The 72,089-nt window shown below is 37.6% G+C and overlaps 2 protein-coding genes across 2 annotated transcripts; one reads left to right on the plus strand and one right to left on the minus strand.

The window, feature by feature from the left end:
- Window positions 1-25,182: 25,182 nt before the first annotated feature.
- On the minus strand, window positions 25,183-52,375 carry LOC131164167 (uncharacterized). Its single transcript, XM_058121160.1, has 10 exons — window positions 52,088-52,375; window positions 51,100-51,159; window positions 50,862-50,901; window positions 33,278-33,456; window positions 33,111-33,149; window positions 32,698-32,784; window positions 32,448-32,508; window positions 30,088-30,212; window positions 25,649-25,740; window positions 25,183-25,520 (listed from the first exon to the last, which is right to left on the minus strand). The coding sequence occupies exons 1-10, from the start codon at window positions 52,133-52,135 to the stop codon at window positions 25,406-25,408; spliced, it is 846 nt and encodes a 281-aa protein (XP_057977143.1). The 5' UTR covers window positions 52,136-52,375; the 3' UTR covers window positions 25,183-25,405.
- Window positions 52,134-55,608, plus strand: LOC131163464 (uncharacterized). The gene is made up of 2 exons (XM_058120057.1): window positions 52,134-52,271; window positions 54,991-55,608. Exons 1-2 carry the CDS (start codon window positions 52,134-52,136, stop codon window positions 55,606-55,608), a joined length of 756 nt encoding a protein of 251 aa, XP_057976040.1.
- The last annotated feature ends 16,481 nt before the right edge of the window (window positions 55,609-72,089 follow it).

Raw genomic sequence — 72,089 nt, forward strand, 5'->3', positions numbered from 1 at the left:
GGAAAATGCGAGATCTTCACCGATCATAAAAGCTTAAAGTATTTCTTCACCTAGAAAGATTTTAATATGCGGTAGAAAATATGGTTGGAACTCATCAAGGATTATGATTGTACTATCAGCTACCATCCAGGGAAAGCAAACGTGGTGGTTGATGCATTGAGCAAGAAAACAATAGGAGCAGCAGAGTCAGCAATGGAGATTCAGCACCCTATTCAGATGTATTTGGAGAGGTTAGGCATGGAGCTGATAGAGAGTGATCACCAGGCATTCATTGCCAACTTGGTGGTACAATCTACCTTCCAGGGGAAAATTAAAGTTGCACAAAATAATGACACAGAGTTGGCAGAGTTGATAGAGAAAGTGCAAGACGGTTAGGGGGAGGAATTTAATACTTTAGAAGATGGAGCCCTGAGGTTCCGTGCTAGACTATGTGTTCCCATAGATGCTAAGATCAGGAGGACTATATTGGAGAAGGCTCATAGATCCCTGTACACAGTTCATCCTAGTAGCACTAAAATGTACCGGGATCTTTGAGAGACTTTTTGGTGGAGCGAAATGAAAAGGGAGATTGTTGAATTCGTCCAGCTGTGTTTGACGTTCCAGTAGATAAAGGTTAAGCACCAAAGGCCGGCAGGACAATTGCAGCCACTCCACATCCCTGAGTGGAAGTGGGATCACATATCCATGGATTTTGTCACTGGGTTACCGCTGGCACTGCATGGTCAGAATGCTATCTGGGTGATTGTTGACCGATTGATAAAAACAGCCCACTTTCTACCTATTAAAGTTAGCTACCCTATGTACAGATTGGCAAAGATCTACATTCAACAGATAGTTTGACCCCATGGAGTGCCAGTATCCATCGTTTCATACCGTGACCCACGTTTTACATCACGGTTTTAGAGGAACTTGCAGGAGGTTTTGGGGTCTCAGTTATCATTCAACACGGCATATCATCCTCAAACTAATGGGTAGACAAAGAGAATGATCCGGGTAATCTAGGATATGTTGTGAGCATGCGTGTTGGATTTTGGTGGTAGTTGGACCCAGTATATGCCACTGGTTGAGTTTGCTATAATAACAGCTATTAGGCCAACATTGGCATGACACCTTATGAAGCATTGTATGGTAAGAGGTGTCGTTCACCTTTATACTATGATGAAATGGGTGAGAGGCGAGTTTTGGGACCAAAGTTGGTGTAGCAAGCGTACAATAAAGTTCGACTAATTAAAGATAGAATCAGTGCAGCTTAGAATCGGCAAAAAAGTTAGGCTGATACGCGCCGCTGGGAATTGGAGTTTGGTATTGGAGATCAAGAATTTTTGAAAGTAGCGTCATTGAAAGGATCTATGAGATTTGGGAGGAAGGGTAAGCTGAGCCCTAGGTTTATAGGCCTATTCGAGATATTAGAGAGAATGAGTCCAGTAGCTTACATGCTAGCTTTACCACCAGCATTGTCCAGAATACACGATGTATTTCATGTTTCCATGTTAAGGAAATACGTCCCAGACCCTTCCCATGTGATTAATTATGCAGAGATAGAGCTCAGAGATTCATTGATATATGAAGAGACACCAGTGTAGATCCTAGATAGGAAAGAACAGATATTGTGCACTAAAATGATTCTGTTAGTACAAGTTTTATGGAGAAATCATGCAGTAGAGGAGGCTTTATGGGAGTAAGAGGAGATACGATAGAGGTACCCACAGCTATTTGGTGGAATATAGTAATAGTCAGTATTGTTCAGATAACGATAGTTTTATTTTTCAGTGCAGAGTGATGAATGTATAGTTGTATTTTAGATTATAGATTAGATAGTCTCTTTGGTTTTGGGAGAGTTTTCTTTCATGTATATATTTGTAATCTCCCATAACTGCTTATGTAACAACGGTATTCCTCCGCCATAAGTGAGGGTAATTAATAAAATAAGTAGTCCATTTTCCTTAATGGATGGGGTTCAATACCGATAGCAAATTTCGAGAATGAAATTTTATAAGGAGGGGAAAATATAGTAACCCGGATAATTATAGAAATTAAATAATAAAAGGAATGATAGAAAAAGGGAATTTCAAAGGGGAGACTCGGTAGAGTTTCATCGATGAGTGCAGAGCGTTTGTCGACGAGCAGTATTCTTGGGCTCATCAATGTGGACACGTGTCTCGTCAACGAAAACTTACTGAGAGGGCTAACTTCAAGGCCTAAAATTCATCAACGAGGGTTATGTGTTTATCAACGAACTCCCTTCTTGGCCTCGTCAACGAGGTGACGTGACTCGTCAACGAAGCCACGTGGCCAGCTATCTATATATAGCCAAAAACTCATTTTTTTTCAGCCAAAGAATTTGCCCATTTCATTTTCTCTCTCTATAAAGTGAACTATCGACCTTCTATCTAGATTTTTGGCTCAGATTCTCCCCGATTCAATGATCAAAAGTTACCACGGTGATCCTGGGGAGATTCTCTACAACCTAACCGGAGCAGAATGTTGATTTGAGAAGTTTGGGCACCATCCCAATTCTAGGGTAAGTAGGTTATTTTGGTATTTTCAGTATAACCAGGTTTATCTGAGCCTAGATTTTGTATTATATGAGAATGTACTGGCATTTTGTGGAGTAAAATTAGGGTGTTACGATTTCAGAGTTAGGGTGTTTTTAAGACCTTGCAGGCATGGGTTGAGGCCCTCAGTGGTTATTTTTCCAGGTACTCGGGTAAATTATAGTTTAGGAAATGTGAGTATGATGATTTTCTAGAAAATATAGTGTTTTATTGGAGAATTTGTATATATGTATTTACAGGATTTTGAGGTTGATGCGCTGAGGGCGTGAGGGTTGAATTGGAGGCAAGCCTCCTAATCAGATAGGTAAGGGAAATATGCTATGCTATGAATGTTAGAATGTTTATCAATAAATTATATGTTTTTCAGATTATTATCCAGTATGCAAATTATTTGTATATTAAAAGATACAGTTTTTCAGGATATGAAATATTTATTTATTTAAGTTGTGTGGCATGAGACATTAACAGATTAGTACAAAAATTCTATAGTTTTCAGATTATTATGATTTACAGTATTCATGCAGAGATATGTTATATCATATTATACAGAATTATAAATTACACTATATATATAGACAAATATACTTTATAGACAGATACGATATAGATAGATATATTTTATGGATAAATATGATACATACAGATATATTTTACAGAAAAATATTATACAGACAGATATATTTCACAGGCAGATATTTTATAGCATTTACAGATTACCATGATTTTCAAAATGTTAAAGCCATAACACAATGATATATAGTTTATACAGTTCAGATATTACAGATCAGTTATTACAGTTATTACAATTCACATATTATGGTATTTACGGAATAGTTTACTTTGTTATGGTTATTTGGGAATCATAATGAAAGATTAAGATGTATATATAGGAATAGTATTATACAGTATCAGACCCTAATGAATCAGTTCGGATATCAACAGAGCACGGTACCGTTGCTATTATAGATTAGAGTGCAGCCACACATCTCAGATAGTGTGTGGAGGATTCCGTCAACCGTGCCTAGAGGGATCGCAGGTTCCCCAGAGGACTGGGTTGAGGTGGCTGGTTTGACGAGGTAGATACTAGTACTGTGCCGCGCAGTGTTTGTAGATGGTCAGGCTGAGGATTGGTAAAGTTACAATTGACTTATCCTGGTAGGCCAACCAAAGTTAAGTCCCGCCTACGAGCCGCACAACCCTGTCCTAAGGGGTTAAATTATGACGTACAATTTTTCAAGGTAAATATCATAGTTATGTATACGTATACAGATTTACATAATATACAAAGTTATATTATGATACTAGAAGTATGAAAAAGTAGAAAACCCATATATTACAGTTTACTTTAAGCTATAATAGATGCAAGTTGTACTGTATATTATTTTACCAGTTTTCACACTTTCAGGTATTTATCAGTATAGTATTTGTGGAACTTGGTTGCCACACACTAGTAATAGCATATTTCCTCTTACTGATCGTTATCTCATCCCAGTGATTTAACATTTTTCAGGTGATCCAGTTAGACGAGCAGAGCAGGCTCGCCGATGGAGGGATTGTTGCACTGCCCTGGTTATAGGGTAAGTGTTTTCAGGGAGATGTGTTTTTGGGTAGTTTTCTAGGGTTTTAGTGGATGTTACTGGGAGATGTGTTCTTGTACATGTATATTTTGGGAAATTATTGTATTTTGGTAATGTAAATATGGATGTGCAGTTTTATGTTTTCCCGCTGCGTAGATGTGCAGAATTGAACAAGGTTTCCTCAATGCTCATTTGGGGCTTGAGATGTTATATAGTAGATAATTCAAGGGTATCAAAGTAATTAAGTTTCATCATTTAGTAAAGTTTAATTGAAAAAAAAAGAGAGTATATAATTTCGGGTCATTACAGTTTGGGTAGAATTTCAGGTAGTTACACCTATTCTTTGCAATTCAGTAGAGTCTTTTCTAGAGGTTCTCAACTTGAAGAACCTTTCTTGTTTTTTTCTCAATTCGGCAAGGTGTTGCTAATGCTCTCTTGTGGTGTGTCCCTTGCTATAGTGAGACTCCCTATTTATAGGGATGTTGAGGGATGGTTTTGGCAACGATTTTTCCCTTCTAACAGAATTCCCTACACGGGCAGGGAATATTTCTTTTAACAACCTTATTTTGCACACGTGATTGCATTTGTTGACTTTGGTGCAATCCCAAGAGTGGGGTGAATTGGAGATTAAAATATTTCTTCCTAGGTTCAACTAAACTAGTAGCAGTATTACACAACCTAGGGGCAATCTAAGTATATATGAAATTGCAGATACAATATATTAATCACTTTTCAGTAAATACAATGCAATTTCGAGTATTTCCCAATCAAAAGCAATACTGTGCCAATTAGATATAAAATATATTCATTAAGGAAAATAAATTAAGCACAAAGCAGAATATAATGCAGGAAATGTAAACTTGATACCAAATATGATATCAGGGTTCGACCAATCCTGCCTACATCCCCGCCTTGGCTCACAAGCACAAAGATTCCACTACGGCTCACTTAACGGGTGGAGCAGGCACCTAATACAACACTTTACTAGGATGGTGCACCTAACTTTCCTAACCAGGTCAGAGCCAGTCTAAAACTTTTACCAGGGTAAGTCTCCCTTTTCAGGCCCACGCCTAGAATACAATAATCAATATTATTTTTACGTACAAATGAAGTGCTTCTAATCAAGCAAATATGTACCACAATACAGTTCAGATAAATATGCACGCACAGATGATAATAAATATGCTCAGTGCCAATAACGTGTGCTAAACACTCAATCTGACGTAAATGTATAATCAAGACCTAGAGTGTATTTCCAAGCAATCTTTGAAACTAAGTATTAATGTAAATCAATCATAACAGGCTTCAAAGAGTTCCAACAAGTGTATTCAAAATATCTCAGAAATGATTCTCTTAAAATAATAGCTCAAGAGATATTTGAAAAAAAAATAAGCTTGTGAAAAATATTTTGCAAATCAAAAATCACAAGCTTGATGAGTCTTGCAACAATGATGCAAAGACTCACTAACTACGAGGATTTTCCTACTCAAAGATTTATTAGTTAAATAGGGGGAAAAACCCTAGCTAAAACTCTCATTCAAAACCAATATTGCAATCAATAACAAGGAGAGTTTAAGCACTAGAAACACTCAAGAACACTCTTTAGAGACTTGATGTATCAAGGGAATAGCAAAGAGTGAGTATATGGACTTAGTGTATGAAAAAATATGCACTTGAAAATTAAGAGGATTTTTGGCTAATTGAAAGTGCTAATCATCCTTAATTTTTGCAAATGAACCCATATGTATAGAGAAGGCCAAAAATATAACCGTTTGGGACATACAAGGAATTATTTAAAAAAAATTAAATGAGTTTAAGAAATTAACCCTATTTTACCCTAATTAATTGTAGTAAAAATTTGGCCAACCCGAGAGTTTCAGTCAACTGAGCCATAGGTTTGGTCGACTAAACAGACGCAACAGAAAAAGTAAATTTTGAAATTTGGGTGCTTGAATGTGGGTTCGGTTTGCTAACCAAGGCGATTTTCCATTATGTCCGAGGTTCGGTCACCTGAACCAAAGTTCAGTCGCCCGAGGTGAAAATGAGCTATAAGTTTGGGTGCCTGGGGACGATGGAAAAGTAAGGGTGTGAGTTTGGTTGATCGAGGACAATGAAGTCCTTTTTGGTTCAGTCGCCTGAAGTCAGGTCAACTATTTGACCAATCCACGGTTCGGTCGACCGAGGCAATTTGACTTGCCAAGTTTTGTCGCCCAAAGTCCTTGTGAATTTTGCCTAAGGTTCATTACTTGATTTTAATTTTACCCCTGATGGCATGTGAACTATGGTGGGGTCTTGTGCACTAAGTGTGGGAACCTAAGGTCAATCTAAAGCCAAATTGAGCATACAGTCCTACCATACATGATGCAGTTATTACAGACCATATTGCACTACAATTCAGGCCAGAATGAAGAAAATAAAACCTACAAATACAAATAAGCATAATCTTCTTCAATCTTCCTCGAGGTCACCATACGCCATCATGATAGTCTTCTTTTCAATTCCATGGGTAGAGTGAACCTGCATGCAAGCTCAGGGCAAACATCAGTTCCAAGTGTATTTTTGTTATTATCAAAATGGGATATGACCAATTAGGTCAACAGCATATTATTACTTTTTATTTTGGAAATTCGGTTGCTAACTAACTATGTTATCTCTTTTTTTGTGCGTGGGTGATTTGAGGGATACATGTGTTAACCTTATAGGTTATACCCAGTTTTGATTACGACAAATACTTAGGTATTTAATGTCTATCAAGTTTGTGTGCAGGTTCATATTAGCAAGATCACTTGATGGCATATGAAGACTTAAAGACTAAAGATCGAGAAGATTCATTTTTGTTGTAATTTATACTTTATTCGGGTCTGTAATAATAATATACGAAAAGGTCTGTAATAATTACTGCATATCATGCATATAGAAGTAATAAGCTCTAAAGACCTTAGAAAGACCTTAAGTCCTTGCACTTGCACGTAATATTGTCCTCAAATATCACATATATTATCAGGGGAATTAATTGAAGTAAAACAGGACTTAGAGGGATAATTTAGTGAGGCTTCGGGTGACCGAACTGTTATGTTCAAAACACTTTGGGCAACCGAACCATTGACCAGTCAAAGTGTTGACTTGGTTTTGGGCAACCAAACCAAAAGGACCGTAGTGTCCTCGGTCAACCAAACTCATAATCTAACTTTTCCACCAACTCAGCAATCCAAACGTTCACGTTCAAAATTGCCTCGGGCTACCGAATACATGAGTTTGGTAAACCAAACTCAGGACCAGGCGACCGAACCTTGGAAAGAATGGAAACCACCTTTGGTCAGCAAACCGAACCATTATTCAAGCACCTGAAGTTCAAAAATCAACTTTTTCTGTTGTGTCTGTTCGGGTGACCGAACCATGGGTCAGGCGCCTGAAACTCTCGAGTTGTTTTAATTTTTACCGTGGTTATTTTAAGTTAAATAGGTTTAATTTTCTTAATTGGTTTTAAAATAAATTTAATAATACCCTACATAACCCCAACGGTTATAATTTTAATCTATTCTATATATAGGGGTTCATTTGCTTGGATTAGATAGTGATTAGCAATTTGATTAGCAAAAAAAATCTTTGAAAATTTCTAAAACCTATTTTCTCATACAAATTCCATACACTCACATACTCCCATTCCTTTGAGATATCTAGCATTCTGAGTGTTTTACTCATTGTTCTATATTGTTAGAAACCCTCATTTGTGTATTGCTTACTTGTTTTTCGGATTAAGGGTCTAGCTTGAATTTTCCCTCGATTTTATATAGTAAATCTTTGGTTGGGAAAAAATCTTATAGTTAAGTGGGTCTTTGCATTATTATTGCAAGACTCATTGGGCTTGTATTTTTATGTGCAAAAATATTTTTTACAAGCTCAGACTTGAATCTCTTTGTGCTTTGATATTGAGAAAACAATTTTTAAGACATTCTAAATTTCTATTGGTTCAAATCTTTGAATCCTTAAACTGTGATTGAGATTTTATCTTTACATAGTTTCAAAGATAAGCTTGATTTTTACACTCTTGTGCTTGATTTGAGATAATCATTATTCTAAGTGTTTATTGCACACATACACCATTGAGCTTATTGTTCTTACATTATTGGTGTGTTCTGATTATTACTGGTGTAAATTTTCTTGATCAAGAAGCATTATATTTGTACGCATCTTGTATTGAAATATTGTTGTATTCCATGTATGGCCTAAGGGGGCAGTAATCCAGCCCGAAAGGATTGGTTGTGAAGGTTGAGGTCAGCCTTGTGCTAATTGACTTGATTGTATTTAGGTGCCGCTCCACCCATTAAGTGAGCCAATAGTGTAATCCTTGTGCTGGTGAGCCAAGGCGGGGACATAGGCAGTTTGCCAAACCTTGATAACATTTCTGGTATTGTTTCTCTTTACTGCTTTCCCTTGCATGCTTAATTAGATTACTTGTGCAGTTTAATTTACGCCGAATATATATTGATTTATTTTATCCACACTAGATTGACCTTAGGCTTGTGTAATAATGCTGCTAGTGATTTGACCTAGGGGATTAATTTTTAAATTACCAATTCACCCCCCTCTTGGGATTATAGTAAAGCTAACAATTGGTATCAGAGCCTAGTAGCTTAGACTTAATAGTTATTTTTCAAAAGATCTAGATGGCTCATAGTACTGTAACCCCTATCCCTGAGGGACCCTCTTCCACACGCCCTCTGGTTTTAAGTGGTGTCAATTACACCTTTTGGAAACAAAGGATGCGCATCTATCTTCATAATATTGACTAGAAGGTGTGGAGTGTTGTCTCTGAGGGAAACTATGTTTCTGTGAAAACTTATGGTACAACTAGAGTTCCTAAGACTAAAGAGGAATATACTGATGATGATATGAAAGTTGTTAGTTTAAATGCTACCGCCTTGAATAACCTATATTGTTGTCTTAATGTTAATGAATTTAATAAAGTTATATCATGTTGATCTACTAAGGAGATATGGGATAAGTTAGAAGTCACATATGAGGGTACTAGAGATGTAAAAGATAGTAGGATTGATATGTTGGCCAATGAGTATAAAGCATTTAGGATGAACACTGGGGAGTCCATTCAGAGCATCTACACTAGATTCACACACATCATTAATTCACTGCATACATTAGGTAAGACTTATCCTACGTATGAGATGATTCGGAAAGTCCTTAGAGGTTTGCCTCCTATTTGGGAAGCAAAGGCTACGATCATATCTGAGGGTAGAGACCTTAAGGCTATGTCATTAGATGAATTGATAGGTTCACTTATCACCTATGAGTTAGCTATTAATGAGAGACTGAATGAGCACAATAGAATGAAAAAGGCGATCGCATTAAAAGTGTCTACTAATACTTCTAGTAAGTATAGTGAACCTGAATCTGGAGATGACATGGCTATGCTTACTAGGAAATTTAGCAGGTTCTTCAGGAAGAATAGTATGCCATACAGAAATTCTAGGGATTATGTATCTGAGAAGGGAGAGCCTAGTAGAAGAAAAGAAAAATTGAATGCTCCCACATTCTATAATTGCAACAAATTCGGGCATATCAAACCTGATTGCTCGTTGCTGAAAAAAGAGTCTAGGAAAAAGAAGAAAGCCATGAAAGCAGGTACCTCGTGGGATAGAAAAAACAGTAGCGATTCAAATTCAGATTGCAGCGACTCTAAGATTGCAAACTTGTGCTTGATGGCACGAGATAATGAGGTATTATCTTCTTGTTCTTTATCCCCGTATTATTCTGATGATGATTGTGATTCTGATAGCATGCCTACTTTTAAAGAATTACAATATGAATATATTTGTGTATCTAAATTGTTGAAGAAAATGACCAAGGAAAATGATGTTTTGAAAAAGAAGTGTGAAAATTGGTCAAAATTGTTTGAAATTGCAAAGAATTCTCATGCATTAATTCTTAAAGAAAAAAATTTGAAAATTACCGAGCTTGAAAGAAAATTGGAGGATAGCTCCAAATTTGTTTATTAAATTTACTGAGGGCTAACAAAATTTTGAGAAACTTCTTGGGGCCCAAAGAAACTCTCTTACCAAAGAAAGTCTTGGATTTAATGGTATTGAAAATGTGAGACGACCTAATCTTTATTTGGGACATTTTACACGAGAATCAAAATCCCAAATTCCACCTAAAGATCTTCGGTGTCGAATGATATGCTTCAAATGTAAACAAATTGGTCATATCCAGTTTGACTGTCCACTTAGATATAAGCATGTAAGAATTAAAAAGGTATGGAGAGTCAAAGGTGATCCAGGAACTAACCATTGTGGACCCAATAGAATTTGGAGACTAGCGTCAGTTACTTAGTTTTTCTTGCAGGTGTGCTTGAGATCGCCCTCCTCCAAGGACCAGTGGTACCTCGATAGCGGGTGCTCACGGCATATGACTGGCGACAAGGCTAAGTTCACATCCATCACTCCTAAGGATAGAGGATACGTGACATTCGGCGACAATGCAAAGGGGCGAATCATCTGCATAGGTAAGGTTGGTAAGGAACCTTCCCTAGTTATTGATAAGAACCTTCCCTGGTTATTGATAATGTACTATTTGTTGATGGTTTGAAACATAATTTGTTAAGTATTAGCCAATTATGTGATAAAGGGTATAAAATGTCTTTTGAAAATGATAAATGCATTGTTGAGAGTATTACTGCTGAATGTCATAAAAATGTGTACACAACTAGCTTTGATAACTTAGCATCTCAACAGGTTACATGTTTTTCTACAATAAATGAAGCTAGCTGGTTATGGCATAGACGTTTAGGACATGCTAGTATGGATTTTTTATCAAAACTTGTGAAAAAAGATTTGGTTAAAGGCTTACCTAAAACACATTTTGTAAAAGATAAAATTTTTTATGCATGTCAACTGGGTAAGCAAATAAAATCAAGTTTTAAGAAAAAGAAATTCATATCTACCACTAGACCACTTGAAATGCTACACTTAGATTTATTTGGTCCTAATCAAGCTCAAAGTCTAGGTGGAAAATTGTATGCCTTTGTTATTGTAGATAATTTTTCTAGGTTCATATGGGTGATGTTTCTTTCTCATAAAGATGAATCATGTGAACAATTCACTAAATTATGTAGAAGAATTCATAATGAAAAAGGCTACAAAATCACACACATAAGAAGTGATAGGGGAACTAAATTAAAAAATGATGGGATAGAAAACTATTGTGACCTAGAGGGCATTTCACATAATTTTTTTGTACCTAGGACCCCACAACAAAACAGTGTTGTAAAAGGAAAGAATAGGTCACTATAGGAAATTGGTAGGACTATGCTGAATGAACATAAATTACCCAAATATTTATGGGCTGAGGCTATAAGTAATGCATGTTATGTCATGAATAGAGTATTAATCAGGTCTTCACTTAATAAGACTCATATGAATTGTGGAACAATAGTAGACCTGATATTTTCTATTTTCATATTTTTGGTTGTAAATGCTTTGTACTTAGAGATAATGAACATCTAGGGAAATTTGACTCTAAATCTGATGAAGGTATTTTTCTAGGATACTCACTTAACGGTAAAGCATATAGAGTTTTCAATAAAAGAACTTTAGTTGTTATTGAATCTATTCATGTTGTGTTTGATGAATCTAATCCATTTTCTAAAAGAAATGATTAAGATGATATTGATATTAGAAAAGGTTTAGATAAGCTTTCTATTGAAAACGATGTGGATATCAACTCAGAAGCAAATGATAAATCAATTGAAAATGATAAAGTTGAAAGTGAGGCTCAAGAACTGTCTAGGGATTGGAAATTCATTAGAAACCACCCTTTAGATCAAATTACAGGTGAGCCTTCACGTAGTGTTGCCACCCGGTCCTCCTTAAGAAACCTAGTTAGCCATTTTACATTTTCATCTCAAGAGGAGCCCAAAAACATTAAGGAAACCATAGAAAATGAGTCTTGGGTAATGTCTATGCAGGAAGAGCTTAACCAATTTGAAAGAAGCAAAGTTTGGACCCTAGTTCCTAGGCCTAATGATCATACAATTATTGGAACTAAATGGGTATATAGAAATAAGAAGGATAAGAATGGGGTAGTAACTAGAAACAAAGCTAGACTAGTTGCCCAGGGATATAATCAAGAAAGAGGGATAGATTTTGAAGAAACCTATGCTCCTGTAGTTAGAATGGAAGTCATTCGTATGTTGCTTGCTTATGCCACTTTTAAGAACTTTAAATTATATCAAATGGATGTAAAAAGCGCCTTCTTAAATGGTTATATAAATGAAGAGGTATATGTAGAACAACCACCCAGTTTTGAAAATCATAAATATCCTGATCATGTATACCGATTATCCAAAGTCTTGTACGGATTGAAACAAACTCTTAGAACTTGGTATTAGAGGCTTAGTGGTTTTCTATTTAAGAATGGGTTTACCCATGGCAAAATTGACACTATACTCTTCATCACGTCTAAAAATGATGATATGCTCCTCATTCAAATTTATGTTGATGATATTATTTTTTGAACCACTAATGATGATTAGTGTAATAAGTTTGTCAAATGCATGCAAAGTGAATTCGAAATGAGCATGATGGGTGAACTGAGTTTCTTCTCAGGACTTCAAATTAAACAAGCCAAATATGGGACTTTCATTTGCCAATCTAAATATGTTAGGGACTTGCTAAAGAAATTTAATATGGAAGATGGTAAAATTCTTGGTACTCCTACGCATTCTTCCACCAAACTTGTAACGACCCGACCCTTTATACGGACCCAGATTGTTACCACATATACAGAATACATGTACTTGATAAACATACATAAACAACCCACTCTAAAAAGGGACATACGGGTGTATCTCATACATAACTGTAATTCAAATGTTGCAGAAAACATAAACATCCATAGGGATTCTATTAGACATATACTAGAGTTCTAACTATATCTTTAATACATAGGATCCATACTTAAAACATAAACTGTATTACATCCCTAAAAGAAACTAACCAGGCTCACAACCTGGTACTAGAATAAAAACTTACTCCTATCAATCAGATTCTACGCTCCAAAGTCTCACTAGAAAACTAGGATCGATGCCTTGAAGGACCTGAAATAAAGGTTGTAATATTGGGGTGAGACTTCTCTGTAAGGTGGAAGATATTACAACAGCACGTGATTACATGAGTTCATTCTAGTTAAAACAGTCGCACAATTCCACATTTATATTACTGCACCATAGGAGATATACAAATATAATTCAACATCGTTACAAGTGAGAGTTCCCGAGGCTAGGGTAGGATACAAGCCCATACACTGTACGATCCCTCCACATGGTACTCAACCCTGTGGCTTTGCCCATTTTAGTTTTTAAATCATATATATGAATATTTAGAACAAAGACCAGCTTTGAAATATCATAATATGCCTATTTACCTTGTGGCATGTGTTGTGCACTGATAAATCTAACATGCCCTATTCATGCAGGCACTGTCAAGCATCTATTATATAGTCCGATTGCCCCACCTGGTCCATTATTTCACCAGTGGTTCCAATACTCCTACAAGCCGACTTTCTTTGTACCCACACTGATTCACATGTGTGGTTGCACTGTACTTTAGTAGCAATGGAAGTATCTTTCAACTCCTTTAATATGAAGTATCTTTCAACTCCTTTAGTAACAAGTTGTGGTCCTATTTATCATATACACAATTTACAATGAAAACATAATAACTTGTGCATTTTCAGTATTTTCACAATCTCACTAATGAACTAAACAAGCATTCTTTCTTTCTTTCAAACTGAGGTATAAACCGGCACACGTACTCTCGGTTTACCCTTTTTCACATATAAAGTTTGGTATTTAACCGGCACCTATTTTCCACAGTTTCAGATAGTATAATGGAACCTTAGTTCCTATAGTTCATAACTGTATATACCAATGCATTATTAGTCCATTTAACATCAAATATCACGTTCGTTTTGTCAAAAACTGCTTTAAGGAGTAATCGGTTCAAAAAGTCATTTAAATGAAAAATGAGGGTTCGAGCATCCCCTACTTAGTAGTTTAAAGCAACTAGGTAAGTTTTTAAAATGCTTGGAGATCATATGCAAAAATCCCAAAATTTACCAAAACCGTAAAAATAATTAAACTGACACTTTTACCCTATAGAATTTTGCAAATGAACAATCATAATAGTATAGACTACAGTTTTACTGGTTTACTTTTCAAATTAAACTGATGTAAACAAATCCTCTTATCTTAAACCTAAAATCGAAACACAAATCCAAAACAACGACCCGGGATCCCCAAAACCTAAAAATTGAAGAACAATACTTTAAAATAATTTCCTATACTACCAATCTACAGTACCAAAATTGAATTCAGACCCTTACCTCAATTTTAGGGAAAATCATGAAATTCCACAAACGAAGATCCGTTCCACAATAAACGTAGAGATTCTTCTCCTGATCCACGTGGTAACGACGGATCGTGGATTCTGGCAACAGACGGTACGAAATCCTAGACAGAGAGAGAGAGAGGACTAGTTTGAGTTCTAGAGAGAGAGAGAATGAGAGTTTATAAAATAAAACCTAACTTAGCCTTTAAGTAATCAAAATAAATATCTCCTCTAAGATATTTATATAAAAATATCTCAAAATATCTTCTCCAAAATATCTCTTTATTTATTTATTTATTTATTTTTTTATTTATTTATTTTATTTTGGGTCGGGTTACTGCAAAACTTGATAAAAATGAGCAAGGCATCCCTATTGATGTGAAATTATATCGTGGCATGATTGTTAGTCTCCTATACCTTACAACTAGTCGACCTGATATCATGTTTAGTGTGTGCATGTGTGCTAGGTTTCAGGTCAATCCTAAGGAGTCTCATCTATTAGCAGTCAAAAGAATTCTTAGGTACCTAGTTAGGACTATTGAGTTAGGTTTATGGTACCCTAAGCATACGACATTTGAGATTATTAGTTATACTGATGCTGACTTTGTCGGTAGTAAGATTGATAGGAAGGGTACTAGTGGCACTTGTCGCTATTTAGGACAATTTCTAGTTTCTTGGTTCTCCAAGAAACAGAACTTAGTTGCCTTACCCACAACCGAAGCAGAATATATTGCGGCTGGGAGTTGTTGTGCTCAAATGCTTTATATGAAACAACAACTTATGGATTTTGGATTGCACTATGATACGGTTCTAATTAAATGTGATAATACTAGTGCTATTAATATTTCTAAAAATCCTATTTCACATTCACGAACTAAACATATTGAAATTAGACATCATTTCCTTTGTGATCGGTTGCAGAAAAGGGATGTGCCACTTGAGTTTGTGTGCACCAATGAGCAGTGGGCTGATATTTTCACCAAACCCCTTCCAAAAGATAGGTTTTAGATGAGATCTAGGTCTAATGCATAGTAGAGATGCCTCCTAGATTTTTGATAGAGTGCACGAACTTAGGAGGAACTTCTTTACATAGAGACATACGACTCTAAACTTTAAATCTATCATTGCTTTATACTTTATGAGTTTGTATGTGTTTTGAAAATGCATGACTATCATATCTATTGCATGTTGATAGTTATATTTATGTTTTATGTCTTGATCACACTGGACTGTTTGAGTTGGAAGTTGTGGATAAACTATTAATCTAAAACTCAATCAGGTCATTTCTATATAGGTATTTTTGAGACAATGCTCTATTTTCAAACGGCATACAGCCGAAATTTCTAAAAACCTTTCCCAAACATATCTTGTATTCAAATGATTCATACTCAATGCCTATGTTTATGTGCTTTATGTTTATCATAGCCCTTTTTGTTGTTGCCAAAAGGGGGAGAAGAGGCACAAAATTGGGTACTTTTGAAAAATATTTGATCTTATAAATCTTTAAAAATTCTCATTATACATATTGTTAGAGGGAGCCTTTCTAGGTTGTACCCACTTTTGCATGATGTATTTGTCATCATAAAAAAGGAGGAGAATGTTGACCTTATAGGTCATACCGGGTTTTGATTATGACAAATACTCGGGTATTTAATGTCTATTTAGTTTGTGTGCAGGTTCATATTAGCAAGAACACTTGATGGCATATGAAGACTTAAAGACTAAAGACCAAGAATATTCATTTTTTTTTGTAATTTATATTATGCTTTATTCGGTTCAGTAATAATAATATACGAAAAGGTCTGTAATAATTACTGCATATCATGCATATAGAAGCAATAAGCTCAAAAAACCTTAGAAAGACCTTAGGTCCTTACACTTGCACGTAAGATTGTCCTCAAATATCACATATATTATTAAGGGAATTAATTGAAGTAAAACAGGACATAAAGGGATAATTCAGTGAGGCTTTGGGCAACCGAACTGTTGTGTTCAAAACACTTCGGGCGATCAAACCATTGACCAGTCAAAGTGTTGACTTGGTTTCGGGCGACCGAACTAAAAGGATCGTAGCGTCCCCGGTCAACCGAACTCATAATTTGACTTTTCCACTAACTCGGCAGCCCAAGAATACATGAGTTTGGTAAACCGAACTCAAAACCAGGCGACCGAACCTCAGACAGAATGGAAATCGCCTTTGGTTAGCAAACCGAACCATGAGTCAATTGGGTCATGCGCCCGAAACTCTCGAGTTGTTTTAATTTTTACCGTGATTATTTTAAGTTAAACAGGGTTCATTTTCTTACATGGTTTTAAACCAAATTTAATAATACCCTACATATCCCCAACAGTTATAATTTTAACATATTCTATATATAGGGGTTCATTTGCTTGAATTAGATAGTGATTAGTCATTTGATTAGCAAAAAAAACCTTTGAAAATTTCTAAAACCTATTTTCTCATACAAAGTCCATACACTCACATACTTCCATTCCTTTGAGATATCTAGTATTCTGAGTGTTTTACCCATTGTTCTATATTGCTAGAAACCCTCATTTGTGTATTGCTTACTTGTTTTTCAAATTGAGGGTCTAGCTTGATTTTCCCCCCGATTTTATATAGTAAATCTTTGGTTGGGAAAAATTCTTATAGTTAAGTGGGTCTTTACATTATTATTGCAAGACTCATTGGGCTTGTATTTTTGTGTGCAAAAATATTTTTCACAAGCTTAGACTTGAATATCTCTTTGTGCTTTGATATTGAGAAAACTGAGATATTCTAAATTTCTATTGGTTCGAATCTTTGAAACCCTAAACTGTGATTGAGATTTTATCTTTACATAGTTTCAAAGATAAGCTTGATTGATACACTCTTGTGCTTGATTTGAGATAATCATTATTCTGAGTGTTGAATTGCACACATACACCATTGAGCTTATTGTTCTTACATTATTGGTGTGTTCTGATTATTACTGGTGCAAATTTGCTTGATTAAGAAGCATTATATTTGTATGCATCTTGTTGAAATACTGTTGAATTTCAGGCGTGGCCTGAGGGGGCGGCAATCTAGCCTGGAAGGATTGGTTGTGAAGGTTGAGGTCAGCCCTGTGCTAATTGACCTGTTGTATTTAGGTGCCGCTCCACCCATCAAGTGAGCCCATAGTGTAATCCTTATGCTGGTGAGGCAAGGCGGGGACGTAGGCAGTTTGCCGAACCTCAATAACATTTCTGGTGTTGTTTCTCTTTACTATTTTCCCTTGCATGCTTAATTAGATTACTTGTGCAGTTTAATTTTCATCGAATATATATTGATTTATTTTATCCGCACTAGATTGACTTTAGGCTTGTGTAATACTGCTACTAGTGGTTTGACCTAGGGGATTATTTTTTAAAATACCAATTCACCCCCCCCCCCTCTTGGGATTAAAGTAAGGCTAACAGCATGGTTTAGCCAAGTGGCAATTGGAGAATGGTGGGCTTTGAGAGATGCTCCCAGGAGGTTGGCAAGGATTGGAGGGCTTCAATTTTCCTTGTATTTTTATTCATTTTTATTTTTGTATGTAATTTTGGATGTACCCCCACCCCTTATACCGCAACCATTATTTGTACACCTTTGAGCTTTAGTATTTTCTTTGATATTTTAGTTTTCTGTGTTTTGTACTTTTTGTTTTCTATATTTTGGCAACACGGCTCTGTACCTCATACTCCCTGGGCACGTGCCTACCCTTTTATGAATGAAATTGTGAGTTTATATTCATTTTCAATTTTGACCAGAATTTTTGTATCACAGTTGACCAGTCTTGCTCCCAGAAATACCTGGCAATAAAATGACCTTAAAATACCACAAATACCCAGTTTTAAAAGACTTAATTTTTAAAAACTCAAATTCAAAAGACTTAATTTAAAATCTAGGACTCACATTAAAACTCAATTTCCAATAATGAAAGGAAATTTAACTAAAAGTTAGAAGAATTCAAATTTTAAACTTAAAAATTAAAATGGAAAAAACCACTTTTATTTTGAAATTACGGGATCTCAACTAAAAAAAAAAACTCAGAATTCTTTCTTGACATGCCGAGGACTTGAGTGGAGATCCCAACAACAGGACTTATTTTTGAAAAAATGAAATTGACTTTAAGATTGAAAGGACTCAATCTGAAAATGAACGGCACCTAAACTTGCTTTTTGAAAATACACAGTTTACCTTATAACCCCTAGACTAAGAAAAGAGATTAATTTTTCAATTAAAGAATTTTTGTTAGCTTTACCGTGATCCCAAGAAGGGGGGTGAATTGGTATTTTTAAAATTTGCCTCCTAGGTATTCCTCCTAACAATAGTATGTTCACAAGCCTAGGGTCAATCTAGTGCAATTAATGTAAATATACCAGAAATTAAATAAAGCAGTTTAAACAATCATACAAGCACTAGAAAGCAGTAAAGAGAGGATAACACAAAGATATGTTATCAAGGGTCGGCCAACTGCCTACGTCCCCGCCTTGGCTAACTAGCACAAGGATTATCACAATAACTTGCTCACTTAAACGGGTGGAGCGGCACTTATACAAGTCAGGTCAAATTACCACAGGGCTGACCTCAACCTTTACAATAATCCTTATCGGGCTGGATTACCGCCCCCTTAGGCCACGCCTGGAATCTCTCAGATATACAATCAAAGGTACAATACAAGAGTGCTTTCACGTAAAGCAGATTTATACCACAAATGTGCACAAACACAAACACCACAGATGATTTAATAATGTAAGCTCTGTGTGGTCTGAATATTTCAACTCTCAACTATATTTTCTATCAGTGTAGTAAGTACGTGAGAGTGTCAATAATAATCTGTGTACCTCAAAATATTCAATCAAATATGTTTACACATAACATCAAACAAGCCTCAAGAATATTAATCAGAGAATATCTCAATCATACGAATGTGTATATGCTTGGATTGCAAATTAGATAATCTTTGTTTTCGGCAAATGATATAAATACTTGTGTAAATATTACCACAAAGATTAGTGTAACAAGCACAAATATATTTTCACAAATAACTCAATAAATTCCACAAGATATTTGAGTAAGCTTGAAATATGTTTTTGCAAATCAAAACAAATACAAACTTCCAAAGATATTGCAATGATAATGCAACACTCAAAAGTTTACCACAAGTTTTCTTAGAGTAGGCTTATTAGCAAAGCCTCCTAAGAAAACTTAGGTTATGCTTTCGGGAGAAAAATCGATTCAAACACTTTAAACAAGGAGAGCAAAACCTATTAGACTATACACTCAAAGCACTTACAAATGATTTTGAACTTGAAGAAATAAGCTAGAGTGTTTTTAGGAAAGGTATGAGCAAATGGGAATCAAAAGAAATTATTTTTGCTTGAGAGAGATTTTCTTACTCCTTTTTGCTAATCAGTGCTTAATCCATCAAATAAAGGAGTATATATAGACATGCTGAAAATTTTGACCGTTGGGGACTTATTAGGGATTGTTAGAAAATATTAATGATGTTTAAATCAATTTAACCCTATTTAAAATTATTTAACTACGGTAAAAAATAGGAGCAACCCGAGAGGTCCGGTCGACCAGAAACGGTTCGGTCGACCAGGACTCAAGTAGCTCGGTCGACCAGGGGTATTTTAAACTGAGTGGTCAGTCGACCGAGTCAAGGCGATTTTCCAAATTTTCCGAGGTTCAGTCGATTGGGCCTTTTTGAACTGTGTGGTTCGGTCGACCATACCACTGGGAATTCTCCCGAGACCCTTCGATCGACCAGGTTGTTGGAGTACAAAGTTTGGTCGGTCGACCGGGAGGTCAAAATGTTGACTCCCAATTGGTTCGGTCGACCGGCAAGAAATGAACTGTAAGGTTCGGTCGACCGGGCCTTGGTCAAACTATTGACCCAGGGCTGGTTCAGTCGACTAGGGCCTTTTGAACTATAGGTTTCGGTCGACCGAAAGTGCACCAAGTGTACATTTCGGTCCCATATTGAACCAAACAAGTCCTATTCAAGTGCCTAACAAATATATGTGAATATGTGTGTGTCCCAAGGTCACTTGGGGTCCAATTTGGAAACACCGAAAAAGTCCGGTGTCGGTCGATCGAACCCTAAGGTCTTTCTAAGGTCCTATCTCATTCATGGTTCGGTTTGAGCTTACAAAATAAATCATGCATGTGATGTGTGTGCTTATTACAAACCGAATACCCTAATTACTATTACAGACAAATTTCACTAAGATTATTACAATTAAGATCAAGAGTTTGTCTTCAAGCTTTTGAGCTTTCACGTGCTATTGATGATATACTAATATGAACCTGCACATGAACTAAATATTTATTAAATACAAGAGTATTTGTCATTATCAAAACCAGAACGTGACCTATAAGGTCAACAATTTTTACCAAGACAACTATAGTAAAGGGACTCCAAATTTTTCCTAAAATGTCAGGACTCAACCTGAAATAACAAGACCATTTTGAAAGGACTAGGACTCTAGACGAGACTCAAATTTTGAAAATGACTCAAGTGAAAATAACGGGGACTCCGAATGAAAATAGAACAATCAATGCTTAATCGGACCTAAAGTCAAACTTTATTACATCAGGTCTTCTTAGGAGGGTTGTTTTATTAAAATCAAGGTGTCTACAACAAGCAAAACTAAGATTGTTTTGGGCTGCCCTACTAGGACAAGCAGTTAGCTGAGGGATGGTCAATTGACTAAGAACGTAATGGTCAACTGACCAAGAACGTAACAATCAACTAACCAAGAAAGTCACAACCAACTGACTAGAAGGGGCAGTCGACTAGTCTAGGCAAAAATCTCAAACAGTCGACCGCCCAACACTCTCTCTATCTCCCTCTACCCCGCTTCCTCCTTTTCCCTCCTTAGTTATTTTTTTTTACTCCTTCCATTTTTTACCTCCCCTCTTTTCCCTTTTAATTTTCTATATAAAATAATTTCTATTCATTTTTTACTATTTTCTATTTATAGTAATTTTCTTCCTCTTTGCTTGGTTCATATTGCTATTAAAATAATATATATTCACAATATTATGAAAAAAAAAAATAGCTAAATTATAACATAGCACATTGAAATTATAACTTTAATTTTAACTAATTATAAATTTGAAAACGATCAACTTACAATAGGCATCATTTTCAAAATTCTACCTTTTAACCCATTATGACATGATTCTAACACAAAATTTTACTTTATTACTAAAAAAATATATCTATCAAATACAAGTAATTTTCAATTACATATAAATTTGATCATAATACATATCATTGATACATTATATTTATTTTTAAAATATTTTTAACAAATGTGTAGTGTAGAATTAATACCTCAAATTTCACATTTGAAATTCTCATGACACTTAGCGAATCCTCGTTCTAAATTTTGATGTATTTTTATATTTCTCACATAATTTCGATTTCTATTAATTTCTTGTACGCACTCTTCATGATTAAATTTAGAATATAATAATAAATTTTAAATTTAAACAACTATAAGATTTTAAACACCCAAGAACTAGGTAGGTGGATTATTTGAATTTTTGAAAAGTATCTAGCTAAATATAATATTATTTATTGATCCATTTCTTGAAGAGAAATTTTTTAAAATTTGAGGGGCATTTAAGGAGTTTTATGAAAAAGTAATTGAAGAAGAAAATTTGTTTAGGAATAATAGTGGATTAAAAAAATTATGGAAGTTCCAAATATCTTTTTAATTTCAAAATAAATTTTAATTTAATAAATTACTTATACACCCATAATATTTAAATATTTTAACTAAAAAAAATTTTATTTTAAGGGATATTTTTAGGAAGGATGACTTAATTAAAAAATAAAAAATCATTCAAAGTTTCTTGAATTAATAGTAGAGATTATTGATATGTTCGCTCTACGTGCTTTGTATTTTTTTAACTAGTCATTACTTCTCTTAATCATATTTCAATACATATTCATATATTTTCATGTGCACTACTTTAGTTCTATGCATCCCTTTATGTTCTCAAGTTTAAATCTGTTTCCCACTCCAATGTCATGTAGCCATATTGCTATATCTACACATTCTTACATGCGTTGCTTACAATTTCAATTTCTTATGACTCAATTACAAAAATACCTTTCTGTCTAAAAGTAAGAAATGTAGCATTATTTTTGTAATAGTAGGAAATAATTAAATGTGAATTACAACTTTTAGGTAAAAAATGTTCCTTTCTTTCGGACAACATCTCGCTATAATCAATATAAATAGAGAAATGTATCAGCACGTAAGAAGGAGTATCAGGAGTTCAATTCCAGGTAGATATACTCACGGAACGAGCGGTACCTGCGGATGGTGAAAATTTACTCTGTGAGTCAGTGAGAACTGTGGATGGTGAGAGTTCACTCTGTGAGCCAGCGAAAACCGTGGATGGTGAGAGTTCTTCGTGAGTCAGCGGGGACCGTGGATGGTAATGGAGATGTGTCCCGAGGGTCGGGTTGGCCGAACGTCCAACTGATGCACGGCAGCCGCGTTCGCACTCTAGACTTTACCTTATCAGCGAAACCTAGGGGAAGGATGCTAATCCGTATGTTTGGTGTAGCACCAAGGGGTCCGAAAGACTTGTTGGTGGTTGGAGTTCCTATATAATCAATATATATATAAATAGAGAAAGGAAACTAATTTATGTGTGTCATTTTGTTTTATTCCTTCTGTCTTGTCGTCTCCTTTTCAATTCACAATGAAATTATGATTTGAACTTTTTATGAAAAATTCATTGCCATTTTTTTTTTAGAAATTTGTCCTAGTGTTAATCTTCAACTTAGTTTCCAACTAAGTGTCATAAGTGTAAGCTCCTAAAATACTTTATATATATATAAAGTTATAAAATTTTCATTTCATATGAGAAATATGTTAATGTATCTATACTAATAAATATTTTATATTTTTGGTTTTTGGGTTTTTTTTTTTTTTTAAGTGAAGATTTTGTCCTAAAATTTTTCACCTTTTTTTTTTAACTAAATATGTCAATTGTAACTTTTGTTGGAGATAAAAATGTGTTAAATATACTGAAATTGAAATATTTTATAAGCATTTAAAAGCATGCTAATTTTAATAAGAGAAAATCTATTATTTTTCATATTCTTGTATTAAAGTATGTTGAATTTTTCTTTTCTTTTTCTCTTAGCATAGCAATAAAACATTAAAATTTAATATAATTTATTTTTCCAGTTGAATAGGATATTTGCAAAGTATACGGAGTTTTGATAGAATAAACGAATAAATGTTCTTTGTCATTTTCAACTAGTAAGAAAAATTCATCATAATGGCAAAAGGAAATCTCTCTCTCTCTCTTTTTTTTTTTTTTCTTTTGAATGTAGTTTCCCATTCGCCAACAATAATTTTTTTGCCTCCAAGATTATTTTTGTTCTTTAAATGCGAGTAATGGGTTATGGTCTTAAATTTTTGAAAATTTTTTGAAATTTTTATTTTTAAAAAATTCCTCTTTCTACTACCTTGAAAATTAAAATAGTAAATGAATAATACTATTACAAGAAGGGTACGAAGACACAAACATTTTATTAAATGTTTCATGTCAAAAATAGTAGTATTTGCATAATTATTAAACAAAATCTAAATTTATTTATAATAATCTAATATATTTAATATGATTAACATATCATAAACGCTTACCATTAACCGATGCACTTATTTTACAATATTTTATTCTTAGATCTTGCATTACATTATGCCTATTAACAATTTTTACAGTCTCGCTAAAAAAATTCGTGGGTGGATGTTTTCAAGCATATGTAGGATGCTAATTTAAAACTTTCTATTGGTATTTGAATTTTAAAAATTTACAAGTGAACTATAATGAAAAAAATATATATATATATATTAATTTGTAATAACTTTGAAATTTGAAATTGAATTTAACGATTCAATGTGGTTAATCATTGGATATATGCCTAAAAACCTATTAATCAAATTTCGATTAATCATTTAAAGTCATTTGATTATAGCTTGTACTCAAACCAACCCTTCCCAGCCTAATCATGGATTTCGCTGTTGTTATTTCAGCGGAGTCTCATATCTCTGCTTACGCTACCCTGCTTGGTTTTACTCATCCTTCTCTTCAGCGAATTTATCCCTTCAACCCGAAAAGAAACAGACAGCATTATTCTTCAATAAGACAAACCAATCAACGGCCTCCACATTTACGTACTCCATATTGATTTACTTTTATTACACAATCAGTAAACAAGAATAAAATAAAATTCAAATTGAATAAAAATATTATCACTTAATTTTTATCTTTTTAATGTTTTCATATGCTCTCCATTAAAACGTCACATCAAATTATTTGTCCATGATGCTAGAACCCTTAAACTAGTTCTTCTCCACAACAGCTGTACGCATGGAATCACATTGTCTTTTCTCATGATCTGCATTTCTCAACTGATTTGTATGTGACCGAGTCTGCAAAAGGGAGTCTGATCTCATCTGGATTGTAGAATACAGTGTTCGTTCATCCATTTGTCCAGAGAAGTTCAAACCAAATGAAAATAAATTAGAAACAACATGGTATTTTTGTTGCTCTGTAAACGTAGAGATAAGAGCGGACATTGTTGTCCACAACCGAAGTGATCATGAGGTGCCTCCCAAAAAACTGGGGGGAACGAAAATCTTGTTTCATATTTCAGATGTACATTTACTTGACTAAAGTAGCAGACACTATGCAAAAATATTTTTCACGACTTCTATAGAACTGATTATACCGGAATTAAATTAAACAAGGAAAAAAGATAAAGATGGGACTAACTAAAAAAAAAAAATCCTTTAGAAAAAGAAAGCAAACAAGAAAAGATCATACATCGGTCAAGATCAATGATGATACAATCACTACATAAGCCAGAAAGAAGAAAATTGCTATCTGAATGAAGAACTTAGGATTTTCCCTCATGTTTGGGGAGGTAACCGCCCTGCAAAACAAAGCCCAGTCAGTTTGCTCGCAAGAAATGAGGAAAACAAACACATAGAAGATAAAAGGCACTATAATTGAAAGTTGATTAAATAGCCTAGCATTTTTGAGTAAATAATTAGAATATACCTAGCAACACGCTGAGAAAATCGATGAAATGGCAAACTCTGAATAAAGACTATGCCTGGTCCTGTTAGAAAAGCTGTTGCCACATTGTCACCCTGTGAAGAGAGAATATTATACCATCCGTCATTCGTATAATGCCATGAGGATCAATAGTAGCCGCTGCACAAAAGGTGCAAAATTCAACAAGCCCCAGATGCCCCTCTACTTGAGAAGCTAGTAAAGTGTCAGATATTAACGCCATCTATTATGCTACTTCATAGTTGAAACACCAAATAGGATGTGGGAAACCATATCATTTTAAACATGCAAAACCAAGAATTGCCCATCACCAGAAATTGGAAGAAGCATGGTTCAAAAGGGTTCACATACAAGACAGGTGTAGGAATGAAAATGTCCTGGAATTCCAGGAATAATTCCAATAGTTAAAAGAGTGAAGGACTTAAATGACGCGCACAAAGGCACAGATACACACGCATGCACACACGCACACGCGCGCGTGCATATATGAAGCCAGAAGAGAACAATAACATAATGCTTTTACGAAAAACAAATTGTAGATTTGGGTTGGCTGAAATGGCACAAGTTGGATTAAGTTACAGAATCTATTTAGCCATGACTGGTCAGAATAAATTGTATATTATCTGTCACAACCAATATATCACTGTGCAAGCACAGAAATTTAAGATTTTACCTCGCTCCCTCTATCCAAAAGGCAGTGAATAACTCTCTCGCAAGTTTGCATGAGGGCCCAGTCCTGAGTTGAGAACTTAAACTTGGCATGCAAGTTTGCATGCACTTTGTATTCCCAACTTCAGACATCGAACTATGAAATGTTTTTAAGCAGACAATTCACTAAAAATTTGAAGTTGGTCAGCCCCTGTTTGGAACGCATTAAATATAAGTAAATTTCTAGAAAAGTGCTTTTTATTTGTGTCAATAAGTGGTGTTCGGAAAACAATATCATATGTGCTCATTTGTGTAGGTACTTTTGAAATCCACCTTTTTAGGGGGAAAAAAGGTACTTCTGTAGAAGTATCTTGGGTTTACTTCTGGCAAATAGCAGTAGCGGAACAGTAACCACTTATCAAGTGGTCACTGTTACCATGGCAGATGGGCATCAAAGGAAACACCATTTAGATGTGTTCTTTGCTTTCTCTCACGCTTGCCTCTGGCTCTGGCTCTCTCTCTCTCTCTCACCCCCTCCCCTGCTCATCTCTCATTCAGCTGTTGGAGACAACCTCACCACAAATCTGAGGTCCTCAAAGGTGAGCTGCTCCCTCTCTGGCACCAATGCCACTCCTCTGGCTGAGCCATCCAGCGAAAGGCAACTCCAATCTGTCTCCCTCCTTCAGCCGCAGGCAAGAACTGGATTCCAACCACAAGCCAAGCATGAGATCCAGATCATGAGGAAGAAGAAGAGGGGCTTGTAGCAATCCACTGTTTGGCCATGGGAATTAAAGAAGAAGAAGCAGAGGGCTTTAACAGTAAATTACATTTTGATCATATGATAAATTTTTAATTAACTGGTCAATTAATTTTAGTTACTCTAAAATGTTGAATTTAATTATATTTTAACATATCATTAATGTTAAATTTAGCATTTGATAATAATTATAAATCTTATTTAAATTTTAATTAGAATTTTTTAAAAAAAATTAATTAAACTTTTAATTAAAATTAAAATTTCAACTAAGTTGTTAATTAAAATATTAAAATGTTAATAACATAAATATTCATTAAATTGTTTATTAGAAAGTAATTAAAATTTTAATTAAAAAAAATATTAATAAAAAATAAATAAAAATGTTAGTTTATTTCATAACATCATAATTAACAATTATTTAATAATTATACAATATTTTTTGTCATCTATTATAATATTATTATAATAAAATCATACACCATTTATTTTATCAGTGTATTTTGAAAACCAAACAATAATTACGACTTCAAGTACTTTTCCAGTTAATACTTGGCACTTCTTCAGATAAGAATTTTTTTCAAAAAAATACTTCTATATAAGTGGCTCCAAAAAATCTCATGCAACTGACAGGACAAGACCACTTTGTACCACTGCTCACCCAGATCTTTGTATTAAATCTGTACTCAGGATAACACACAATGGAACACAACCTTCACTGCTTTAATCAGTCTTTACTCAGGTCCAATCAGGAAATCCCATAGCCCGTAGGTTCATTTAGTACTAACTCTAACTTCTAACGGTTGCGGGGGGCGAGGCAAATACTCATGGTCATCAGTGAAGGAAATAACTTAGGTTAATTTTTTAGGACCCTTGCTGTTGGTTAGAATGATCCATAAAATTTGAGTAATGACCTAATATTTTCAAAATTAACCCCACAAATACCTTACATGGCTTTACATCATGGTAGAGTCCAGCCATTCCAAGGCCACAACAGTTTTTTGTGATTGAGGCAGCTTCATAGCCATAACCATATGTGTTACAAGGATTATCATGCCTGGACATCATGCAAAGAAATCACAAGGGGGCTGCAAGTAGGGGTGGCAAAACAGGTTCACAAGCAGGGTCCGGGCGGATTATTAATGGGTCAGGTCATAAACGGATCGGGTCATAAATGGGTCGATGTTAAACAAGTCACGGCCATATAAACCCTAACCCGCCCATTTAATACACAAGCAGGTCATGGGTTACCCGTTTAAAAAATAATTATATATTTACATTTTTTAAAATTTATTTTTAAAAGAAAAGTACTCTTATTTTATTAATTAAATCTTTAAAAAAACCATAAAATGCAACAGAAAAAAAAAAAACCCCAGATGGAGATTACCAGATTGGAGATGGACTGAGAGGGACTGAGGGAGATTGAGATCTGAGATGAGAGGGAGACTGAGAGTGAGAGGGAGGGGAAGACTGAGGGTGAGAATAATTCGTGAGATCGTGAGACTGAGAGAGGGAGACTGAGGATGTGAGATTGTGAGAGGGACTGAGGGTAAGGGGGACAGAGAGTGAGAGGGAGGGGGACCAGCAACAGCGAGAGGTGAGATGAGAGTAGAGGTGACGGCAAGACCTGAGAGGATCTGCAGACTGCGGCGACAGCGTGCTGCTGGGCTGCCGGAAGAGGATTTGCGGAATGTGGTGACGGCGTGCTGCTGGGTTGTCGGAAGAGGAACTTAGGACATTGAAATCTTGGCCTGGGGGTGCAGGCGGTGTGCAGTGGGCAGTGGGCAGAGGGCAGTGGGCGTGGCCATGTCCGTGTGGGTAAGAAATTAGGGTTTTTGGTTAAATGTGTATATATATATAGGTAAATAAATGGGTCACCCTCCGAACTCGGATTGACCTGTTTTAACCGGGCAGGTCACGGGTGACCTGTCGGGTCTGGACCCATTTTGCCACCCCTAGCTGCAAGAAAATGTAGATCCCATTCAATAAGGTTGACAATTTCCAAAACTTCATCTGCTCTCCACATATTTTTTCTATCCAAAATACCAACCACCAGGTACAAGATTCTGATTAAGGTTCTGCTCTAAAGAAGCCGTAAAGTGTTTTCATGGTCAGTTAACAAACTTGTGCTGAAGTCAATGCACTAGAAGACAAGAAAAGGTTTAGATTTTAACCTTCAGTAATTTTTTCCAATGGACTGTGCATCCCCAGATAGCAGTAGCAGTAATAATGTTTTAGATAATAATGATGATGGTGATTATTTAAAAATAATAATGACAACATAAAAAGTAATAACAAAATTAAAGAGAATAAAAACAATAACAAATGAAAGAGGGATTTGGTAAGAATTTTTCCTTGACTCATCTACATACATATGTTCCCTCTCTCCTTAATTGTGGTGCTCTCACTGCTAGTCCCTACTAAAAGAAATATATTCCATAGATGTCCAGATGAGAATGCACTGTAGAATCTTTCTTGAAGGCTTTGTCTGAAGAAAAAAACATGTTTTTAACCCTTGTCATCTTTTTTTAAAGAGATGCTAAAAATCCAACCTACTGCTGGTTTTGGCGAGTTTTTCTTGATAGATGTTCCAGGTACTTTTATTTCTGGAAAAGATTTGCTCATCTGTGACTACAAAAGTCTAACGGGTATCACAAGAGAATCTGTAAAGGAAGTTTCAAGTCCTATTAAGCAAATGTTACTCTGCCATTACTCTTGTTGTTGCTCCTGTTGCATGCTCATACCCAAGAACTATAACCAACACCACCCCCAAACCCCAAATCAACATTAAACTAACAAAGAGTATACTGATGCTGACCATGTGTAACTATCAAGGGCTTGCACACTAAAAAGAAAAATTAATTGAACTGGAATCTCAAGTGATGGGTCAAACATAAAACCAACAACACATTTTAGTGACGAGGCTATTAAATTACAATATCATTGATTTTCCATCAACAAACAAGAACGAAAATTAGAAAATAGGGCATAAGAAATAAGTGCAATAGAAGTTGCAACTTACCCCAAAGACCACCCTTCTAATGGGAGCATTACATTTGACTTGGACATTGACTGTGGATGAAACAGCCACAATGCAAGACACATCAACAGCTAGAAGTTCACCAACCTCAAGATTCTTCTGTACAACTAACAAGGAAAAGAGTAGAGCTCCCATAATTAACATTTTTTCTTAAGTTATTTGTAGCAAATTGTACGTATCACAAGCACCATTAATTAATTTTTGGATTGGAAATTCAAAGCCAAAAACCCCGCAATGTTTATGGTTGACCACTGCACATATTTTTCTGGATGATTTTCTATTAGCAAGAAAATCATAACCATATGAAAAACACAGGGCCCGCAAGTGGATGTTGCACATGATGACATCAACAACAACAATAACACACACACACACACACACACACACACACATGTACAAACTAGTAAAGATGCACATGAGTTGCATAAAAAAATTTTCAATTCATGAGAAAATAAAATAGTAAATACCAAATCAATATATGTAACCAACATAGCCAATTAGAGGGGTGGGAAATAGAATTTTAAGAGCAGGGTAAACTATAGAAGTGTGAAGTAACCAATCGTTAACAGAAAATTCGAGAATTTGAGAATAGTCGAAGGAATCAGAGGATGACATTATCATTATTTATATTATTATGATTTTAAATTTGGGGAATCAAAATTATATACCTTTTTTCCAAATTGTAGGCGCCCCAAAAAAGAATATATAGTTCTGCCCTCAAAAAACATATATGCATAATAAAGAATATTTTTAGAAGTTGAGAACTAAATTAGCCAAGGATTGCCTAAGGTACAAGGGATAATGAGAGTTTGTCAAGAATTGATTTACTTTTGTTAGAATACCACTTTATCTAAAAGCTTAAGCTGTTAGGCTGTAGGCTAACAATATATATCAAACCTTAATACTCCCCTGGACATGCAGCTGAACAGCACATGGGACGAAAAGCACACGATATAACACTCATTACAGGGAATACAATAATTTTTTAAAACAAAATAAAATAAACACAAGCAACAAGACTAGACCCCAGACCTCCTGCAACCAACTCTGACACCATATTAGAGTATCACTATATCTAAAAACTTAAACTGTTAGGTTGTGGGCCAACAATGTAGACAAAGCCTTAACAACTTTAATAGTTTTATTCATTTTTCATAGGGTGGGTGTAGATTGGACTGAGTTTGATAATAAAGGAGGGTAATTAGATCATGTTTGGTAATCAGATTTGATATGGGCAAATATGAAATGTCAAACTTCGCAAGGAATTTAGATTTCCTTGTATTCATAGCATAGGCATGAGAATCCTTTGGCGTTAGGAATCAAATTAGCCAAAAGGGAAAGAAAAAAGCTTGATTAGGATTGAATTTACTTTCATCACCACGTAAGTTGGATGTAGATTAGATGAAAAGTTTAAAGGCCATTAAGCTCATTTATGGGACAGGATCCATGATATTTTTGTCCAAACAAATGTAATAAAGAATATTTCTGTCTAAAAAAATGATTTTTGATTAAAACTCCATTAAAATATCAAAATATATTTTAAATGTTATTATTGAATCAATCATGCATTACAGTCAAATTTAACCCACTCAATTTAGAGAGTTCTGTATGAAAGCCACAGACATTTCATTTATTGATCAATCCTCACAGCATCGAGATACTTATTTCAAGCGCAAAATGCCACACTTTCCAGGAATGGTATTGTTTCATGTGCTTGTTGTTCGTATTATCGTGCCAAATTGAAACAGAACTCCAAATCCAAATGACAATATCTCCACATGTTAGCCTGCTGGTCCAACCACAACATCCCTCTAAAGCACTGCACATTGAGATATACTAATTTATGCCAAGTTCTCTTCCTTTAAAGAATTCATTTTCCTAAAATTCTTCTAAGATTCTTTCCTGTCTAGCAAGAATTAAACTGAAGTTCTCAGAAGGCAGAGAAAGTAGGCTTAAACTCTGAGAAATAGAATATGTTAGTCAGGAATTCCAAAGGCAACAATAATTATGCGGAAAAAAAAATAATGAAAAAGTGTAACAAGGAAGAAACTAAAAGAAAACGAACACAAAACTTTCTGCACACAAGGCTGCAGGGCAATACACATTAAAATGTACAATTGTTAAAACCAAGTAGATAAACCAGGGCTGCTATTAGCAAAACATGCAAAGTCTTGTCTTAACCTGCCATGCCAAATTTTAACCTGAAGAAAGCCTACCTGGACTCGCCATATTCTGTCCTAATTCAGTTCTCCCTATACTTGGGCCAAACTTGGACGCTTAAGAGATTTTAGCAGAAGCATGATTAGAAATTAAAAAAAAAAAAATGAAGCAGGACTGCATACCAGATCCACCAGCAACAACAAATGCAAGCCCTTGGCCAGATAGCTTTTGTCTCAGAAATCCCTATGATGATGTTAGCATGCCCATCAGAGAGACAAAAAAGATTAGAATAAAATTTCATTATTGTTAAGAAGAAAATTTGAGGAAACTGAAGGGCTGAAAGATCAGGATAGATAACAAAGTCAATTCATAGGAAAGGCAAAGTGCCCCCTTATTAAGAGAAGAGAAAGCAATTGTTCCCCATTATCTCACCTCTGCACCAGCAACTATGCCACGTGCCCTATGATCAATTTGGTTATTGACTTTCACATCATTGATGGAACAAAGGAATGCATCTGGCTACAAAACAATATTAATGTAGTCACATATATGTCTGGCTTAAATACATTAAGAAAAATTAACTTTTCTAAACTGAAAGAGACAACAATGGAGCATATGAAGTTGCTCACTGGAGAATGGGGCCTGTACAAAAGAATAACATTCATCCCATGTTTGGGAGTTCGGATTTGTGTGCATTTGGATAAAATGCAATACAAAATTGCACTAAAAGTTTCATTTAAATCCATATAAATCCAAATCCAAGATCTGAACCGCACACTCCCAAATGCAACCACAATAATTCAACAAAACAGGGGAAGATCCAGAGTGAACGAATCAGGCTCTACCTGGCATAAAATTTCTCCCCCAAACATAGCCAAATCAATCTGTAAAAAATTGAAACAGGTAACAAGGTCTATTCAGTAAAATTAATACTACGCTAGAGATAATTAGGAATCCCTATAAGCATGAGAAATCATTATCCACAGTGGTATGAAATGTTTGAAATACAAACCGGAAGAATTCTTGCAAGAGAAGGTGCTGCAATCCCAACAAATCCATCATTTGTTCCAGGATTTAGAAGAACTATGCTGGTCACATTCTTGCCAAAAAGCCACTGCCACATTCCTACTTCATTTTCAGGTAGATAAACATTTTCCATTTGGATGGAACCAGACGTGTAGCACATGGAACCTAGAAATTATCCAGACAGAAAGTACCCAAATTATAATAACTTAAAAAAATTATAAGGTATTAATGGTTCTAAATTCTGGAAATACAACCAAATAAGGATAAAAATCAACTGTACTACAAAACTTCAATCCACTCTCTGAATCAAAGAATATCTAGAAGGGTATTAGTGTCAGAAATGAAGTGCAAATGGTGAAAATTTTGACAACCTACTTCAAGATTCACTCGTCTGTGTGTCTGTGGAATGGAAAAAATAAAAGAATGAGATGCCTATCCATAAATTGAATTGTATCTGTTTTCTTCTTTTGGATTGGCTGGACTCAAGGCAAGACTTTAACTTTTTCTCTTCTGGATTTCATTACTGGCTTACTGCTGCTAGTTTCCTTTCTTCTTTTATATGCTAGTATAATTTTAATTCTACTTAAATAAGATTTCATTATATATCAAAAGAAAGAGTAAAAAAGGTATGATGCATGACAAATGGTAACAGTAGCATACAATGTTTTGGTTATTTTATATTTATCTCAGGATTCATTATGTCATCTAATGCAAATCTTAAATGTGAAAATGTTATGGCCAGTTGGAAAGATTTACACTTAGATTTGCAGGTATTGACTTTTGAAGTGCCTGACAATAACAATAGCATCATAGTAGTTAAAAGGCACAAGGCACATTGAGGCGCAAAGGGTACTTGGATCCAAGGCAAAGGTGCTCGCCTCACAAAGGTGAGGTGCACAATTATCAAATTTGTGCACAATGCCTATTTGATGGGTAATTGACATATGAAAACACATCAATAGTAATATTAAATTTAAAATGCCAAATATTCAATACCAAATCATAAACACATAGAAATTATGACAACTAGTACCAAGCTCCAAGTGAAATAAACATAGTTCAACATAAGTAATTACACATGCAAGAGTTCAAGCTTCAAATTAGAAAGGAAACGAAATTGCCAAGTCGAAGGCCCAAAAGCATCAACATAGTGGCTTAATGCAAGTTAAACTATAACTTGCCAAGAGCAGAGGCAGCCTGCTAGCCACCAGCAAGCAACAGCAGAAGAAGAATAGAAATTATGACAACTAGTACCAAGTTCCAAGTGAAACAAACATGGTTCAACTTAAGTAATTACACATGCAAGAGTTCAAGCTTCAAATTAGAAAGAAAATGAAATTGCCAGGCCGAAGGCCCAAAAGCATCAACATAGTGGCTTAATGCAAGTTAATCTATAACTTGCCAAGAGCAGAGGCAGCCTGCTAGCCACCAGCAAGCAACAGCAGAATAGGAACTGAAAAAGAAGAAGCAGAGCTGAAGAAGAAGGCAACAACAATAGGAAAATACTAAAGAACAAGAACAAGTACAAGAAGAAGACGACTTGCTAGTTTGAAGCAGCCTGACGAATCACGAAGACTGACGATGACAACTCAATGGCTCGAAGCCTCTCACTTGTTCGAAGGCTCTGGCGAAGGCTCTTCTGCAAAAGGAAGGCTCGAAGACTCAAAGACAAAGGTTGTGCTGGTTTGAAGGCTTGAACCTCGAAGACAAAGGGCTCTTGCGAAGGCTTGAAGACTCGAAGGATTGAAGATGAAGGTGTTTCGTGCTGGTTCGAAGGCTTGAGGACGAAGATAGTGCTGGTTCGAAGGCTCGAACCTCGAAGACGAAGGGCTCCTGCGATGGCTCTCTGGCTGGTGAAGGCTCAAAGACGTGAAGACGAAGCCTGGACCTGCTGGTTTGAGTCAAAGCCTCTGGCTAGGGCTAGAGGCTAGGGCTAGGGCTAAGGCTAAGGCTAAGGCTGGTTCGAGTCTGGCTATGTTTTCTTTCTTAAAATGTTAAAAAAAATGAAGTTAAAATGTCAGATATCAGAGGTGTGACTCACTGCTCCTAGAGCCTCAGTGCGCCTGCCTGTGCCTCTTGAAGGTCGCCTCGCCTCAACCTTGATGAGGTGCTAGCCTCATCACCCCACTGCGCCTCGCACCTAGGAGTGCCTCAGGCGCGCTTTTGACTGCTGTGGCAACAATAACAGCCCCCAGACCACAAGGCTCCCCACTTTGCGAGGGTAAGGGGAGGGTCATCACAATGTACGCAGCATTACCCCTACTTTTATGTAGACTTTGCTTGGACTCGAACCCATGACCAACCGGTCACAAAGGAGCAACCTTACTATTAATCGAAGGCCCACTCTCAAATAGCAAAAATAATAGTTCTTTCGTATAATCTATTTCCTATAAGCTATACTAATCTTTTTTTCGTTTTATTCACGCATTCTCCCAGTCATACATCAACAGCTTTGACACAATCTCAAGTACTTCATAAGCATCTACCTTGAGCAAGTTTATTGTGATGTCTTGAATATAACTTATACTTGCTTTATTACTTTAAGTTGCATTGAGTATTGAATATTTGGTTGTTACATTGGATCGAGGATATGAGTGCCAAGTGCACATGTGTTGTTTAATTTACTAGAGGGATACCTAAGTGAGCTTCTTGGGCTGTAGACGAAGGTTACTTGGGACCGAATGACTATAAACACATTGCATTTTATTGTTTTTGCTATTTTCTTTACTCTGTTTTGTGTGATTGCTCCATGATTCATTCTTGTAGTTAGAATTGTTCATAAATTTTATAACACCCCTTCCATGCTTCATTTTGTAATTACAATTGTTTGTAAATTTGATCACACCCTCTCCTCTAGTGCTATAACCAGGCCAAAAGGTTTCACACATGGCCTTAAGGGAGGATAATGTTGTGAATGAACTAAGAAATGCACAGCGGAATTTAAACGCAGCAAACAATGAAGAATGAATATGGAACACACACACGCAGTATATCTAAAAGCAAAACTTAACACAAGATTTACGTGCAAAGCCTACATCCATGGAAGCAATCGGCAAAGGTTTTCACTATGAGAATGTCAAAGAACACAATACAATACAATGATCTTTCACACTCAAAATATACCCAAAATGATATATTTATAAACACTTTGGAGGCTTCCCTCCAAACACCCAACCATATTAATGCTCACATTCAAATTTTGAAATCAGTCTCGCTGCTCCGAGCAAATCAGTCGACTAATTCAAACAGAATGTAATTGTCTGCATTCTGGATTAATCAGTCGACTGATTTGGCCAATCAGTCGATGGCTTACTACTGCTCTTGAGCTCCTCTGCACAAGTAATTTCAAATATGTTTTCTTTCTTAGTTTATGCACTCCATCAAGTATATGAACCACAAAAACACAACAGATAACAATACAATCATATGGCAACCCAATTGTTGCTTATATCCCCAAAAAACATAATTTACACATATTCTTCAATTTTTTATTGAAATTTAATATTTGCATGTCACACTGCTACATTCTTGTACCCACAACAAATGTCAAATGGCTTGTTGGACAAACCTTGGAAGGATACAATGTTCATGTCGGATGGATTTTGGAAGGAACTTTAGTTAACATGGATTCAAGAAGGAACTTTGGTTAACATGGATTCAAGAAAAAACTTTAGTTAACATGGATTCAATTATGGAAATGTAATAGGATACATCTTGAATGACGCTATGACATTGCGGTGGATTAGAACAATTATTATGGTGGTGTTCTCAAGCTATGATGTACGAACATTAGACACATGAATGATACTAGTACGTGAACAAGAATGTAAGGGAGAGATCATTCTAGGAAGAACACTAGGTCACCAACCTACCTCTCACAATATCCTCTTGGGCATTAAGCATCTTGGGAGTGCTCGGGTGTGCACTCTTGATATCCTCAAGGGGTGTCTCAGGCTTCCATGCAGGATTAGAAGCCCCATGGACAATTCACTGGGGAATGAAGCCACACATCACTATTGATCCAGGAGTTGTGATGTTCACCCATGTTGGCCTTTGGATATACTCTTGGGTGGTGTCGTCTCATACCTAATTGGACTATTAAGGGACATTGACTCTTTATATGTTTGACTCAAATAATGTATGCTTTCACTTCCTTTAACCCTGGTCAGTGAGTGGTAGTTGATGGGTGCTATTACACGAGGATTGTTTTGTGGGGGATGGGAGTTACCCTCGTGCTTGTGGAATGTGAGTTCAATGTTCAAGTCCTGATTCCTCTATGACAATCTTAGTTGGAACTATAGTTGTCATGTTGTAAGACTTGACCACCAAATTGAACATTGGAGTGTTTCCATGAATGAGTCAAGGATGTTTAGATAGGACATGGTGTAATCATGCTACTACATGGGCATGACTCCGCCACATTTTAGGCAAATTAAGGAAAGAGTGATCCCTTGTGACCTTGGAAGCCTCCCACGCTAAGACAATTGGGATCAAAGTAGGTCTCTCCATTGAGCATTGAAACGAGATTGATACTGGGGGTATCAATTCTCTTGTGGGTATTCAACATATAAAATTGAGTGGTGGAAGGATCAATATGCCTTTGAGTGCTAGTCACTCTCTCCTCTCTCCCCTCGTATCAAGTGACTCGTTAGGTTACTGAGGCTGAATCTGACCTATGGTAGAATATCTTGTGGAATTCAAGATGCTTGATTGTACCTTATACCCTTGATGTGGGGATAAGGGTTGATTTATGGAAAATAAGATGGAGTAAATACCCTGTGCCTTGGGTCGGGTATTGAGACCACAATATAAGAGTTCTCCTATATTGATTGGTCCTTGAGTTCGAACATCCATGAGATATTGTGGTGTCCTTGTTCTATAGCCAAAGGTGATATTCTTGGATCTAGTGGAAGGGGGCGATTGCAAGAGTTTTGCCAAAGGTTTCTTTAACTGATCTTGGGAAGTTCAAAGCCCATAGAGGGAGGTGAGATTCTTGGAGCTATGGGAAGGTAAGAATCGTGAAAAAGCCATGAGACATAATCTTTGAGCCACATAAGTGCGGCTCTATGTTGGTCACAATGGTGACAAAAATCCAATAGGGTGTGGACTCGAAGGCCATGAATGTTGCTTAGAGGACTTCATTAGAACCCAAAGAGATCCTTATGATTTGTGTTCCATTGGAAATTGGATGAGGACCGCCTTCGTAGAAATGACAGTTGAGCACTTGTGCATCATTGGCTCGCAGGCCTTAGCTTTACCCATGCTAGAGGGCATTGGGATTTGGTTTGTCATAAAGCATTTAAGCCATGTTGCCAGAGGGCACATGTGCCCAAAGGGCCTTTGTTGTTTTTGTTATCATGCAAGTTACTTCCAATGCAACTTGGCTAGAGGGTTGTTCATTCAAATGGTAAAATTGACTTAGAGCACGGTAAAATCCAAAGGGCAATGGTATCAAAGTTAGCTATGATGGATGGTGATTAAGACAGGATTGTCAAAGGACAATTGAAATTTGAATATCGAGTGCCTACTGGGGTTTCATACTTGAATGCCAAAGGACATGGAAGTCTAAAAATGATATTGAGTACTGGAACTCAAAGTGGAAGCTAAACTATTAACCTTGTGGTTTCACATATGGAATTTGAGTACCTATTTGATGGTTGTGTAAACCAAATGACCAACCTTTGAATTGGGTGATCATGTGAACATTGGGCATGCCTTGGGAAGTTTGGTGGATGTGGAACCCCAAATGTATAAGATTGGTCACACTTTAAGAGACTTTAGGGTGCAGACCCATCATCGGGTGGAATGAATGATCTATGACGCCGTACTTGATCTACTAGCCCCAAATTTATAAGATCGTTAAATTTGAAGAGCCTTTCGAATGTTAGTTATCCTCAAAGTGCAATGTTGGAACTCGAAGTGGAAGCTAAACTTTTAAACCTTGTGGCTTCACATATGGAATTTGAGTACCTATTTGATGGTCGTGTAAACCAAATGATCGACCTTTGAATTGGGTGATCATGTGAATATTGGGCATGCTTTGGGAAGTTTGGTGGATGTGGAACCCCCAAATGTATAAGATTGGTCACACTTTAAGAGATTTTAGGGTGTAGACCCATCATCAGGTGGAATGAATGATCTATGACGCCGTACTTGGTCTACTAGCCCCAAATTTATGAGATTGCTAAATTTGAAGAGCCTTCCGGATGTTAGTTATCCTCAAAGTGCAATGTTGGAAATGAGCCTTGATGGGAAGAGGTAAGAGACGATGAACTTCTTCACGAACAAAGAGAATGAGTAACAAACTAGTTGTGTGCATTTGGAAAAGGATCTCAAAGGAAGACTTTGAGAAAAGAATCACAACTAGAATGGAATTTCGAGTATGAAGATTCCTTTTAGCGAAACAAGTACGGGTTTCGACTGATTTCAAAAGTGAGGCAAACTTTAGGAAGGAGTTTGCTTTGTTGAACTAGATGACACCTCTTCTCTACACTTTTGTGAGAGAGTTTGAATTTCTAAGGGACGAGGACAAAATGTGGATCCATATCAAGGGTTAGTGAGATGTTCTTGGAGAAGTGTTTTCTATCTTCAAAACTCGAGGTACTATGGGTGGCTAATGAATTTGAAAATATAATTGGGTGTCAAAGCTTCATTGAAGAATTAGAGTTCAAAAGATGGTTTTTAGAGAAAGTTGAATATTAGTTTGGATCCAAGTTAGAAAGAGCGTTTTGTGTTTAGGAATGTGTTCAACAAAAGTCTTCAAATGATAATCGAGTTCAAGTCTACCATGGGAGTCAACATGTTGTGAAGAGTTGGGTCGTAAGGGCTCAATTGTTTCAAGAGTTCTTAATTGGGTTATAGAAATTCTAGTAGAAGACATATGTGGTTGTTCTAATCAATATGGACGTTGATGGGATTGAGTGCACAAAGATGTCACAGTGCTACATTCTTGTATCCATGACATGTCATATGGCTCGTTGGGTAACTTTGGAAGGATATGGTGTTCATATTGAATGGGTTGTGGAAAGAACTTTGGTTAACATAAATTTGATCATAAAAATGTCGAAGGGAGCATCTTGAATGTCACTGTGATGTTGTGGTGGATCCAAACATTTATCATGGTGACATTCTAGAGTTGTGATGTATGAATATTAGATCCACTAATTCCTCGTACGTGAACGAAAATGCGACGGATAGATCATTCTAGGGGGAACACCATATGAGCACCCTACCTCCCTGGTGTCCTTTTGGACACTAAGTGAGCATCTTAAGTAGCACTTAGGGGCAGGCTTTTGATCTTGGGCTTCCATGTGGGAGTTGGGGCCCCATGAACGACTCATTGCAGAATGAAGTTGTGTGTCACTCTCAACCTGGAGATTGTCTTGTTCACCCTTGTAGGCCCTTGGTATACTCTTGGGTGGTATCATCTCCTAATTGGATTATCAAGGGACGTAGATCCTTTTGTATGTAAGCCATGAGTACTTTTACAAGAGGATTGTACTTTAGGGGATGAGAACTGCCCTCAATGCTTGTGGAATGTGAGTTCAACACACTTATTGTTCAAGTCATGGCTCCACAATGACAATCTCAATGAGAACTAGGGTTACCATGCCATAAGACTTCACTATTGAATTAAACATTGGAGTGTTTCCATGGATGGGGATGCCTATGGACACAATTCGATGTAAGTGACACATTTTACGCAGATTATGGCAAGGGTGATCCCTTGTGGCCTTGGAAGTCCGCTGCCATGTGACACCGTAGTTGGAGACCAATGGTATAGCCCTATTGACAAGTTAAATCTCTGTTAAGTATAGACAAAGTCATCTACTTTGTCAAGGCACTACTCTTAGCAGGCTTCAATTTTCTTACAAAACTATATGGTGCACACAAATTCCCTAAAGGTATGCTTCTTCAACTAGACAACACCCTCATGCACACATTTTTTTTCTCCTTTGGAATAGAAAAGAAGAGATCTCATTGAAGAAAAGAATATACAGAGAAGGAGCATAACAAATCCTTATGGAAGATGTTAACACTAGAAAACCTTAAACAGGGTTGGTGGTGACTAGTGACACATCATGCAAAAGTTAGGTATGAATGAAAGTTAGGAAGTTTGAACAGGGTTCAAACGTTGGGTATGAATTTTCTTCCTTCAGCAATTTTCTGGGAAAACTAGAAGGAATGGAACCAGGAAGCATTCTTGAATGAATTGAGCAACACAGAATAAGCAGTTAGTGTCATACCCATACCCATGCATCCGTTTTGGTGATAAAGTACCAAGGAATTTGGTCACATCTCCTATAATAAGTTCTTATTGGTCTTAGGTTCATTATAGTGTCTGCTTTTCCCTAATCCTCATCCATTCCTTTCACCTTGCTTTTAAATTTTTTCCCTTTTGTATACTGGTTGTATACTGTTTTGATCATATCTTCGTATAAAATCCGTCATCTCCTTTCAATTTTTTTTTCAGCTCCTCAATTCATGACTTCATGCATTTATTAAAGCAAGAGTAAACTTTTCATTAAAAGAACTCTCGCAATATGCTCCACTGATCCAAAAAGAAGACAATTAAACCATTTTCACCATTTCTAGTGTAGCTTTTATCCCATGAAACGCCCATGCATGGTCCCCCCGGAATCCCAATGGTTAGAGCATAAGGTTTCCATATTGGAGGCCTCAAGTTCAAAACTTGAGGAAAGGGTAAGGAGGAGTATGGGATGGGGGTGGAAATGGTGAAATACCCCCATGATATAGCTCAGGCCCAAGGAGCCTCCCAAGGAATAAAATTTGAAGGCTCAATTTATGAAATTTCAATAAGAATTTCCATTTTGATTTGAAGAGGAATGTCAGAAATTTAGGCCAGCATATCCAAAAATTTGGCCAAAATTTTTCAAAAAAGAACTTGAATCTTGATTTCTTTTTTAACCATCCCAAAATCTGAAATTTCAGAAGAAAAAATTCAAAACCATCAACCTCCCAGTGAACCAAACCAATAAAAAGCCCTTGCATTGCTCTCTCCAAATAATCCAAAACAGTGCCAACAAGGTAACACATCACATTTCCGACTTTCTAGATCAATGGCAACCCCTTCCACACAATTAGATCCTTCTCCACCTTATCAGTCACAACCCAATCAACCCCAAGAGAAACATATACCAAACACCAAGCTTTATTGACAAACTATCCAATTCCTCTTCATTACTTGTGCATCTATTCCACTAGTCTCCTTTGCTTGCACCTCAACCATCATAACCAGTTCTTTTATCTTCATTTAGAAGGACACCCTATGTCATGACATAAGTAATCATTTCTTTCTACGTTTTTGTCTTACCATTCACATACATTTCCACATCCTTGTTTTGACTACATGCATTCTTGAAATATTTTTGTTATACTCACAAAAATATTCTAATCCATAGAAAAATGGAAAGTCATACAGCCATCTAACATAGTCTTACTATAATAGTATGAAAAGATATTCTTTGATCACCTACACTCCATATAAGCATTCAAGTTTAACAACCACGCTTCAAAATTGTAAAATATCCCACCCAATCTTTCCATCAGATTGCTGATCCTAGGATACATAAGGAATAATCTTCAGACACCTCTTACTGCTAATGCAAATTATTCCATTATTTCCTTGCCTATCATTACTAAAGCCACATTCCATCTGCTTTGTCCTGGTCCTATTTACTTTATCTAAAAGCTTTCCATCTCTCTGGAATTATAGTTTGGAAATGTTTCATTATCTATTCTCCTCAGCTATCACTACGTCACCAGCAAATAATGCATACCATGAAACTTCACCTTGCGCATATCCACTATGCTTGTCCACAACCAATACAAAAAGGCACAAGATGCAGCATTGTCTCACCCATTTCTTTTCTTAAAGTTATTATATTATCACTTTAAGGACCCATTGTATAACCATCATGAGCTTTTCAAGGTCATTAAAGAACACATGTAAATATTATTTCTTCTCTTTCACACAAAACATAACAAAATTAATATCCACGAAGTGCAGAATACAATTTATAATCTAGGCGCACAATCATTCATGTTAATTAACACCAATAGAACATGGTGTTTCTCATTGCTTTAGTTGAAGTCAGAGTGGTAATAGACCACTTGGAACAAAAGATGGTACTAACCAAAGAGATTAATATCCATGAAGGGCAGTATACAATTTATAATCTAGCCACACAATCATTATTGTCAATTAACATCTATAGAACATGGTATTTCTCATTGCTTTAGTTGAAGTCGGGGTGGTAATTGACCAATTGAAACAAAAGATGGTACTAACCAAAGAGATTTGTTGTAATCATGGTCTTAGATGTCAACTAAAATGTAGAAATTTCCATCAAAATCTATGCTTTCCACCAACCTTGAATTATAATGGTGGAAAATTTCTGTCTCAAAAAAAAATCAGTAAAATATTCCAAAAAATGTTTGAAATTTATTAAAATCTCAAAATTTGTCAAATTTTAAATACAGAACAAAGTTTCCTTGAAATTAAAGATTTGAAAACTCACAAATAAATTTGTTTCTTCATAAATGTTTCTCTTTTTTTCAAAATAAAGCTTTTTTTTATAAAAAGAGAAGTTCATTAAGATAAAATGATGTACAAATAGGATGTGAGATCCTGAAAGGGGAAAAAAAAAAAAAACAAAGCTAATACAAAAAGAAAACCGAAATTAAGCCAACAACCAAAAGGATATGAATGAAAGCTTTTAGACTTCCAAATTTTATGCAAAATCGAACTCAGATATTAGCCACAAAATTATAATTGATATCAAATTTAAAAACATAGATCAAAATATAATACTATAAAAATAGTATTTTCTAATTTTGAGCAATACTCATTTAGAACTCTAAATGATATTATGAACAAACACATCAGGAGAACTGGAATTCACTATATTTCTTATATTGTCTTGAAGATGAAATGCATTGCATATAGGTAAAGGAGAAGTGTCAGTTCAAGAAGTATGAGAAAAAATGGTTGTTACAAGGTCGGTTCCCTTTATAAGGAGGAGCTGAACAGTCCAAACACTGATGCTGCAGTGTCAACTGACCCTGAAAGGCTATTTGGAAAATACCAACCCAAACTAAAGCTGCATTTGTTACTTGGGAAATAGCTATGGAAAGACTTCTTACCAACGACTAAAATTTCAATTTTTTGACGGAAATTTCAAGGCTCCCAATTATTGAAATTCCAAAAGAGCTTTCAATTTCAAAATAATTTTCAATCTGATTTAAAGAAATGCCAGATAATCAAAGGAAATTATGAAAATTATAATGAAACTCTGGTAAATACTAAACTAGATGATTGCGAAGAATTTAGAAACAAAATGACACCCCTCCCTCCAAATTTTGCTTCCTGTTCTTCAGTTTTAACCATAAATATTTAAAATTTCAGCCAAAACTTGCAGAAAAGATATTGCATATTGGTTTGTGTCAATTCATCCAAAAATCCAAAATTTCATTTGAAATTTCGGCAAAACAAATGAATTTTTAAAGCCATGAACCTTACCATCAATAATTTACAGAAAAGGGGGAGATCATGGTGAATAAATGATGTGTGAGAAGAAAATGCTGAATGTATGGATCAAACCCCGTTTAAACTGTGGAGAAAGATATACGAGCTTGAAAGGCATTCAAACAGGCAAGGACACGAGAAAAGCCTTGACCTTGATCCCTTGCACCATTTTTGGGTCAAGCAGAAGGAAAAAGAACAGAAGAGCCTTTGAAGGAACAGCTACATCATTTACAACTCTTTAAGATAGATAGCTTACTTCCCTTGCTAGATGCTTCAACAGATTGAATACACTGGATACTTCTACAATACTTTACTCCTGTCATACAGGTGATACCTTGTATTTTTTCTCTCTCTGTTTTCCTAGTCCTGGCAGTTTCCATTTGTAATTTGGGGCACCCCCTTAGAATCCTTTAATGAATTGTCTCCTCGCTGATTAATAAAAATTGTTGCACAAAACATAACTCAAAGTCCTAAACGAAATCAACAGCAGAGGGGATGCCAAAAAATAATAATTCTTAAACAAAATCAATGGCCGAAAGGATGCCAGAAATAATAATTATTTGAGACATCATTTCTGCCAGAATTCACTCAACTGGTTTCATAAATCAATGCTTTGTTCATCACAAGTAATTTAGGGGCCGCTTCGTATCACTATCAAAAATTAGAGAAACAAAAAATCAGACCTGAAAACCAAAAACCATAAATAGATACTAAAATTAGAAATCAACAACCTGTTTGGTTAATATTTATAAAACTAATACAAATTAAAATTTTAATTCAAAAATGCTCATTTTTATCTTTAAATCAAATAATATTATAAAAACATGATTAAAATAATAAAATTACAGATAATAGATATTAAAAATTATTATAATAAAAATAAGTTTACTATAATTATTTTACTTATTCTACTTTCAAAATTTACTTTACAATAAAAACATTGTTGGACAAGACAATAGAAAAATAGTAGAAGTACTTTGTAATTGGCTTTATCATTAATTTTTGAAAATTATGTATATTTTTATTTTAATTATATTTAAATTCATATCATCATTTAATTTTGATTTCAATTTAGAAGTGTATAAAGTGAATAATTTAATCCAAAAAAATTAATCAGAATATTAAAATTTGTAGCAATAAGTTGCCAAAACAACTAAAAACCACAAAATTTGGTTTTCAATTTTTTGACAAACAGTTGAAACTGGCAATAGAAACAGAAAACTAACGACTTAAGGGATCGATTGGTATCACGGTCAAAAATTAGGGAAACAAAAACCAAAAACCAAAAACAGAAATTAAAAACTAGAAACTGGCAACCTATTTTAACATTTATAAAACTAATACAAATTAAAAGTTTAATTAAAAAATGCTCATTTTCATCTTTTAATCAAAATATTATAAAAATATGATTAAAATAATAAAATTACAAATAATACACATAAAAAATTTACTATAATAAAAAAAAGTTATTATAATTATTTTACTTAATTGTTCTACTTTCAAAATTTACCTTACAAAAAAATTTTTACTGGACATGACAATTGAAAAATAGTAAAAGTATTTTGAAATTGGCTTTATTATTATTTTCTAAAATTCATGTATATTTTTATTTTAATTATATTTAAAATTTTAAATTTATATGATCATTTAATTTTGATTTTAATTTAAAAGTTTATAAAATGAATAATTTAATCCAAAAAAAAATATTTCTGGATATTAAAATTTCTAGCAACAAGTTACCAAAATAACTAAAAACCATAAAATTTAGTTTTCAGTTTTTGGCAAACAACTGAAAACCGGCAACAGAACAGAAAACTGATAACCAAAACAAACGTAATTTTACAATCTATTTTTTCACTATGGAGAAACAAAAACAAAAAACACAAAACAACAACGATACCAAACAGACCCTAAACAAGTACGTTTTATAATTTGTTTCTTCACTATGGAGAAACAAAAATAGAAAATAGAAAACAACAACGATACCAAACAGACCCTTAATTTGTAATGGTGAATGTGGATAATTTTAGTCTAAAAAATGTGAGTAATCACAATAAGCTATGATATCATAGTTGCATCTATGATCTATCATAACAATTTCACAAGAAAACCTTTTTATACAGAACAATGCCAACTAAACAGATGCCAAGTCAACATATGACAACCTATATATGCACTAAAACAAGTTTTGTAACATAAACAATATAGTTGGTTGAAATCAGTTTCAAATGCAGCATGCTCATTTTCATACGGGGAAATTCCAAATAGGTACTTAATTTTTCTTTATCCACACTCAAAAGAAAACTTCAAAACAAAATCATTCCAAATTAAACAGGAAAGAAAAAAGGAAGAAGAATAAAGAACACACTAAAAAAGAAAACCTTGAAAAAAAATTGGTCCAAATTAAACCGCGGAAAAATGAAAAAGAATAAGACTAAGAAAGAACTCCATTTGATTGACATTTGCATACTCATGAACTGTACTTTCATATTATTTATGTTTTTGACATTTGAATGGTATGCTTTAACTAACTTAAGCAACATCTATTTGTTTGTGAAATTCAGAAATTTTGACAATGGCTCGTTAAAATATCAAATAAAGGCATGTCATAGACCAAGATATAGTCAATAGAAATGTTTTATTATCATTATATGTAAGGGTATTTTGAAATCCAAAGAAGGAATGCTAAGGAGTTGTTTGGTATCACTATCAAAAATTAGAGAAACAAAAACCAAAAACTAGAAACAAAAACAAAAAACAAAAAAGCAACAACCTGTTTGATTAACATTTATAAAAATTAATATAAATTAAAAACTTAATTAAAAAATGCTCATTTTTCATCTTTAAATCAAATAATATTATAAAAATATAATTAAATAATAAAATTACAAATAATATACATTAAAAAATTGCTATAACAAAAATAACATTTATTATAATTAAATTACTTAATTTTTCTACTTTCAAAATTTACTTTACAAAAAAAATTTTATCGGACATGACAATTAAAAAATACTAAGAAGTATTTTGTAAAGGACTTCCTGTCACAGCCAGGATTACTCTTCTCAATACTACCTACACTCAGTATGAGCATGCGGCTATTGGAACTTCGCTTACCACTTTTCAAGCTGGTAGCGTCTGTCTCACGTTCTTTCCCAATTTCAATATTCCTCTAAGAGATAAAAATCTAAGGAATTGCATAAAAGTTCAGCTTCAGATTATTGGTGCTCCGCAGGTTTCTTCAGCCTACATGGCTACTCTTCATCATCAACTGATCTATAGACTTCAAGATCATACTGTAGATCTTCCCCTTCGAGGACAATCTGAAGACACAATCCTGATCACTGCTGAAAGAGAAGATGATGTTCCCACTATTCTCCAAATTCCACGGCAAATTCCTAGAGAAGAATTAAAGCAACTCATTCCTCTAGAGTGGATTTCCAGTTATGAGCAACTTCATCAACAATCGACACTCATCCATCTCTCAGATCCCAAGTTTCAAAGACTTCCAGATGGAACGGTAAAGACGGTGTTCAACCCAAAAGATACGGCTTCATCCAGTACTCCTCCGGTGTTCCAATCATTGAAGATAAAGCATGTAACTTTTGAGAAAGACATTCCTGTAAGCAGCGTTGAAGCAGACGGATCCCCCATCTACACTGATAAAATTGAAGGACATTTCATTTGGGACGTTGATCCTTCGATGTGCGATCCAGATTGTGATTGTCATAAATCACAGCAAAAGGAAACCAAGCCGTCCTGTAAGCCATTTCCACCTCACAAAAAACCTGATGATTCAAATAGCCCCTGGATAGGAATCCGACGCTCGGATCCTAAACCTAAGCCCTTATGGATCTATGACAGAGCCATTGAGATTCTTCGTGAAGAAAGACTTCTTCCTCCAGAAGAACCTGATCTAGATCCTTACCAAACTCCAGTGCCTAAACTGCCCCATTCACAACCAATTCCCTATTTCATGGCCTCTCCATATGACAAACAATTTCCTCCCTTGGAACCAAGATCATATACAAACTCCAACCTTCGTACCAGACCTTTCATCCAACCCTCTGAAGTCCAACCAGACGGTTCCAGAAAACTTCCCTCACAGGTTGAACAAGTTCTGAATTGGCAAACTCAGAATGCCAGATCCCAGAATACAACTTTATCTGCCATTGATCACAAGGTTGATAAGCTTTTACATCATGGCACTCAGATGGACCAACGATTTGGCCACCTTGATTCCAGAATCGAGCCTATGTATGCTGATCTCAAAAGAAGAATTGATAATCTTGATGCTGAGCTTAGGCAATTTATTTCTGCAGGATATTATGGATCCATGTCTAATGAAAAAGAAGCAGAAATCAGAAGGCTTAAAGACCAACTATCTCAGATAGAACGAGATCATCATCCATTTCCCCCAACTACCTATATTCCTAAAGCTTTTCCATATACTCACCTTACTCTTTGATTCCTCAGTCACCACCAACTCCATCCTACCAATCAGATTATTCCAAACATTTTAAATCCACCGCTAAGATCTTTAAGAGACATTCTCTTATTCCACCAACACCCATTCCTCCAAGATCTCCAATTCCGGCAAAACCCTTGCCCTCTGAGCCTAATGATCAAAAACTCAAGAGCCCATTTTTACCACCTGATCAATCTCCATCTCTGTTTGCTGACTTTGTCCCTGAATTACCCACTGATGATAACAGTGATGTTTCCACTGAAACATTGTCCTCCTCAGATCAAGAGATTACTGATCTCACCAATATGTTGATGGCATCTCCTACTGATCCCGGATCATCCAAAACACAAGAATTTCATGAAGAAACTGACACCACAGTCCCCATTGTGGAAGAACCTACTGAGGCTACTTCAACTACTCATCATTCAGTTCCTCATCATTCAACCAATGGTTCTTGGTTCTCTTTTGATGGATTACCTCCAATTAAATGGAGAGATCGAATTGGTGAATTTGGTGCATGGATTGACCTTCAACTTTCCAAGCCTGGGAACACTTTAGAAACAGTTTTCATTGAATTCACATCCAGATTTACTAGAACTTTAAGGGACTGGTTTCAAAGTCTTGGTGAATATAGACAGGTAACGTTCATTAAATCCCAGACTCCCTCCTATGCTTTGGGAACGCTTTATCGAGAATTTATTGGAGATCCAGATACTCATGCTAATGAAGTTAGACAAGAGTATTTTGAAATGAGATGCTGCTCCTTGAAAAGAAAAGATCTTGATTTTCACTATCAAAGAATGTCCAAGCAATATTATCTTCTTGGTGGATTTAATGATGATAATCTCAGACAAGTTTATATTAATTCTTTACCAGAAGACATCCAGCCAGATTTACAGAGAAAGATTGTATCTCTCTCACGACCACTCAGAGATATCTCAATTGGGAAATTCATCAGCTGGCCCTTTCTGCTCTTGAAAAATTATGTGATACACACCAGTTATTCTCAAAAATGTTGAAACAGAATCATAAGTTTACAAAGCAATGCAAGAAGCCTTATTTGCATATCAAATGCAAAGAAAATGATTGCATCTATAGTCCTAAAAAGAAGAAACACTTCAAAGACTATGGTTCTGACAAGCGCTTCAGAAAAGATCCCAGAAGAAGAAAGAAGTTCAGATTCTTCAAGAAGAAGTTTCGACGAGGACATGACAAATTCCCTCGCTATTTCTGGATATTAAAATTTTTGACAATAGGTTTCCAAAACAACTGAAAACTATAAAATTTGGTTTTTAGTTTCTTAGCAAATAGCTAAAAACCGGCAACAGAAACAGAAAATAGACAACATAAACAAACGCGTTTTTATAATCTATTTCTTTACTGTGCAAAAACAAAAATAGAAAACAGAAAATAACAACGATACCAAACTAGCTCTAAGCTTTCAGTGGAAGGGTAATATGTACACATATTCTTCCAAAAGTGAACAAACAACAAAATTAGTCAATCAAATTAAAGTTTATATTATAGATAGGGACCATATGCTATGGTATTTACCAGGCCTGGCGATGACCTTCTCCTGTGGCTTCAACATAATCTGACAAGGTAAAAAAAAAAAACACAAAAACAAAAGAAAAATGTCACAAACTTTAGGCACATAAACAAAAAATAAAAAACATATAAAATACAATAATGTACAGAAAAAAAAATATTTTTGTGACAGGAAAATAATTACATTGAAGAAGGATGCAGAAATAAATAATAATAATATCACTAGCAATAGTCATTGCAATACCTGAACGATCTGAGCTTCACCGCCTAGAATCTGAAAAGGAGTCAGAGCTTCTTGTGGACTCTGCAGCATGTTATCCCTTGTCAGTTTATGAAGCATGCATAAACCAGCAAGTTAAGTCCAACAACGACAGCAGAAGCAGAAATAGAAAAACAAGATGAGCTTTAGATAAGCAGTCACCAGTTCCCGCACACAAACAACCAGCCAGATAGATTTGGTTTGACAGTTTTGACACATTTCCAATATTTTATTCATCTATTCTTCCACCAAAAAAAAAAAAAAACGGCTACAAGAAAATCCTCATTCTCCTATTCCAGATATTTTTTCATGCATTAACTTTCTCCACAAAGTAGAGAATTCTCCAAATACATAACTTTTGTGAAAATCCTCATCCTCCTAGTGCAGAAATTTTTAGTGCGTTAACTTTCTCCACAAAGTAGAACTAGAGATTTCTCCAAATACATAATTTTTGTGCTACATAGTTAAACCTCAAGTTAATGATCTTATTTGATCTGATCAGTGACAACCCAGCACATTATAAGTCGGATACTTGGATGCCATAGCCATGTGAATTTGGTTTCCATTTGTAGTTCATCTTATTTTCCTTTTTGATAACATTAAAGCATCAGAAGAGAGGGATAAAAACCACAAATTTGGCATTGTCAACGTTTCCCCACCACCCCTTCCCTCGCCCAGAAAAGAGAGATCAAACCCTCCAAGAGCTCACACCATAAATTTGCAGTCCCGAGAAAAAAATATTATTGGCAAAGCAGAATTAAACTAATCTGCGCGTGCTATAAATTTTTTTCTACCAAACTAAACCCTAACCAGTAACCAAAATGAAGATCTTTTGAAAATACACACAATAATTGAACCGATCTAACGCAAAATAACACTCAATACCGAAATTAAAAGGCGAAATTCGAGCAATAATCAAACATAAATACAAATCAAAAAAATAAAAATAAAAATGAAGGGAGTGAGTGCGTGCCTGGTAAACGTAAGGTTGGAAAGGAGTGGAGAAGAACGGTGCTGCCATGGCGAATACACAGAAGCAGAAACGCCGAGGAGATGGAGATCGAAAGGACGGAAGCCGTGATAATCAACAACACGCCATTACAGAGCTCAACTCGAGTTCTGGACTTCCGCGATCAGATCGAAGAACTCAAATTCATGTGAAGCGAAAATTTCCGACGCTCCGCAAGCCCCATTTTCTTTTGTGTTTTTTTTTTTTTTTTTTTTTTTTATTTTTGCCGAGGTTTTGTTCCGTTTGGCAGAAATTAACAATGAGATAAGTAAGGCGGAAAAAAGAAAAGCAGAGTTACGGAAATGCCCTTTACAAACCACGGTTAAGATATGGAGTGCTCAGCCGTTGTGTGAAATTAAGGAAGAGCATTTTTGTCCATAGGGATACATATCAGCGCGGGGGAGGACGTGGCGAGAACTTATTGGTTATAGTCTATCTCTCAACGTGTCCAAATGACTCACTATACTAAATATAAATATTGGGTACGGCAGAGTGAATTGTCGGCAAAAGTTCAAATGGGTGGTTTGTGATAAATATTACTAGACCCACATCAAATTCGGCATTAATACACACAATGTTGTGCAAAACGATCATGCACTATAATAATTATAACAAAAAATACAAAAATATACATGATAATGAAAATAATAAATGACACATAAGGATTTAAAGTGATTTAACAAAATGTCTACGTCCACAGAAGCAAGCCGCGGTTGAAATTTGACTATTCATCAAAATTAGGGTTATAATATTGCATTTATACTAACACTACACGTATGAAGGGATTATAAAATTTCTCAAATACCCTTATATCAATCCACATAGGATTTGTTTCTGTATCCCCAACCTATTGATCCTCCCAGTTCAAATCCAACCTATTGATCTTCTCAGTTCAAATTTCAAAAATAACATTGAACAAAATCGTAGATGATTTTCTTCCTGATTAGCTTTTTCCTGAAAATGTCGATAGACTATGCAAAGCGTTGATGGTTTTCTTCTTTATTTGACTTCTGCCTGAAACCATCGATGTAATTACTATTACTGCACAATCTGTGTGTGTTTCTATATTATTCATCATAATTGCTACATTGCATGATCATTTCCGCACGTTTTATTGCACAACACGCAAAATCAATGGATATCAAAAGATTAATGAAAAAAATAACGTCCATTAATTAAAATAAAAGATTACTACACCAATTTTTATTCTTTAATAAAATATTTATTGTTAAAGTATAATTCTTACGATTCAAATCAATATTTATTAGTAAGAAAATCAATAAGAAAGTATCTCGAATACCTATAAGAAATGACCCTAAGGAAGTTAAGGCATTTCATCTCATCCTCACTCACTCCTTTACCGTTCAAACCATATAAACCTTGTAAATGCCCAAACTTAGGCATTGAAGTGGTCCTCTAAAGTACACTTCAAATCCTCTAAAATGTTTTCCTTTCATTCTGAGCGGTAATCAAAGCATGATTGATCTAAATTCTCTCAGATAAGTTTTGGCAACAATAGTTGGCGTCGTTTATGAGAAACTTTGAAGGAATTCTATTTAAAACTCAATCACGGTTGTATCACACAATTTCGAGTCTGAACCTGTTATTGTAGATCAATCGCCCCAATCAGTTCACTTCCCACCACTAGAAGATTTATTACAAATTGTGTCTTTAGACCAATTTCTAGCCATCCAAAAGAAAATAAAAGACATGTTTAACATGATCTTATAATAGAAAAAAGATCTTTTGAAACATGGCTCAGGTGTTGTTTAAGCGGAAATGACACCTAAGGATAAGATAGTGGTACCACATGAAGCAACCTGATATGCCCATAATAAATCACGCTAATAAGGGCAGGTCAACGCCTGTCTCATACCTTCTCCAAGTCTGACTTTCTGACGAGTGATTAGCTCCGACCAAATAAAGAGAATGAGAGATTCACGCCGACGCCCTTAAAAACCGAGTAATAGGCGCACGCACTTATGGCCGAAGAGCGATTCACGCCCCCACGCAATAAATCCGAGCCAACCAGCGGTCAACTCAAGCCCCTATAAATAGGGACTGGGGATACAAGCAAAGGTAAGTCACATAACACTATTCTACTGTTGCATTTAGCCCTCCTAAAAGCCTTCCTCTTACTTAGGCATCGGAGTGATCCCCCGGAGTACACCCCGGGTCCTCCAAGCCTTTGTTCTTTTCTTCTTTCAGGTCAACAAGAGTCGAAGGAGCATCCCAACCATTTTTTTTTTACCCCGCAACAGTTGGCGCCGTCTGTGGGAAGTTACTTTTAGGAGGCGATATTATCTTGCTCTTGACTTTCAAACATTTAAGCAATGCCAACCTCACGCAATTCCACCTCTTTCCCTGATAACAAAGAACCATCCCAATCCATCCAATGGACCTCCGATTCATCTGGTGTCAGTAGGGAGGAGTTCCTTGCCTTCCAAAAGGAAATGAAGGACATGCTCAACCAACTCTTACAACAGAAGAGTCAAGAGGGGCACGTCCTTCCCCAACCGCAAAAGAAACCCAGCGCAGACAAACAAGCTGACGAACTAAGGGAGAAAGAAGAGAAAACTCAACCCAGCAAGAAGGTAGAAGATGCAAATAGCGTGGACGTCAACCAACAAAGATCCACCGAGCTCGAGGAAAGAATAAAGAAGATAGATTACATAGAGAAGATGATGAAAGAGGGCAGAACCAGGCCCTACCATGGGGAAACATCCCTAAAGTGGGCGGAATCTCCGTTCAGCAAAGAGATCATGGAAGCTCCATTACCCAGCAGATTCAAGATGCCCACCTTTGAGAGATACGAAGGTTTGTCTGACCCCATTGATCACCTGGAAAATTTCAAAATGTTAATGCAGCTGCAAGGAGCTCCGGACGCCATCATGTGCCGAGTGTTTGCTACCACCCTTAAGGGTACCGCTAGAGACTGGTATCGAACTCTTCGACCAGGATCTGTTGGTTCCTTCCAAGGGATGGAGCAAATGTTCATCGGCCATTTCCTTAGTAGCCGGAGAGTTGCCAAAACAACAGGCCATCTAATGAGTATGGTGCAAGGGGACCGGGAGACTTTAAAGAACTTCATGCACCGTTTCAACACAGCGACCCTAGAAATCTGCAACTTGGATATGGGGGTTGCCTTGGCCGCCCTGACAACGGCTCTCCAACCTGGAAGTTTCTTATACTCCCTTGGAAAAAAACCTCAAGTAGACATGGGGGAGTTAATGATTCGAGCAGAGAAATACATAAACCTAGAGGAGATGATGGACACGAGAGGAAATCGTCTAGAGCGGAAAAGGAGAAACAACGGCAGAGAATCTGGAGACGCGTATAGACCTACAAAAAGGCACGAAACTAGTGCGCTGCAAACAGGTCAAAAGAGTAGAGGACAACACAACAAGTTCTCCACCTACACACCTCTAAATGTACCGCGCTCAGAGTTGCTGATGCAGATCAAAAAGAAGGACTATGTCTCATGACCCGAACCTATGCGAACGCCTCTACATAAGTGAAACATGTCCAAGTTCTGCGCATTCCATAGGGATCACGGCCACGACACAGAAGAATGCATTCAGCTGAAGAAAGAAATCGAAGTCCTAATAAGAAGGGGACATCTGTCAAGATTTGTCAAGAAAGAAAATTCACAAAGGGAATCAATCGAGCAGAGGAGGCACGGCGCAAAAGAGAAGGAAGAGCAAGCTATTGGGGAAATTGCGGTGATCTTCGAAGGATCCGCCAGTGGAGGAGATAGTGGAAGTGCACGCAAAAGATATGCTAAACAGGTGCTGACGATAGAAAAGGGGGAAACCAGTAGCAAACGAAACAAGAAAGGTGACGCCATAACCTTTGACAGCGGAGATGAAGAGGGAGTGCAGCAACCGCATGATGACGCACTAGTGCTCTCCCTACTCGTAGCCAATTACATGGTTAGGCGTATACTGGTAGATAATGGGAGCTCGGCCAACATCATGTTCTGGTCGGTCTTGGTAGGGATGAAGATCGGCAGGGAACGATTGAAGCCCGTCTCGACCCCTTTGATAGGATTTGGGGGAGACACTGTTCACCCCTTGGGAACCATCACGTTACCAGTGACAATAGGGACGACCCCGCAGCAGGTAACAACGTTGACAGAGTTCCTGGTGGTTGACCGACCTTCGGTGTACAATGTCATCTTGGGTCGTCCATTCCTTAATGCAGTTCGAGCGGTAACATCAACATACCACCTCAAAGTTAAGTTCCCTACACCACAAGGAATAGGATATGCCAAAGGAGATCAGGCCGCTGCCCGTAGTTGCTATGTAATGGCCTTGAAAGGGAAGATGGAGGCCAAAGAAGCTCTAACGGTGGAAGACCTGGAGGTCAGAGGAGAGTATCCCCAGATCAGTACATTACACGAAGATATCAAACACATACCACTGCGAGGCCACCAGGAGAGAAGTGTACAGATTGGGAATCACTTGCCCGACACCTTGAAAGCGGAGTTGACGGAACTTTTGGACGAATTCTCTGATTTGTTCGCATGGTCGGCAGCAGACATGCCCGGCATCGACCCTAGGTGATAGAGCACCGGTTGCAGGTCAACCCCAACCACCGACCTGTGAAACAGAAAAAAAGGAGCTTCGCGATGGAGCGGATCAAAATAATTGACGAAGAGGTGACGAAACTGTTGCAGGCCAACTTCATCCGAGAAGTGGACTACCCCGAGTGGCTGAGTAATGTGGTCCTGGTCAGAAAGCCCAATGGAAAATGGCGCACCTGCATAGACTTCACGGACTTGAATAAAGCGTGCCCAAAGGACAGCTTTCCTCTCCCTCGAATTGATCAGCTAGTGGATTCGACCTCGGGACACGAGCTCCTCAGCTTCATGGACGCTTACTCAGGGTACAACCAAATCCCTATGAGTCCCGCGGATGAGGAAAAAACTTCTTTCGTCACCGAAAGGGGTTTATATTGTTATCGGGTGATGCCCTTCGGCTTAAAAAATGCGGGGGCCACATATCAGAGGCTAGTGAACAAGATTTTTAAAGAACAGCTCGGAAAGACAATGGAAGCTTACGTGGACGATATGTTGGTGAAGAGCATGGAAGCAGGGCAACATTGTAAAGACCTGAGGGAAACGTTCGAGCTCCTCCGCCGGTACCACATGAGGTTGAATCCCTTGAAGTGCGTGTTTGGCGTTTCTACAGGTAAATTCCTGGGCTTTATGGTGACTCACAGAGGTATAGAAGCAAATCCGGATAAAATACGAGCGCTGCTAGAGATGGAAGCTCCAAGGACTAAAAAGGAGATACAAGTTCTGACCGGAAGGATAGCCTCCCTCAGTAGATTTATCTCCTGCTCAGGCGATAAAGGCTTACCTTTCTTTAGAGCACTGCGGAAGAAGGGAGGATTCGAATGGGGGGAAGATCAGGAGGCAGCCTTCGAGCAGCTTAAGCAATACCTCGGATCCCCTCCTCTCTTGACAAAAGCAAAGAATGGGGAAGACCTCTATCTATACATAGCTTCCACAGAGAATGCCGTCAGCTCGGTCTTGGTCCGGGAAGAGGGTAGAAAGTACCAGCCTATATATTACACAAGTAAGGTGTTAAGTGGCGCTGAAAAGAACTATTGTACGGTGGAAAAAGCCGCCTTCTCCATCATCTGTGCAGCGCGCAAATTAAGACCCTATTTTCAAGCCCATAGGGTTGTCGTGTTAACAAACCTGCCCATGAGACAAATTCTACAGCGACCGGAGAGTTCGGGGAGAATGACGAGGTGGTCGGTAGAATTAAGTGAATTCGACATACAATATCAACCGAGGCCCGCGGTCAAGGCTCAGGTACTCGCGGATTTTACAGCAGAAAGGCTCCCCGAGTCATCCACCAAGTCGGAGGAGTGGACACTGCACGTTGATGGGTCCTCTAATGCTGCTGGAGGGGGAGCCGGGTTCATCCTTTCTGACATGGAGGGCAATGAAACTCTCTTCGCCCTAAAACTGGAGTTCACAGCAACCAACAACGAAGCGGAGTACGAAGCCTTGTTAGCCGGCCTGCGACTGGCGGAAGCATTAGGGGTGGCACAGATCAAAGTACTGAGTGATTCCCAGCTGGTGGTAGAGCAACTCAAAGGAGAATTCGAAGCTAGGGATCCAAGAATGAAGAAATATCTCTCCAAGGCAAGAGAATACATAGAGGCATTCATCCAGTTCGACATAGAACACGTACCCAGAGAAGAAAATAAAAAGGCGGACGCACTAGCGAAATTAGCCTCGGCAACCGGTTCGGAATGGAAAGACACTATCTATCTTGAACGCATAGGAAAACCCTCATACGAGGAGGACAGAATTAACTCAGTGGCGTCCAAATTCAGCAAGGACGATTGGAGAGCGTCCTTATTCCTGTACCTCCAGGACGGAACCTTACCAAGAGATAATAAGAAGGCTCAAAAGGTGAGGAAGAAAGCGGCAAGATATACGTTGATGGGACGGGAGCTCTACAGGCGATCCCTTACACTGCCCTACCTCCGATGTTTAAGCAAAGATGAAGGGGAATACATACTACGAGAAATCCACGAAGGAGTATGCGGAAACCACCTTGCCAGTAGGGCTCTAGCCCACAAAGCTATGCGACAGGGATTTTACTGGCCCACAATGAGGAAGGACGCGGTTGAGCTCGTAAAAAAATGTGACAGATGTCAAAGGTGTGCAATTGTACCATACGCCCCCTCAAGTCTACTCTCTCCTCTAACCAGTCCCTGCCCTTTTGCTCAGTGGGGGATAGATATCCTTGGACCTCTTCCATAGACGACTGGCTAGAAAAAATTCTTGTTGGTAGCAATAGATTATTTCACTAAGTGGGTAGAGGCCGAACCCCTAGCCACCATAACAGAGCGGAATATTACACGCTTCGTGTGGACCTCATTAGTTTGCCGCTATGGTATTCCCTTAGCGATAGTTACAGACCACGGGAAGCAGTTCGACAACGAGCGCTTCAAAAAGTTCTGTTCGGACCTATCTATTAAGCTTCTCTTCGCGTCAGTGGCGCACCCCCAGAGCAATGGACAAGTAGAGAACATGAATCGGACGATTCTGCACGGACTGAGGACCCGACTCGAATCCATGCAAGGCAGATGGACAGAGGAGCTCCTTTTCCTTATATGGGCGTACCACACCACCAAGAGAGCAGCAACAGGGGAAACCCCGTTCATGCTTGTTTTCGGGGCAGAAGCAGTCATCCCAGCAGAGGTGGGCATACCCTCTTGGCGAAGGAAATACTTTAACGAGCAGACCAACAGTGAGGAGCTCAGGTCAGAAATAGACCTACTGGAAGAGAGACAGGATCAGGCGAGTTTAAAAGTTGCAGCGTAGCAGAGGGTAGCAAAGTACTACAACAACCGCGTCAAAATAAGGAATTTCCATTCAGGAGATTTAGTCCTGAGGAAGAGGCGAAACAACCCGTCCGAGCAGGGGTCGCACAAGTTAAAGCCTAACTGGGAGGGCCCATACAAGGTCACAACAGAAATAAAACCCGGAACATACAAGTTGGAAGATGTAGGGGGAAAAGAAGTTAAGAACACATGGAACTCTGAAATGTTAAAGAAATACTATTCTTGAAAAACCGCTTCTTGCAGCGCTGTAATAAAAGTGTCGCGTACAAAAGTTGCACTACATCAATAAAGGATGAAAAATTCAAAATACATATTCTGTTCCTACAAACTAATTTGCTTTGCTCCCTTCTCCAGCTTCCTCCTCCTCCCCTTCTTCATCCTCTTCCAGATCCTCAGCAGACTCGGGACTCTCTTCGCCATAGCCATGAGAGCTTACACCATCAAGAGGGATCTCGGGATGTTTAGTCCTTACTTGATCACGACACCTCCTGAATCCAACTCAGTAAGCTTTAGAGGTGTCGATAACAAATTGGTTGGAGTCCTTGTATTTCTTCACTGCAGTTCGGGAAGCAGAAGCAGCAGCAGTAGCTTCTCGGGCAGGAAGTTCCTCCCTACGAAGGCGATCGATCTCTGCCTTCAAAGCCTACTCGCGGAGCTCGGCCTCGTGCAGTTCGTTTTGAGCGAGGACATATTTTTCCCGTGCATCCAGTGTCTGGCGATACATCTCGGCGACTTTCTCCTCCTGGGCCAGAGCCATCGTCGCCAGCTGTGGAAAAATGCAAAGTATGGAACAGTTAGCAAGAGCAGGCGTAAGTCAAAAATATATATATATATATATATATATATATATTATAAAGCAAGTAAAGTAGACACCTGGTACGAAGTATGGCGGATTTTCACCGAGAGAGCGTCAGGAAGGGTACATTGGGCCTGCACAAAGTCCTCAGCATGCACAGCCCGACGGAGAGCAGACGCAGAACGGGTCGGCTCGTGAAAAATGGCTTCCACTTGAGCCTGCGAGTGCGTAGGAGGAGCAGCATGGACCTCGTCAGTAAGGGCACCGGAATCACCTACTACAGGGGCTTCCCTTTGAGAGGATTCTCCTTCGACCTCTCTTCTTTTCTTCCTACTCCTACTCACCCTTTGCTTTCTAGCTTCTCCCATGAGCGATTCATACCTGGTAAAGTCCATATCTGCGAATATAAAAGAGAAATGGAGTAAGAACACCCACAGTAAAGATAACACCTGAACGTACACATACACAAAATCAGGGGAGAGAATGACTTGAGGAAACGGGGCTGATTCCCCATTGCACAAGGACACGCTCCTGGAGCAGCTCCTCATGAGGGATAATACCCCGTTCACCGAGTGTACGAAGTTCTTTCAGGGTGGCTTGCTCTTCGGGGGAAAGTCTGGGGAGGAGATGGCGCACCCGAACTACAAGGGAAAAAGGAGTGAAAGGAGAAAAAATGGGTTAGACGGATAACCTACTTGTAAGCCCTGAAAAAGAGGGTGGGGAAAGATAACAACGTTAAATTCAAGAGGAGAAGACCAGACAAAGGATCCGTTGTAATTCAACTCTCCCGAGACAAAGAAGTATCGGGTCTTCCAATTATGGATGGAAGAACTGCCTGGTGAGAAGAGTTTATAACCTGGTAGAGAGTTGAAATAATACAGCTCCTTCTCTGCAGAATGAGACCGCATTTGGAAGCAACTTCTAAAAAGTGGGACGGTAGGCTGATGGCCCAAGCGGAGCAGAAGCACAGCAAAACAGGTGAGCGAAAGATAAGAGTTCGGAACGAGTTGTGATGGTGCTATGCGGTAAAAACGTAGTACGTTAGAAACAAAAGGGGAAAAAGGGAGCCTAAGACCCAAGTCTAGATAATCGGTATAGAGGCAGAGCTCCTCGGATTTTTGGTCAAAAGCTGACTCAGTAGCAGAGGGTAACCTAACAGTGATATTCGATGGTACAGCAAAGAAATAACGGGCATTCTGCAGGTCAGACGAGGAGAGCTCACAACGAGCGCTCCAAACTGTTGTAGGTACCCTAAAGGGCTGTGAGGAGGTCTCCATATGAAAAAACAAGCCTGAAGGAAACACTACCTAGACCTAAGGGTCAAGCGGAGCAAGCAACAGCAAAGATCAAGAAGAAAGGAGGCCAACACAGATCAAGACAGTAAAATTTCACACAAACAACAAGGCAATCTTACAAGACAAGATCAAACATACAAAGCTAGCGCAAGAACAATGAAGAACATGAAGAACAACAAGACAAAAATACTATAGAAAGGAAAGCATACCTAGCACCGAATAAGGGACTTGTGGAATGGAGAGGAGTAGAGAAGGAAGCAGTCCTCTTGGAATGAAGACGAGTGCGGAATGAAGGAGTCCACTGGCCTTTATATAGAGAGGAGGGCACGAATCCCTGTGGCGGGAATCTCAAGAATTTTCATTTACGAGAAGGATTGCGTTTTGAGGGAGGCATAGGAAACAGAAAATCTCTGACAAATGCACAGACGAGGCTTCCCGAGGACAAACGCCACTTCAGAAACACCAAGTTGCCTCGGACACAACGACAGACGGATTTAATACCTGCTTTTTGATATCTCTCGCAGGACAGAAGCGTGCAAGTGCCTCGGGAAAGCGCGAAGGACGACCCAACAGATGAGCACGACTCATCGGCGCAAGGCCCAAAATGATGAGCACGACTCGTGAGGCCAGACCAACTAACAGATGGGCACGACTTATTAGGAGGATGGCCCAAGCTGACGAGCACGACTCGTGAGGCCAGAACAACCCAACAGATGAGCACGACTCATCAGAAGTATGGCCCAAACTGACGAGCACGACTCGTGAGGCCAGAACAACCCACATGAGAGCAAGACTCATCAAGGGATGCCGCAAACTGACAGCACGACTCTGAGGTTGGTTAGCTCGGGCCCTTATTGTTAAAAAGCTGCGATGAAGATACGCTCGCACATAGTCCTTTCTATTCACAAGAGCTCGGACAATGAACTCGGCGCGAGTCCTGCTTCAAAGAGCTCGGATAAAAGAGCTCGGCACGAATCCTTCCCCGAACAGCTCGGTAGAAACAGCTCGGCACGAGTACTGCTTCAAAGAGCTCGGACAAAGAGCTCCGCACAAATCCTTCCGCGAACAGCTCGGCAGAAAACAGCTTGGCACGAGTCCTGCTTCAAAGAGCTCGAACCAAAGTGCTCGGCACGAATCCTTCCCCGAACAGCTCGGCAGAAACAGCTCGACACGAATGCTCCCTTGAAGAGCTCGGCCCGAACAGATCGGCAGAAAACAGCTCGGCACGAGTCCTGCTTCAAAGAGCTCGGACAAAAGAAGCTCGGCACGAATCCTTCTCCGAACAGCTCGGTAGAAACAACTCGGCACGAATCCTTCCTCGAGGAGCTCGGCCCGAACAGCTCGGCAGAAACAGCTCGGCACGAATCCTTCCTCGAGGAGCTCGGCCCGAACAGCTCGGCAGAAACAGCTCGGCACGGGTCCTGCTTCAAAGAGCTCGGTCAAAAGAGCTCGGCCCAAACAGCTTGGACGAAACAACTCTGCACAAAACAGCTCGGCGCAAACAGTCGGCACGAGCTACTCAAGTATTCTACCAAAAAAAAAAAAAAATGGGAAGACGAGGAAGTGTTAAAACCGAAAGATGCAAACACAAATAATGATTCAAAATTCTATCCAGAAATTTCAAACTGAGGGGGGGACAACTGATATGCCCATAATAAATCACGCTAATAAGTGCAGGTCAACGCCTGTCTCATACCTTCTCCAAGTCTGACTTTCTGACGAGTGATTAGCTCCGACCAAATAAAGAGAAGGAGAGATTCACGCCGACGCCCTTAAAAACCGAGTAATAGGTGCACGCACTTATGGCCGAAGAGCGATTCGCGCCCCCACGCAATAAATCCGAGCCAACCAGCGGTCAACTCAAGCCCCTATAAATAGGGACTGGGGATACAAGCAAAGGTAAGTCACATAACACTATTCTACTGTTGCATTTAGCCCTCCTAAAAGCCTTCCTCTTACTTAGGCATCGGAGTGATCCCCCGGAGTACACCCCGGGTCCTCCAAGCCTTTGTTCTTTTCTTCTTTCAGGTCAACGAGAGTCGAAGGAGCATCCCAACCATTTTTTTTTTACCCCGCAACACAACCTTAAAATTTTTAACTCTAATAAAGAAAATAGAAGAAGCCAATAGTGTCAATATTAACAAGCAATAGTCCCAGGAATTTGAATAAAACTAAAAAGAAATGATTAATTGGAAAATCCAGTGAAAGAAGTTAGCATCTAACCCTTATCAAGGGGAACCCCAATTAGATCTTCTGATCTCCTCTTTATCAATGAATAATGAAGATCCCTCAACCTAGAAAATTCAAAATTCCAATCTGATGAACACCATTTATGAGGCAATAAGAGACAAGCACTACTCAACAAAGTATTGGTTTATCTAGTGAGCACCACTTACGAGGCAACAAAAGAAGGGTACTGCTTGGTAAAGTATTAACTCATTTCTCCTAAGGCCCAAAAAATTTCATCTAATGAGCACCGCTTATAAGGCAACAAGTGACAAACACTACTTGGCAAAAAATTGGTCCACCTGATGTGCATTACTTATAAGACCCAAAATTGTTCATCTCATCAGCACCGTCATGGACCCAAAAATGTCCATATGATGAGCACCACTCATGAGGCAATAAGAGATGGGCACTACTCGTTAAAATTGCCTCATCTTATGAGCACCGCTCATGAGGTCCAAAAATGTCCATCTGAAAATCATCGCCTATGAGACAGTAAGAGACTAGCATTACTCGGCAAAGTATAGGCCCAACGACTTGAAATTTTCATCCATTTTTTGTTCTTTTCTATATTAATATATGATTTCTGATACCTTACATGAACATAGTTGACATCATCACGACCTAAAGTAGGACCACGAAACCCTGTGCATTTCTTATAACACCTAAGCAGTAGAAAAACATACATATCAAACATATTCCAAAATACAATACCAGAGTACCATATACCTAGCTGTACGCATACACACATATACATAACATTTCCTAAAAAGTCCCAAAACACTGTGGGCTCCACATACCAACCCAAAACTCACCCAAAAAACTACACCGTCTCTACACCAACCTTTGAGCCAGCCCTGCCCGCCTCTCTAGATTACTTGAAATGTTTAATAATGTTGGGGTGAGACATCTCTTAGTAAAGAGAAACATGTTATCACCATTGTGTGGCATATGAGTTAGTTGGCAACATATCATTTAATTAATACTGTATATGATATATATCAAGAAAACATTTGTATAATAATACATGCTCATATCATATAGAATATGAAAATTTATGAGTTATCTATTCAAAAGTACTTCTATCTATAATACATAATCTTTGCTTTTAGTGTGTACTATACACAACTATATATTTGTAAATTTCCCCCTAGATGGCTATATGTAGAGACCCGAACCCTTAAAATAAGGAAAAGGGTAAAAAGGTAATTTAGCAGGCTTCGTCGATGAAGCCAAGGTTCACATCAACGAAAGCCCTTCTACGGTTCGTCGCCAAAATTCAGAGCCTCGGCAACGAAGAGATCCCAACCGACAGGAAAAATATTGGACAAGGGTTCGTCGACGAAGGAAAGAGGTTCGCTGACGAAGAGCCTTCTGTGTCTCGTCGACGAAGGCACCACTCGTCAACGAGTTTGACTGGGTCAAGGGGTCTATAAATATCTTTTTTCATTGCTTCATGGCCAAGAAACTCAAAACTTTCTCTCTCACTAGAACCAGCGAACCCTCTCTCTCTCTCTCTCTCTCTCTCTCTCTCTTCGATTTCTTCGTTGTTTGTCACCTAAATCCGCAATCCGACATTACTACGTGGATTAGGGGGAAAAGCTCTATGATTATAGCGGATTGAATCTTTTTTTTTAGGACTTCCAGGTTTTATCCCGAAATCGAGTTAAGGGTCTCAGTTCATTTTTGGTTCGGTAGATCTATAGTAAATAGGATTACATTGAAGTACTGTTCTTTAGATTATAGGTTGTGAGAACTCGATTCACTGTTTTGGGAGCCATATAGTTTGTATTTAGAAATTTGGAAAAAGGTAAAGGGATTTGTTTACATCAGTCTTTTTAGAAAACTAAACCGCTAAAAAGTTAGCTTATGTTTATATGCACGTATTGACTGCTTATTTGTGAAATTTCACCAGGTAAAAATGTCGGTTTTACGATTTTACGATTTTGGTAAAAATGAGGGTTTTGGCGTATGATCTCCAAACTTTTCAAAACTTCTTTATTTGTATTAATCTTAACGTAGGAGATGCTTGAACCCCTTATTTTCCATTTAAATGATATTTATCGAGTTATATGCTATATGGCGGATTTTGACCAAACAAGTGTGACATATGATATGAAATGGAATATGTGATTCTGTTTAAACACGTATATGAACTATGGGAACTAGAGTTCCATTTTGTTATTTGAAAATATGGAAAACAGGTGTTGGTTATATACCTAGTTATATACGTAAAAAGGGTTGAATCGAGAGGTTGTGTGTCAGTTTATGCCACAATACGATTGAATGAGTTTGTGAAAATACTGGAACTATACAGGTGATTTGTGAATGTGAAACAAGTTAATTCGTTTTATCATAAATTGCATATATGATATTTGAAACCGCGACTTGTTACTATCAGAGCCTTAAAAAGCTCACTACTATATGAGAGCCCTAAAACACTCACCATTATAAGAGAGCCTTAAAATGCTCAATGTTAAGAGTGATTCCTTTGCTTTATATATATTGCATACAGTGCAACTACACATATGATTTTCAGTGTGGGTATCGAGATAGTTGGCTGGATATTGGAGTGGCCACTGGTGGATTAATGGACCAAGTGGTACTAGTCGGACTATAGTAAATTGCATAACCCGGAGCCAAGGGGTAGTGTTGGCATTTGTTATTATTGTATCTAAGTTGTATAGTGTTCTAAATATGCATATTTATGATTTGAAAACTAAAAATGGGCAAAGTCACTGGTTTGAGTATTGGGCGAAGGGATTATACAGTGTATGGGCTTGTACCCTACCCCAACTTTGCGAACTCTCACTCGTTATGATGCTATACCTTATATATAAGCACTGCTTTCAATTGAAATAAACGCATATGGTCACACACTAATGTAATATCTTTCACCTTACTGAGAAGTGTCTCACCCCAATATACCACCTTCATTTCAAGTCCTACAGGACGTCGGTCCTAGTTGCTAGAGGGACTTGAAGGGTCATTTTGTTTTTAGCTTACATAAGTGTTTATATATGTAACAGAATTAGTTCGGAATATCTTTTGGAGACTGTAAGAACAGGTTACGTTTTAAGTCTAGATGAATGTATGAAATAAGTCAATTAGAAACTCTGGTATGTCTTTTAGATTTTCTCAATGGATGTTTATGTTTTACGTTGTGCATGAGATTTCAAATCAGTATACAATACCTGTATGTCCCTATTCAAAGCGGGTTGTATATGTATGTTTATCTGATACAAGTGTACTATATAGGTGTAATAGCACTCTCGTACTGTATAATGGGCTGGGGTGTTACAGTTGGCATCAGAGCTTTAGCCAGCCGGAAGTGTGATATGGTTCACACTGCCTGGTTATGGAAATGCTCGGAACATAGGTTGCTAAGTTATGTAGATTAGACTTTACCAGAGTTTAGGATATGGATAAAACATTTGAGTTTTGCTTTATATACCTAGAGACAAAAATCCATTGACAAACTTTTGTGTTTTTCTAGATCAATCAAAAGGTTCAGAAAATCACGACAATCCATTAACAATTTTATTTCCGAGTGGAAGGGCGGAACTTGAGTTAGAATGAGAATGTTAAATTAATGGAGTATGTCAATATTAAGAATGTGGATTTAGGGAACTGAGTCTATAGTATTGTAGTATTAGCTGATACTTAGGCTATTAAGCTTTTAATGGATGTTCACAATTACTTTTTAGGATGGAATCTAGAGACAATACTGCCAACGTGGGAGGCAGTTGAAGTGAGGGTGCCATCCATGAGGCTGGCAGTGACTCTACGAGTGTATTGTGAGATTTCGCACAACATCTTATGGCTGAGGTGGTGCAAACGAATAGGGGGCAGGACCATCCCATAGCTGAGATGGGATGCTCCATTGATTAGTTCACTAGATTGAAGCCTTCGATTTTCATAGGAAGTGTAGATCCGATTCAAGCTGATAATTGGATCTAGGAGATGGAGAAGATGATGGATGTTTTGAACTGCACAGAGAAGCAGAAGGTAACCTTTGCAACGTTCAAGTTGTCAAAAGAGGCAGAGAGATGGTGGGTGTCGGTAAAGAAGATGGGGGAGCACCGAATGATACTAGTAGTGATGACGTGAACCCGTTTCAAAGAGTTATTCTTTGAACGGTACTTTCCGGCTATGGTCAGAATTGCAAAGATGGAGGAATTTATGAGCCTAACGCAGGAGTCACTGACAGTGCAGCAATACGCTGCCAGATTCTAAGAGCTATCCCGAGTTGCTCCATTTATGATATCGAATGAGGCAATGAAGGCTTGGAAGTTTCATAGGGGTCTGAAGAAGGAGATCCAGAGGTAGATAGTGATCTTGTAATTGCAAAACTTTGCTACACTAGTAGACAAAGCCACTATAGCATAAGAGGGTTTGCTGGGGGACGTAGAGGTCCAGGTCCCGAAGAAGAGGTCAGCGCCTCCCAGTTCTTCTTCTGGGGCAAGGCAGGGTAACTGGAAGAAGAATAGTAGTGGTACATCTCAGAGCCCCACATCCTATCGTGGTTGCCCTACATGTGGTAAGAGGCACTCTGGGTAATGTTGGAGGACTACAGGGGCTTGTATGCGGTGTGGTAAGTAGGGACATCAAGTGAAAGATTGTCATATGTAGGGAAATAGAAAAGCCCCATAACAACCATACAGAGGAGATACAAAGGCACAGGGTGTACAATTCAGGCTAGGGTGTATTCCCTGACTCCAAACAAAGCAGAGAATGCTAGTGATGTAGTCATAGGTATCATTTACATGCTTTCTCATAAAGCTGTTATATTATTCGATTATGGGGCAATGCATTCCTTTATCTCCTGAGGATTCGTTAAACTGTGTGGATTAGAGGTGCAATAGTTAGATTATGAACTGGTAGTGGCTACACCATCTGGGTTTGTAGTCGTATGTAGCAAAGTAGTCCGTGATTGCCCAGTAGAAATTTAGGAGAGGGTACTACCAGTTAGCCTTATTGTGTTTGACATGCATAGCTTCAATATCATCCTAGGGATGGACTGATTATCTGTGAGTTATGCCAGTATTGATTGCCGCAGGAGAGAGGTGATGTTTAGACAGCCAGGGGAGCAGGAGTTCAAGTTCCTAGGATCGTGTGATGTTCTGCACCACGAATCCTTTCAGTTATGTAGATTAGGAGATTACTCCTAGAAGGATGCCAAGGGTACCTGGCATTTGTGAAAGACACGCCGGAAGAGGAACGTAAATTGGAGAGGATTCTTATAGTGTGCGAGTTCCCATACGTATTCCTAGAGGACTTGCCGGGATTGCCACCAGATCGCGAGGTGGAGTATGTTATAGAGTTGGTTCCATGTACGGCACCATTATCGAAAGCTCCATACCGTATGACTCTAGTAGAATTGAGAGAGTTAAAGGAGCACTTACAGGAGCTACTAGATAAAGGGGTATGTTCGACCGAATGTTTCACCCTAGGGAGCACCGGTGTTATTTGTAAAGAAGAAGGATGGGTCAATGAGGATCTGCATCGACTACAGAGAGCTTAACAAGGTGATAGTAAAGAACAAATACCCGCTACCCAAGATTGATGATTTGTTTGACCAACTACAGGGCACGCAGATCTTCTCTAAGACCGACCTATGATCTGGGTATCACCAGCTGAAGGTGAAAGCAGGGGACGTTTCGAAGACAGCATTTCGAACCCGGTATGGCCATTACGAATTTATGGTTATGTATTTTGGTTTGACTAATGTACTTTCGGCATTTATGGATCTGATGAACAGGGTCTTTCACGAATACTTAGACTGGTTCGTCGTGGGTATTTATAGACGACATCCTAGTGTATTCTAGGAGTGTTGCATAACATGAAGTTCATCTGAGATTGGTACTGCAAATGCTCAGGGAAAAGAGGTTATATGCTAAACTAAAGAAATGCGAGTTTTGGCTGGAACAGATTGCGTTTCTAGGGCATGTTGTGTCTGAAGAAGGGGTGTCAGTGGATCTGAGTAAAATAGAAGTGGTAGTGGACTGGGCGAGGCCGAAGAATGTTTAGGAAGTCAGAAGTTTTTTGGGTCTTGCAGGATACTACCAACGGTTCGTAAAAGGGTTCTCCAATTTATCAGGTCTATTGACCCGACTTACGAGGAAGAACGTGAAGTATGATTGGACGTATGAGTGCGAGTTGAGTTTCCAAGAGCTGAAACAGTGGTTGGTTTTTGCTCCAGTTCTGACCATTCAATTTGGGGATGGTGGATTTGTTATCTTCAGTGACGCTTCTAAGAAAGGTCTTGGGTGTAGAGACTCGGTGAATTATATTAATTAAATAATAGGAGGAGGAGAGAAAAAGAAATTGTAAATTGGAATTCAACAGAGTCTCATCGACACGCTTGATGGGATCGTCGATGTGGACATGCATCTCGTCAATGAGAAGTTACCGAGGGGCTATTTTCAGCTTTGAATTTCGTCGATGAGGAATAAGTATTCGTTGATGAACTTCCTTTATTGCCTCGTCAACAAGGTGACATGTCTCGTCGATGAGGGTAGGTGTATAAATAGCCTGAACTTGGTTTTTACCGCAGAATTCATGCGAAAACTTCTCTCTCTCTCTCTCTCTCTTCTTCGGTTCTCCTTCATTCTCTCTAAGATTTTGGGTCCGTTTTTTGCCGAATCGACGATCTAAAGCTGCCACGCTACTCCTAGGGAAGTTCTCTTCAAGTCTGCTGGAGTAGATTGTTGGTGGGACTAACTTGGACTCCATCCCAGGTTCAGGGTAAGGTTTTTTATTGAGTATTTGACATTCCTACAATTAGAGAAAAGGTAACATTTGAAGAAATACTGAAGTTTTGTTTAGGGTAATGCTGTTTTCAGGGTGTTGAGCGGGGAACCCTGTGGGTACAGGACTAGTTGTTTTAGGGGCTTTCCAATAGTTAGGTAAAGGAGTAAACTAAAGCAGTAATTTTTCATTAAAATTATTATTATTTAATAGCTGATTAATTTTTAGAAAGCATGTATTATGTATAAGTATATTTGGGAAATATTGCTATTACACAGGAATATGTTTTTAGTGTAAAATATCAAAAAATGTAATTCTAGAATAGATTACACGTTTTTATTCAGTTTATGTGGCATGAATATTATTTCACGTATATTGTATTTTGTTTAGTTAGAATTACAAAAAAAGCATGTTTACAGTTATTTTCAGAAATAACATAGAAAATATAGGAAATTGTGGTTTCAGAATATATGATAAACAGTACATATGCTCAATTCAGCATTTATGATATATTCGGCGCAAGGACGTGATTGATAGCTGGCGTAAGGCTGCAGTTATGTATGTTATCCGGTGCAAGGGCGCAACTATGTATATTATCCGGCGGAAGGCCATGATTATTTATGTTATGAAAGAATTCAGAAAATGCTATCAATCTATTCATGTTAAAACTGTATATGATTATGTACTATAAGTTATTAGAACTTGAACGATAGTTCATATCAGTTTTCAGGAGCATGATACCGTAGCTATACAGTTCAGTTCAGTTCAGACTTGTGCTAACTACCCCTGCTAGTAAAGGGGGTGGAAGATGGATAGTCGATGTGGCTTTCAGTGTAAAGTTGTAAACGTTCATTTGGCAGTCCGGACCAGGGTGTAGCGGGCCCATTATACTTACAAACATTTTTGACTCAGTAGTGGTCAATCAGCCATTGTTGGGTCCCGCCTTCGGGTTACACAACCCGTCATGGGGGGTAGTACATAATACCAGCTAGCTATTCATCCAGGGTATATTTCAGTACTACTAGTTATATCAGATGATTCTATGAACAGTGAGACACAGTATGATTTAGTATAACTATGAAATAGTATGTTTATTCAGTTATGATATTATCAGTGTTTTTAGACATGTAATATGTACTATATATTTATTATAGCATGCAAATATTCATGTTGCCACACAACTGTATTTAGTTTATTTCCTTTACTGAGAGGTGTCTCACCCTAGCTTAAACCATTTCAGGGAACCTAGAAAGACAGGCGGACAGAGCTCCACACCGTTGAGGCAGTTATTTTACCCTGCTAGAAGGGTGAGTTTTGAACTAGGATCAATAGGTTTTTGATGTAAGATCCTAGTTTTATCTTTTGGTGTTTTTAAGGATTGTATATATACATCTACAAAAATGTGGTGGAATGTAAGTAACTATGGTATTGTATTCTATGGTTGGGTGAATGAAATTTATATTTACTACTGCTTAGGTGTCCGCTGTGTATGACAAGTGTGTCCCCGTTACCCACGAGTTCAGGTCAA

The sequence above is a fragment of the Malania oleifera genome, chromosome 9, assembly GCF_029873635.1.
Source record: "Malania oleifera isolate guangnan ecotype guangnan chromosome 9, ASM2987363v1, whole genome shotgun sequence".
In the NCBI taxonomy this organism is placed as follows: Eukaryota; Viridiplantae; Streptophyta; class Magnoliopsida; order Santalales; family Ximeniaceae; genus Malania; species Malania oleifera.

Excerpts from the sequence above, each read along its gene's own strand:
- LOC131163464 (XM_058120057.1), top strand. The coding sequence starts at position 52,134 with ATGGCGAATACACAGAAGCAGAAACGCCGAGGAGATGGAGATCGAAAG. Across the intron at positions 52,272-54,990 it reads ATCGAAGAACTCAAATTCAT|CTGCAAGGAGCTCCGGACGC; the intron begins GTGAAGCGAAAA and ends ATGTTAATGCAG.
- LOC131164167 (XM_058121160.1), bottom strand. The coding sequence starts at position 52,135 with ATGGCAGCACCGTTCTTCTCCACTCCTTTCCAACCTTACGTTTACCAG. Across the intron at positions 33,150-33,277 it reads CTCTTGCAAGAATTCTTCCG|ATTGATTTGGCTATGTTTGG; the intron begins GTTTGTATTTCA and ends AATTTTTTACAG. Across the intron at positions 25,741-30,087 it reads TTAGAAGGGTGGTCTTTGGG|GGTGACAATGTGGCAACAGC; the intron begins GTAAGTTGCAAC and ends CTCTCTTCACAG.